The 71850-nt window shown below is 39.9% G+C and overlaps 3 protein-coding genes and 1 pseudogene across 4 annotated transcripts in view; 3 read left to right on the top strand and 1 right to left on the bottom strand.

Annotated features, from left to right (window-relative positions):
* NECAP1 (NECAP endocytosis associated 1) overlaps window positions 1-1622 on the top strand; it is a 12740-nt gene extending 11118 nt beyond the window's left edge. The window contains exon 8 of the mRNA XM_036299648.1: window positions 1-1622. This exon is cut by the window's left edge and continues 428 nt beyond it. The gene's annotated coding sequence lies outside the window, so the exon portion shown is untranslated.
* An 8061-nt stretch (window positions 1623-9683) lies between these two features.
* Window positions 9684-10023, bottom strand: LOC118650739 (annotated as a pseudogene).
* A 10625-nt stretch (window positions 10024-20648) lies between these two features.
* On the top strand, window positions 20649-55864 carry LOC118651642 (C-type lectin domain family 4 member A-like). Of its 2 annotated transcripts, XR_004966310.1 has the most exons (7): window positions 20649-21023; window positions 23135-23251; window positions 24678-24779; window positions 41125-41276; window positions 42568-42683; window positions 44455-44650; window positions 55751-55864. XR_004966310.1 is itself a non-coding variant. In XM_036301034.1 (6 exons), the coding sequence occupies exons 1-6, from the start codon at window positions 20942-20944 to the stop codon at window positions 44597-44599; spliced, it is 714 nt and encodes a 237-aa protein (XP_036156927.1). In that variant the 5' UTR covers window positions 20649-20941; the 3' UTR covers window positions 44600-44661. The 2 variants fall into 2 exon arrangements, 1 of the variants encoding a protein (XP_036156927.1); XM_036301034.1 differs by lacking the exon at window positions 55751-55864 and having other exon boundaries at window positions 44455-44661.
* A 2585-nt stretch (window positions 55865-58449) lies between these two features.
* LOC118651643 (C-type lectin domain family 4 member C-like) lies at window positions 58450-62264 on the top strand. The gene is made up of 3 exons (XM_036301035.1): window positions 58450-59158; window positions 60202-60317; window positions 62087-62264. The coding sequence occupies exons 1-3, from the start codon at window positions 59117-59119 to the stop codon at window positions 62229-62231; spliced, it is 303 nt and encodes a 100-aa protein (XP_036156928.1). The 5' UTR covers window positions 58450-59116; the 3' UTR covers window positions 62232-62264.
* The last annotated feature ends 9586 nt before the right edge of the window (window positions 62265-71850 follow it).

Consider the following 71850-nt stretch of genomic DNA (forward strand, 5'->3'; position numbering starts at 1 on the left):
TTGTGAAGCCCTATTTAGCAATTTCAGGGGAGACTTCCTTTTCCACTCACCCAAGACTCTGAAAATAGAATGACCTCAGTGTTTACAAATACAGAATGTTGATAGAGATAGAAATGAAGAAAAACCTGTGTCTTGAGTCTCTGCTATCTATCCTCCAGGTTTATCCTATTCAGTGAACATCCAGTGCTGGATGAAGTTTCATCACCCTCTCATGTGTTTACATGTCTCTTCCTATGAAAAGAGGGTTGTGTTGGTGGCATCTCCACTATTCTTTTTTTAAAAATATATATTTTATGATTTTTTTTTTTCTTTAGAGAGGGAGAAGGAGAGAGAAATAGAAACATTGATGAGAGAGAAACATCATTGATTGGCTGCCTTTTGTGGGCAGGGTATCGAGCCCACAACCCGGGCATGTGCCCTGACTGGGAATTGAACTGGTGGCCTCTTGGTTCCTGGCTTAATGCTCAACCGCTGAGCTGCACCAGCCGGGCTCCACTGTTCTTTTGCTTGTTGAATAGCACAACATCTTTGATCAGTGGGTGTCTTTTGGATAAAAGAGGTTCAGTTGTGTTCCAAGTTATATTCTAGAGAAGTGTTTACAGTAAGTTCTCAGTTAACGATGTTGATAGGTTCTGCGACTTTAAGCCAAACCACTTATAACAAAACCAGTTTGTCCATAGGCTAATTGATATGAACAAGAACTAAGTTCCTACAGCGTCTCATCAACAGCATAAAAAAAATGTTATTAAAGGACCTGCTGTACATCCTTGCAGCTCCATCTAATTGCTGCATTATGACCTAAACTTGAGGGGTTAGAGTTTTTAATCTGATTTATAGAGCAGAGAGGTTGAAAACATAACTCTTGTTCAGTACCCACATTGCCTTGATGCCTGGGTATCTGGCCTGTTTCCATAAACTTTGTTTCAACCCATCTAACTCTTCAATAGAAGAGCAGCTATTACATGTATCACCACTTAAGAAGGAAGCTGGAGAGTCACCACTTAAGTTATGATAGGTTTTGCCCAAATGATGGCTGTGATGCCCATTACTCAGGGTATCTCAAAGGCAAGTTGCTCTCTCACCACTTTCCTTTCCCTCTGCCCCACCGTTCCTTTTACAATGCTGTGAAGAGCGTTCCCTTTCCTAGATGATTGGGCGCTATCTATTTTGTTTGTTCATAGACAGTTTTGAGGATGAAATGAAAAGATATTTCTTCCCTTAGTCCCTATTTGGATGTGTATACTCTGACTGAAGGGAGGGAGTCCTTATGTTTATTTTCAAAATACATTTTCTCTCTTGGATTTCCTTCTTGACTCCTTTTAACTTTGGGTCCATTTCTTTTCATTGCCTCCCCTTCCAGGTAGCTCTATTCTTACAGAGCTGTGGCAGGGCATTTTTTAAATTCCATAGAAAACACTAAAAGGAAAGTCTATAGAATCACTAGTGATTATTGGGAACCTATTTTCTCAATCTTCCTCCATGTTGTGTTCTTTGTATTCTTAAGATGATAATATATTATGTATTTGAATTGCTGAAAAGTTGATAATGAAGTTTTAAGATATATGTATATAAAGCATATGCTGTATTGGTGCAATAATGGTAATTAAAAATATGGAAAAAGGTGGTGTCTCTCTTATCTTTTAACTAGTGGCCTGGTGCACGAAATTTGTGCACATTAAAAGGGATTAATTAGAGTAAATATTTTAATATTGCTATTTGCCCTTTCTCTATAATAGAAGTGTCAGAGATGAAAGAAAATTAGTAAAATGTATATGAAAATCTTCCTCTTGTCAGAGTCTGGGCACACCATGGGACCCAGAGTCAAGTCCCCGCCCACCCACGTGTGCCTCAAAATCACACGAGACCCAGACCCGGCCGGTCCCACCCTTGTCAAGCCCCGTGGGTAGGGGGCGCAGCCTCAGGTCCCCTGGCCTGGCGCCAGGGTGGAGGGCGTGGCCTCTCCCCCCGCCCAGGCCGGTGCAGGGGGTGTGCCTTGAGGTCCTGCGTCAAGCCCTGCCAGGCAGGGGGCAAAGCCTCAGGTCCCCTGGCCTGACGCTGAGAGGGGGGCAGCCTCAGGTCCCCCGTCAAGCTCCACCAGGAGGGGGGCGCAACCTCAGGTGCCCTGTCAAGCCCCGCCGGGTGGGGGGTGCAGCCTGAGGTCCCCCAGCCTGGCACCAGGGCAGGAGGCGCAGCCTGAGGTCCCCCATCAAGCACCGCTGGGTGGGCGACATGGCCTCAGGTCCCCTGGCCTGGCGCCAGGGACGGGGGCGCAGCCTGAGGTCCCCCGTCAAGCCCCATGGGGGTGGGAGGGGGCGTAGCTTCAGATCCCTGCTGATTGCTCATTAAGGCTCGTTACAGGAACTTGGCCTTTGCTGTGGGCGCCGCCATCTTGTGTTACAGAACCCCACCTCTGCTGTGGGCACCACCATCTTTGTGGTGAAGTGATGGTCAATTTGCATATTCCTTCTTTATTATATAGGATTTGCCTATTTCATTGCCCTTTTTGTTTAATGCAATATGAATGGGGTAGTAGGTAATAAAAGGACATTTTGTAGCTATTATTCTTTTTCAAGAAATAGGGACTCTTTTTTTTTTTTAAATATATTTTATTGATTTTTTACAGAGAAGAAGGGAGAGAGATAGAGAGTTAGAAACATCGATGAGAGAGAAACATCGATCAGCTGCCTCCTGCACATCTCCTACTGGGGATGTGCCCGCAACCCAGGTACATGCCCTTGACCGGAATCGAACCTGGGACCTTTCAGTCCGCAGGTAGACGCTCCATCCACTGAGCCAAACCGGTTTCGGCAAGAAATAGGGACTCTTTTTTTTTTTTAGAAATAGGGACTCTTAAGGAATTGAGGCTATACCTCTGCTCATGGTTCTAAACCCACAGAACACTCCTGATAGAGATTCATTATCTATTTGCTAGTACTGTTCATTTCATTTGCTTCTAGGCCACCTCAGAACTATAATCAACACAAATGAAAGGAATCAGTGTAAAAGATAGAACTAAAGCGGGTCATAGACTTTGGCAGCTAGAGAATCTTGAAGTTCTCATTCAGTGATTATTGCAAGAGATGAATCACAATGATTTGGGTGCTTGCCTCTTTTTCTTTTTTCTAAAGTAACAGAGATTCTGTAAAGATTTGATCTCTAAGGGGTAGGGGTTTGATGGCTTCCCTACCATGGCCTTTCTTACTGAGGTTGTGAGGCCAGTGATAGAACTGTATCCTAATCTTCAGATTCTGTTTGGGGAAAAATGTAGACAGTTTTTTAGCCCCACCCCCTCAGTTACACATTGACATCTGCCTTCATGGTTGAAATGTGAACCTTGATTGCTCCTCACTTCCTCCATCCTGATAACCTTCTAGGTAGTCACTTGCCTGTAGCTTTCTTAGCTCTGGTTCAGTATACATATTGTCACCAGAATAATCTTCCTAAAACCAAGCCCTGCTCATGTCCTTTCCTCCCGGCTCATTGCCTTTAATGATTTTCCTTTGCTCACAGAATAAAGTTCAAATACCATTTCATCCTCCACTCTCAGCTTTCCCTTTCACGCACAATACACTCCAATGAACCAGGGTACTAGTCATTCTTCAAATGCCATCAGCACCGTGAGCTTGCTAAACATTCCCTCTGCCTAAAACACCTTTCCCTCTACACCTGCCTGTTGAAATACTTCCTATCCTCCCGCTTTGGAAGATGATCTCCCTTTTCTTTGAGTTGCTGTTGAAGTTCATTTCCTTGTTAGTTTGTAAGGTCTGTGAGGATAAGGACTATGTATTCACTTTTACTGTACTTCCCATATGCCTTTCTAGATACTAGCTGCTCATTAACTACTTATTGGGTTAACAGTGATTTCAGTGAAGAGGGACTAGAAATCAGTAAGTTGGGTATTTTCCTTTTGCTCATTCTCATGTGAGTTGTTCCTAGCTACATGACAAGCATTCCTCATATGCTTTGTCAAAAATTGCAGAAAATCTCATTTATTTGCCCCACAGTCCATTAATATTTGAGATCAAGGAAGCCGTGGAGAAGACAGATTTTACTTTGGCGCATAGACCCTATGGCCTGGGAAAAGGAAAACTGGATACCATGTAGCATGGCTGCTGATAAATTTGGTAGCATACTGTCTGCTTTTAATGATCACAACTGGTTAAAGATTGCATTGCACTTTATGTTCTGGTTATTTTCTAATTTCTAAAAAAGTAATTTCTGTCATTGCCTCTTAAGTGTACTGGTACATGAAAATAACATGGCTTGTGACTATAGAACTCAAACTCAAGTATTCTCCATCAATCACATATTTTGTAATGAGAAAGAAAGGAAAAAGGGTTACCTTTATTTGCACAGGGTTACCTTAAACCTGGGGGATGTATGGCTTGTTATTTTCACAGAAATTTTTAAAATGAATTTAGCCTTAAATAGTAGGAAGTGTTTTTTAAAAAATGTTTTTATTCTTTTCCTTCTTTTCTTTCTTTCTTCCTTCCTTCCTTCCTCCCTCCCTTCCTTCCTTCCTTCCTTCCTCTTTCTTTCCCTCCCTCCCTCCCTCCCTCCCTCCCTCCTCCCTCCCTCCCTCCTCCCTCCCTCCCTCCCTTCCTTCCTTCCTTCCTTCCTTCCTTCCTTCCTTCCTCTTTCTTTCCCTCCCTCCCTCCCTCCCTTCCTTCCTTCCTTCCTTCCTTCCTTCCTGGAAGGGAAAGAAATAGAAAGATAAAAACATGAATGAGAGATGCCCTTGCCAAGTTGGCTCAGTGGATAGAGTGTTGGTCTGCGGACTCAAGGGTCCCAGGTTCAATTCCAGTCAATGACACATGCCCAGGTTGTGGGTTCAATCCCCAGTAGGGGGTATGCAGGAGACAACTGATCAATTATTCTCTCTCATCGTTGATGTAGTTTTATCTCTCCCTCTCCTTTCCTCTCTGAAATAAATTAAAAAATAAATAAATAAGACTGCTTAAAAAACAAAACATCGATGAGAGGGGAACATCAAGCCCACAACCCGGGTATGTGACCTGACTGGGAATTGAACCAGTGACCTCTTGGTTCCTGGGTCAGCGTTCAACCGTTGAGCCACACTAGCTGGGCAGGAAGTGGTTTTTAAAAATATGTATATTTTTATTGATTTCAGAGAGGAAGCGAGAGGGAGAGAGAGGGAGAGAGAATCATTGAATGGCTGCCTCTTGCATGCCCCACACTGCGGATTGAGCCCGCAACCCAGGCATGTGCCCTGACTGGGAATCGAACAATGATTTCCTGTTTCATAGGTTGTTATTCAACCCCTGAGCCATGCCAGCTGAGCAGGAAGTGTTGTTTTTATTAAATTTTAAATTGCAGTTGACATACAATATTACTTTCAGGTGTACAACACTGTGATTAGTCATTTATGTAACTTACAGAGATTACCCTGATAAATCTTGCACCCATCTGACACCATATGTAGTTATTACAACATTATTGAATATATTCCCTATGCTGTACTTCACATTCCCATGACTGTTCTGTAACTACCAATTTGTACTTAATCCCTTCACCGTTTTCACCCATTTCCCCAACCTGCTGAACCCCCCGTATAACAATTGTCAAAATGTTCTCTGTATCTATGAGTCTGTTTTGCTTGTCTGTTTATTTTGTTTTTTAGATTCCATATATAAGGTTTTCAATGGTCTGGAATTATTTAAAAAGTTTGCAAGAATTGGTATTTTAAGCCCTTTTGAGAGCTATCAAGATATACGGATGGTATCTTTTTAAAAAAGCTTTGGCATACTTGAATTGCCTACATCTGAATCAGGAGTAAAATAATTGTCCGTGTGATCTCGTGTTTTGTTCTATCAATCTAAGGATAGTGTCACCCCCTAAATTAAACACCATAATGCATTAAGATCTATTATAGATTTTTAAAAACTTGCTTTTTAATATGATGGGTGCTCTGCCCCTAAACCTATAATAGAAATGTCATTGAAGCTCTTTCTGTGAATGTTTTATCTGACTGCATGTCACCAGGAGGCCACTAGAGGGCGTGCTCCTTGTAGCAACTAGCACAACTAGAAGCTACTGCTCATTTTTCCTGCAGGCGGGAAGCATTTATAAAAAAGACATAAAAGAAGACTGCCAAGGGACATTTTGTCTATGGAATCTAAATATGCATCTGAGCTAAAGTTTGTTGGGAATGTGAAAAAAGTTGTTTGGGTGGGTAGAAAATGAAGCACAGAATACTTTCTTTAGATTTAATACTTAAATAAATACTTGGGGATTATACTTATTAATGACCACCAAGCCCCACCAAACTAGATGATAAATGGTCTGTAAAGAATAATGGTTATGAGCATGGATTTTGGAGGAGGCAGATTGCCTTGGTACAAAATTTTGCTCTGCTACTTAATTGTCTTTTTAAAAAAATTGATTTTAGAGGAAGAGAGAGAGAGAAATAGCAATTGGTTGCCTCCCTGATTGCCTCCTTAGGGAACTGAACTGCAACCTGGGTATGTGCCCTGACTAGGAATAGAACCTGTGACCCTTCATTGCACATGACAACGCTCCAACCAATTAAGCCACACCAGCCAGGGCACTTATTGTCTTTTTGACCTTGGATAAGTTATTTAAAAGTTGTTTGCCTCAGTTTCCTCACATGCAAAATGAGGATAATAGTTTCTACTTTAAAAGGTTATTGTGACAAATAAGTTAAAATTTTAAAGTGCATAGACCAGGATTTAACATATGGTAACCTCTATGTCAGTGCTATCACTACTGCTACTTGGCTCAGTATCCTAATTCTGGACATCAGGATATGTAATAAGATGGCAAATATAAGGGCAAAATGATGAGAGTTTCATTTCCTTTTAAAAAAATATTTAATTTTTACTGAGATATACCTGACATATACCAATATATACATTTTGGTGTACAACATGCTGATTTGATACAGTTATATATTGCAATCATTACCACCATAGTGTTAGCTAATATGGCATCACATAATTCTTTCTTTTCTGTGGTGGGAACAGCTAATTAAGATCTAGTCTGTTAACAACTTTGAAGTTTATAATACAGTATTGTTGTCTATAAAGTCTATGGTGTTCATTCATCAGATCTCCAAGACTTATGTATCTACTGGTTACAGTTCACATCTCCCAAATTCTGTCACTGTTCCTATGAATTTGGCTTTTTAAGATTTCACATATAAGTGAGATTATATAGTATTTGTCTTTCTTATCTCAACACAATCCCAAGAAGTCCATCCATGTTGCAAATGGCAGTATTTCCATTTTTCTCATGGCTGAATGATACTCTTGTATACATATTCCATATCTTTATTCATTCATTGTACAGGGACACTGGTTGTTTCCCTATCTTGACTATTGTGAATAATACTGAATTAAACATGGGAGTGCACATACCTCTTTCATATCCTGTTTTCATTTCCTTTGGATATATATCCAGAAGTGGAATTTCAGATTATGTTATAGTTTTATTTTTAAATTTTTGAGGAACCTCTATATTGTTTTTCATAGTTGCTGTACCAGCCTGTATTCTCACCAACAGTGCACAAGTGTTCCTTTTTTCCACATCCTTGCCAACACTTATTATCTCTTGTCTTCTTCATGATAGCCATTCTAACAGGCATGAGGCGATGTCTCGTGGCTTTGATTTGAATTTTTGACTACTGATTTTGAGCATCTTTTCATGTGGATGGGCCGGAAACAGCACTCCTTCCTGCCATTTTGGGCCCCAACCCAGTTCTCAGAATGGAGTTCCTTTCTTCCTCTCTTCTTCTGGGACTCTAATGATGTGTAGATTATTTTAGTGGTTTTCCATAAATCCTGTAGACTTTCCCCCTCTCTTTTCATTCTTTTTTCTTTTTGCTCCCCTGATTGGATAATCTCAATTGATCTGTATTATAGATCATTGATTCTGTTTTCTGCTTGGCTAAATCTGTTATCGAAGCTCTCTACTGAATTATTCAGTCATTGTATTATTCAGCTCCGAAATTTCTGTACGGTTCTCTTTTTATGTTCTATCTTTTTGTTGAACTTCATTTTTTTTTCTTGTATTGTTTTTCTGATATCATTAAATTGTTTACCTGTGTTTTCTTGTATATCTCTGAGCATATTTAGAACAATTATTTTGAAGTCTTTGTCAGGTAATTCCTGGTCTCCATTTCTTTGGGGCCAGTTATTGGAGGTTTTCTGCATTCCTTTATTACTTTATTTATTTTTGTTAGAACAACTCAACAAAATAAAATTTTCATGTATTGTTGGGCAACATTATTTCACACATACATCAAACGGGCCAAAGGGAACAGCAACTTCATAGACAAAAAAAAAAAAAAAAAAAAGGAAAAAAAGAAACCATTTTCTCTTTGACCTTTTTAACCATTTTATACAAACCAACTACTTATAGTACAGCTAAGCACATACACAAAAAGTTACTGCTTGGAATAACATTGTTGTTGTTTTGCTTTATTTACAAGGTTTTTTTCTCCTTTGAGATTATTATGAACATAGGCACACCACAAGTAATGTCAGAAGTAGGACAGAGAACACTCCAAAGGCTGGTTTGGTCATCCTAAGATCATAGAAAATGGCTGACCCCATTTTTTATATGTACAAAAATATAAAATGTAAATGAAAAATACAAACAAATTTTCCTTTTTAAAATACTTTAAAAAAAAAGAGCAGAGCCCAGCTGGTGTGGCTCAGTGGTTGAGTGTAGACCTATGAACCTAAAGGTCACGGTTCAATTGCCGGTGAGGGCACATGCCTGGCTTGCAGGCTCAATCCCCAATGTGGGGCATGTAGGAGGCAGCCGATCAATAATTCTCTCTCATCATTTATGTTTCTATCTCTCTATCCCTCTCCCATCCTCTCTGAAATAAATTAAAAAATGTATTGCCAGCACCGGTTTGGCTCAGTGGATAGAGCGTCAGCCTGCGGACTGAAAGGTCCCAGTTTCGATTCCGGTCAAGGGCATGTACCTTGGTTGCGGGCACATCCCCGGTAGGACATGTGCAGGAGGCAGCTGATCGATGTTTCTCTCTCATCGATGTTTCTAGCTCTCTATCCCTCTCCCTTCCTCACTTTAAAAAAATCAATAAAATGTATTTTTTTAAAAAAAGATCGTTAAAAAAATGTATTAGAGAAAAGGAAAGGAAAGAAAAGAGAAGGAAAGGAAAGGAAAGGAAAGAGGAAAGGGAAGGGAAGGGAAGGGAAGGGAAGGGAAGGGAAGGGAAGGGAAGGGAAGGGAAGGGAAGGGAAGGGAAGGGAAGGGAAGGGAAGGGAAGGGAAGGGAAGGGAAGGGAAGGGAAGGGAAGGGAAGGGAAGGGAAGGGAAGGGAAGGGAAGGGAAGGGAAGGGAAGGGAAGGGAAGGGAAGGGAAGGGGGAAAGGAAAAAAGAAAAGAGGAAAGAAAAGGAAAGAGAAAAGACAAGAAAAAAGAAGAGACAAGAAAAAAGAAGAGAAAAGAAAAAAGGAAAGAAAAAGAGCAGGGCCTTGGAAGTTTTGGTTCTTTTTTCCTCCCTGCTGCAAATTCACGTGGTTTTGGTTGGGTGGTGGAGAGTAGGTGTCATCTGCGGGTGGTGTTGCCCAAGGTGGGTGGGCAGGCACGTGCGAGTCTCTACTCGAAGGTGACCACATTTACATTCTGAAATGGAAAGTGGAAGGTGAGTAGGTCATGGAGACCTTTTATTTTAAAAAAAAAAGTTTAACTTTTCCTTTTTTGCTGTGTGGTCATCCTCTTTGGTCTTCTGCTTCTTGGTGTTAACATCCTCCTCTTCCTCATCTTCACCTGCCTCAGCCTCCTCATCTTCAGCTCCATCCTCTTCCTCACCATCACCTTCCTTCTCCACCTCCTCCTCCCCTCCTTCTTCCTCCTCTTCATCTACCTTATTGTCAGTCTCCTGCTCCCCATTTTCCTCATTAGCGTTCCCATTCGCAGGTGTATCTTCCATTTTCAGCCTCCTCCAACTTCCTTCTCCTTTAAGACCTTGGGGTGACCTCGGAGCTGGTGTCCTCAGCCATGTCTGACATGTGGGGCACATCAGTGATTGATGCAGCAGATTTTCTTTAAAAAAGCGAGAGTTGGAGGACTCTGGTGAAGAAGCTCCCGGAGTGGCTACAGCGAGCAGAGAGGCAGCCACAGGAACAATGCAAAGATGGCTTTTCTGAGCAGCCAGTGGTGTATTCTTTTAAATGTTCCCCTGGTTCTGTACTATTCCTGTAGTTAGAGCATAGCTGTCTGAGTATCTGAGGAAGCAGTCACCTCTTTCAGATTGATGACTGCCTGATAAAGGAACCTTTCTAGCTGGATAGTTCCCTCTTGGTGCTGAGCAATGCTGGCTTGGGGGTGGCATGATGCGGGCTAATGAAGCTGTCTTCCTTCTTTTCTTGTATGGTTGTTCTTGGCGTTTTGTTTTATTGTGTTGCTGTAGTTTTTTAAATGGGCCCCAGAGCTGTTCTAGAGCTGTTTTTTATTCATGGATAGCTGTCTAATTGTTGATCTTTCTGTGGGGACAGAGACCGTGGTCTCCTAGGTCACTATTTTGGTGACACTGAGAGATAATTTATTCAATTCTGTTATATTTGATGGAACATATATTCCTTGTACTTTCCTACTGGCTTTTCTTTTCTAATCTCAAACACAGGGAGAGGTAATATGGATGGGTGGTCTCTTTCTAGTTTCACTCTCACTTAATTTACAGTTTTACAAGAATTCTGAATTAGGCAGAGGTCTGTTTCAACTCCTTGCTTAGTGCTTGTCCGAGGCCTTGTTTTATCCCCCTTATGTGCATTTGAATCCAATTCGTTAGCCATGATCAATCTCCCACTGAGCCATGAGATGACTCAGTTCATGATTGCTAACTCAGGTTGCATTTTCACCTCTGGTCCCATGTTCATGTTTTCTGAATCTGTGAGGATCCAATAGCAAGCTAAGAGCATTTCTCAAGAACAGAATGGTTACTTGCTGAGAGGGCATGGCTTGCTCTGAAAAACTGTGGAGGCCTCCTTTGGATTGTACTACGAGGCTTTGCCTTTGACTCCAGTCAGCATAGATTTGCCAAAGAGGGTTCAAGCTCCGCAGGTTTATTCAGGATCACCTGGGCAGCCCTTTCTTTATGTCACTAAGTCCTGGAATGTTTTCAGTTTTCCAGTAACTAATGTGTTTGAACACCCAAATGTGAAATAGGTTGCCTTTAAAACCCAAAGAGACATATGATAACTTGCTATTTTGGAGGGGATATTTTTTTATTATTAAAAAAACAACAACACTTCTCTAAAAGGTGTGAACAAACACTCCACTCAATGTATCCTGCAAGTATCACTTTTATGGACATAACATAACACTGCTCTAAGTGTAGTAGTACAGAGGAGCCTATCCATCAACTCCCAGAAAGAACCCTCTTTTCAAGGTATCTTGAAAGTATGTATCACTTTAATAAACATCTTTAGTTTTTGTTCAGGCAAAAACTTAGAAAAGCGCTTTAAGGCAATTTTCTAAATGTGTTGCACAAGTACTATCACTTTCCTTCAGGAGGGGATATTTAAATACCCTAGCTATCCATCAGAATCACCTGGAGGGCTTGTTGAAGCACAGATTTCTGAGCTCCCCTCCCCTCCCCCCAATTTCTGATTCTGTTGGTCTAGGGTGGGGCCCAAGAATTTGCATTTCTAACAACTTCCCAGGTGATGCTCATGCTGCTAGTTTGGGGACCACTTAAAGAACCAGCACCTTGACCACTCTTAGTAAGGCATCTCAGGTACCAGATTGTCCTGCTCTCCTCATGGTGTCTGTATGACATCATCTATGGGAAGAACCAGCATGATATCCTGTGAAATGGTGAGGTGTTTAAGATCTCTGGAGCACAAATGGTAGAGTTATGTAGGTCTAAAACAAAATGGTAAAGGTATGCTATTTTTTCTGATAGGAGAAAAAGTAAATTGATTCTGATTTTTCTTGATTATTTGTGAAATGGAAGAAAAGATATCCACCATGTTAATACTATATACTAAGGATCAAGGATTACTTTCATTTGCTCTAGACCTCACATTTGGAATATCAGCTAAAATTGGAGTCACCGCCTGACTAAATAAATGATAATTTCCTGCCATTCTTTTTTTTTAATTGCTTTATTGCTTAAAGTATTACAAAGAGTATTATATATGTCTCCTTTTGTTTTCTCCCCTTGACCCTTCCCTGGCCTCCCCTACCCCCCAGTGTCTTGTGTCCATTGGTTATGCTCATATGCATGCATACAAGTCCTTTGGTTGATCTCTTGCCCCACTGCCTCCAACCCTCCCCAGCCTTCCTGCTGTAGTTTGTCAGTCTGTTCGGTGTTGCTCTGCCTCTGTATCTATTTTTGCTCATCAGTTTATAATGGTCTTAATTATCCATAAATGAGTGAGATCATGTGGTATTTTTCTTTCATTGACTGGCTTATTTCACTTAGCATAATGCTCTCGAGTTCCATCCATGCTGTCACAAATGGTAAGAATTCCTTCTTTTTTACAGCAGCATAGTATTCCATCATGTAGATGTACCACAGTTTTCTAATCTATTCATCTGCTGATGGGCACTTAGGCTGTTTCCAGATCTTAGCTATGGTGAATTGTGCTGCTATGAACATAGGGGTGCATATATCCTTTCTGATTGGTGTTTCTGATTTCTTGGGATATATTCCTAGAAGTGGGATCACTGGGTCAAATGGGAGTTCCATTTTTAAATTTTTGAGGAAACTCCATACTGTCTTCCATAGTGGCTGCACCAGTCTGCATTCCCACCAGCAGTGCACGAGTGTTCCTTTTTCTCCACATCCTCTCCAGCACTTGTCATTTGTTGATTTGTTGATGATAGCCATTCTGACAGGTGTGAGATGGTACCTCATTGTTGTTTTGATTTGCATCTCTCGGATGATTAGTGACTTTGAGCATGTTTTCATATGTCTCTTGGCTTTCTGAATGTCCTTTTTAGGTCCTTTGCCCATTTTTTGATTGGATTGTTTATCTTCCTTTTGTTAAGTTGTATGAGTTCCCTATAAATGTTGGAGATTAAACCCTTATCGGTGATAACATTGGCAAATATGTTCTCCCATGCAGTGGGCTTTCTTGTTGTTTTGTTGATGGTTTCTTTTACTGTTCAGAAGCTTTTTATTTTGATGTAGTCCCATTTGTTTAGTTTCTCTTTAGTTTCCAATGCCCTAGGAGCATTATCAGTGAAGAAATTGCTTTGGCATATGTCTGAGATTTTGTTGCCTTTGGATTCCTCTAGTATTTTTATGGTTTCCTGTCTTACATTTAAGTCCATTATCCACTTTGAGTTTATTTTTGTGTATGGTGTAAGTGGGTGGTCTAGTTTCATTTTCATTTTTTTTGCATGTATCTGTTCCTGCCATTCTTTATGATCCATCTACATTGGCAAGATGGATGAGTTAAATTAAGAATATAATAGGAATGAGTTGGAGGATGGGTGAAAAAGGTGAAAGGATGTTGAGCATCTTTTCATGTGGCTGTTGACCATCTGTATATACCCCTTGGGGTCATGTCCTCTGCCCATTTTAAAATCAGATTGTTGTTGTTGTTTTTAATGTTGAGCTGCATGTGTTCTTTATATATTTCTGATAGTAACTCCCTGTCATATATAACATTTGCAAATATTTTCTCCCATTCAGTTGTATGTCCATTCAGTATATTGCCTTTTTGTTTTGTTAATGCTTTCCTTTGTTGTACAAAAGCTTTTTAGTTTGATGTAGGCTTACTCATTTATTTTTGTTTTAGTTGTCTTTATCCCAGGAGATATATCTGAAAGAATATTGCTAAGACCAATGTCAAAGAGTTTATTGCATGTATTTCTTCTAGGAGTTTTATGGTTTCAAGTCTTACATTTAAGTCTTTAACCCATTTTGAATTTATTTTTGTTTATATTGCAAGAAAGTGGTCTAGTATCATTTTTTTTTGATGTGTCTGTCTAGTTTTCCCAATACCATTTATTGAAGAGACTTTACCCCATTGTATATTCTTGCCTCCTTTGTCATAGATTCATTGACCACATAGGCATGGGTTTATTTCTACCCTGACTTTTTGTTGTTGTTGTTGTTAATGCTCACCTGAGGATATTTTTCCATTGATTGTTAGAGAAAGTGGAAGGCCGAGGGAGAGACAGAGAGAAACATCAATGTGAGAGAGACACATTGATTGTTTGCCTCCTGCATGCACCCAGGCCATGGCTGGGGAACCTGAAATCAAGGTACTTGTCCTTGACTGGAATCAAACCCGGGACCTTTCAGTCTGCAGGCCAGTGATCTACCAACTGAGCAAAACTGGCTAGGGCTATGCTGCCCATTTTTAAATTGGATTTTTTTCCCTGTCAAGTTGTATGAGTTCTGTATATATTTTTATTCTAATCCCTTATCAGATATATGCTTTGCAGATGTTTTCTCCCAATCTGTATGTTGCCTTTTCACATTGTTGATGATTTCCTTATAGAAGCTTTTTAGTTCGATGTAGTCCTATTCATTTATTTTTGCTTTTGTTGCCTTTGCTTTTGGTGACAAACAACAACACTGTATTATATACTTGAAACTTATTAAAAGAGTAGATTTTAAATCTTATACAATGATTATGTGAGGGCTTGTATTTACCCTATTGTAGTAATCATTTTGCAATATATATATGTATATCAAATCATCATTATGTACACATTCAACTTACATGCTATATGTCAGTAATATCTCAGCAAAGCTGGAAAAAATGACAAATATTGTATAATCTCACTTATATGTGAAGTCCAAAGAAGCAGAACTCATAGAAACAAAGTAGAATGGTGATTGCCAAGGACCAGATGGTTGGGGAAACAGAAAGATGTTGGTTCAGCTCTCAGATGAATAAGTTCTGGGAATCTCATGTACAGCATGGTGACTATGGTTAACAATACTGTGTAATAAAATTGAAATTTGCTAAGAAAAAAGGTTATAAATGTTCTCACCACAAAAACGGCAATTATATGAAGTCATGGAGGTGTTTACTACACATATTCTAATAATTTCACAATATATATATATGTATCAAATCATCTCCTTCTATACCCTTAACTTACACAATGTTTTATGCTAATTTTGTCTCAAAAAAGCTGGAAAAGTAGAATATAAATAAAGGGTGACTAATTTTATGCTAATTTATACTCAAGAGCTTAGGCAAATTTTGTTAATATGATTTTCCCCCAGTTTTATTGAGAAATAATTAACATATATTACTTCATAAATTTAAGGGATACAGCATGATGGTTTGATTTACATATATTGTGAAACGATTACCACAATAGGTTCAGCTAACATCCATCTTCTCACACAGATACAATAAAAATAAAAGAAAGAATAAAATAAAAAAGGAAAAAATTCTCCTGTGATGGGAACTCTTAGGATTTACTCACCAACTTTTTTACATATCATACAAGAGGTCCACTGATGCTATTACTGATTTAATTTATTTTTTTAAAGGATTTATTTCATACTTGATGGTTGAAAGTCAGTCTGAAATTATTCAGTAGGGGAAACTCTAAGGGACTGCTTCTTGGCAGGAGGAGTGTCTTTCAACCATTGGCAGGTTGCCACAACATATGTAAGTGCATGGTATTTGTGTACAAATAATATTCAGTAGTAGGGGGACTAGAGATCCACATCTCTTTCCCTTTCTCACCAGCAACTATATAAACTCTAATTTAAAAAAATAAAGATTCATAATAGATTTCTTGAATTCTTCTAGATTTCAAGGAATAATGAAATCTTTGAAAGAAATTTAGTGACAATTTTGCAGAAAACACCCTTTTCTGTAATATCTTTGAAAGACTATTTCCCAATATCTGATTGGATGGCTCACTCTTTAAAAGTTAATCTTTTGGGAATACAAACAAATTTGGGTTTTGGAATTAGGCAAGCCTGGGTTACAATTAAAAGTCTATTTTTATTAGAAACTAGAGGCCCGATGCATGAAATTCGTGCAAGGGGCTTGGCCCTCGCAGCCCCAGCTTCATCTGGAAGGTCATCCAGAAGAATGTCAGGAAGGTCGTTTGGCTGTCCGGTCTAATTAGCATATTACACTTTTATTATTATAGATGTGTGGGACATTGGCCAATTAGTTAATTTCTCAGACTGAATTTTCTCATTGGTCAAATGGGGAATAACAATGCATATTTTTAAGGATTATTTTGAATATTAAGTATGATGCTGAAAGCAATATGTTTTTCACAGTGTAAAGAACATAGTAGGTTCAAATGTGGTAACCATTATTGCAATTCTCTTCATTGTTGATAACTCTACTAAAAAGGAGTATTCACTTGTAAGTGGAAGAAACCCAGGTTGATTCATAACAATTAAAGAGAATTATTGACTCACATTGCCAGGAAGGCAAGTGTAAAGATGGCCTTTAGAGTGAAATCTTTCCTGAAAGAGGTCAAGAACCCATACACTACTGGCTGGTCTGAGGCAGACCTGCTCGAGGCCCGGTTCCTGTCTGGAAACATAAGGACAACATCAAGCATACCAACATTCGTATCACAGGTACTAGAAGGAGAAGAGAGAGAGAGAGAGAGCAAGGAATTGAAACATATGTGAAAAATAATTCCCTGGATAGTGTGGCTCTGGTTAGAAAATCAGCCCCCACACTGAAGGGTTGCTGTTTTGATTCCTGGTCAAGGGCACATACCTGGGTTGCAGGCTTGATCCCTGGCACCTGTTGGGGCATGTGCAGGTGGCAACCAATCTCTCTCTCTCTCTCTTTCTCTCTCTCTCTCTCTCTCTCTCTCTCTCTCTCTCTTTCTTCCCTCTACCTCCCTCACTTCCACTCTCTCTAAAAATCAATGGAAAAAATATCCTCAGGTGAAGATTAACAACAACAAAAATAATGATAATGATAGAAAACTTCCCTTACCTGATGAAGGAAATAGACATATAAGTCCAAAAAACACAAAGAGTCCCAAACAAGATGAACCTAAAAAGGCCCACATCAAGATACATCATAATTAAAATACAAAAGGTTAAAGAGAGAATCTTAAAAGTAGCAAGAGAAAAGCAGTTAGTTAACTACAAGGGAGCTCCCACAATATTGTCAGCTGATATCTCAACAGAAACTTTGCAGGCCAGAAGGGATTGGCAAGAAATATTCAAAGTGATAAAAAAAATCAAAGACTACAACAAAGATTACTCAGCAAAGCTATCATTTAGAACTGAAGGACATATAAAGAGCTTTCCAGATAAGAAAAAGCTAAAGGAGTTCATCACCAGCAAACCAGTATTACATGAAAAATTAAGGATCTTGAAGAAAAAGAAGAAGGGAAGAAGAAATTTCTCTACCCTTCCATGGTCTTCTGGCCGGTCTAATAATTAAATCTACATGAACTAGTTGAACAAGAGAAAATAACTAAATTTAATTACATATGTATGAGAACCCCACATACATCAGAGGCTCAGGGACAGAAAGTTAAAATGGGGTATGTGGAATTTTGTGCTAAGGATGAGGTAAGGTATTTGGGGGCTTCATAGGGGAAGAAGGTCATTCACAGAACAAGAAGGGAAGATGTTCAATAATTAGATAAATCATAAAAAGCTATGTCTTATTATGGGCAAGGGCCCTTATTGAAATTTTTAAAGAGAGAGGTAAAAGTTTTTCATAAGTCCTTCAACTCAAAGCACGTAATTTACATGCCAAAATGTCACATCTTGGGGAGACCTGTTTTGAACCCCTTCAATAGGCAAGCTTGACTAAATAATTTTATGCAAAGTTGAACTCTATCTCCAGCTTCCCTCTCCTGTCTGGACTGATATCTTACAGCTCAAAACCCCAACCCTCTGATCCTCTAATAGTTGGCCTTTATGGCTTGGCCAGTGCCCATCTTTAATCATCTGGTTAGCATAAACTATCCACTATGAGTGACTTTATTAATATAACATATTAAGGCTCACCACAAATAACAAAGACATTCCTATTACTCAGGAAATATAAGGATTTAGTGGCTACCCTCCAGGAACTGGGTAAAAAGGCCAGCCAAACTTGTGATTGCACAGATTTGAGGCCACATGCAGAAAGTGAATGAACAAATAAAGGTACAACATCAACTTAGAGTTCTGGAACCTCCACTCTTTTTCCTTATGATAGTTCCACTACTACACATGCCATGCAACCTACACTCAACCATATGATATTAGTAAAGTTTATTTTCCTTAACATTTTAAATACATATAAATAGAAGTTCTAGTATTTTATTTCTGTGCCCTAGAGGATCCTTTTTTATACCACCTGGGGCACTTGGATGCTCCATTTTGGAGATTACTACTCTAGAGATCCCTTGGCTAAATAATTTAAAGAATGCTATGGACTGGCTGTTTGTGTCCCCTAAATTCATATGTTGAAATTTTAACCCCAATGTGATAGTATTAGTAGGGGGAGGGACTTTGGGAGATGATTAAGTCATGAGGATGGAGCTTTCGTGAATGGGAGCTTTCATGAATGTCCTTATAAAAGACTCCATATGAGGAAGCAGCGAGAAGATGGCAATCTCTGATTTAGGAAGGGGTACGAGTGTCAACAGATATTGCATCTTTTGGCACCTTGATCTTGGACTTCCCAATCAATAGAAATGTGTAAAATAAATGTTTGTTGTTTAAGCCAACCTGTTATGGCAAACCAAATGACAAAGGGATTGGGGTAGATTGTATTGTTGTTCTCAAGTGTTTCTTTCTGTGAGAAATTTTGCTGCCCTTGACATGACTTTCTGCAGGTAGAGTGTATTTCCCTGCCCCATTCACAGGTTTGTTCATGTGACTTGCACAGGCCAATGGAGTCAGAGTGGAAATAATGTACACATTATCTGAATAGAGGATTTGAATGTTACTATATGTTTTAGTTTACAAGAAGCTACTCTGTGATCCTAGGTTCCAGAATCAGAAAATACTTGGTGAAGTGCCAAGCAGAGTTACAGTAAACCTGAAGTGGACTCTAAGCCCACATGTCATGTGAAGGAAAAAATAAATGTTTGTTGTGAGACACTCAAATTTTGGGATTGCTTGCGATATAATGTAATCCAGTTAGAATGTGACTTACTCCATGGAAAGAGAGATGCCTTTAGGAACATGTATTGCTTTCTCCTTATTAGCTTAGATAACTAAGCCTCTGACAATCAATGATTACTATTGGGAGGAGGGTGTGTGCATGCACACCTGTTCACATGCAAGTGCTTGTTAGGTCCAGTAGAATTCGCTAGAAAAAATTTTAAGAATTAGCTCTTCCTTTCCCTTACTGCTGTGGGTTTCAGAGGCTGGCAGGATAAGGAGGCTGTGCACATGGTGGGGCAGCCCAATGTGAAGAGGCAGAGCCCAGGCAGGGAGAGGAGGACTTGTACACATGAGGATGTTAGAGCCTCAGTGGGGTAAGGATGCACTCCAAGAGGAGGTTAGGGGCTATCGTCAGAATCAGAGTCCAGAGACAGCAAGGAGTGCTTTCTTACTAGCGCAGGGTGTCAGAGCTGAGCAAGGTGAGAACGATGTGTCTGGGGGTTGACTGGACTTGTGCAAGAATGCCCAAGAAGAATGAAGAGGCCATCGATAACAGTGGGGGCCTGTATTGGGGGGTCAGAGCCTATTCAGGGAGAGAAGACTTCTTAGGGAGGAAGTGGCAACAAGAATAGAAGATTGGTTATATCTAGAGGATTGATCAAATAAGGAAGAAGTTCAAGATAATGAAAGCAGATTTCTTACTGTCACAGAAGGGAGTTGTAGAAAGGGAGAAAACTGGAATGAACTCTTTGGTGTTGGATTAAAATTAGAGATATTAGTGCGAACTCATATATTAAATATATTTAGATATAGAAATAAATATACAGGTGTGTGTGTGTGTGTGTGTGTGTGTGTGTGTGTGTGTGTGTGTTTTATAGGGGTGGGATGAGTTAGTAAGTGGGAGGGGATTCAAAGGAGGATTATTTGGGGGAAGCTGAATTAGGTGTGAGCTGGGAGCTGGTCTGTGGAAAGATTTCACACAGAGGATTTAATTTTTGGAGAGTTTTTATCTTGGCCTTTGGAAAAAATCATATTTAACACTAAGTTCATCTCCTTCTAAATTGTGATTTCATTAAATTATCCTAACTGTTAAAAGGTAGTTGTATATACCTATATAGTCTTTTGTTGTGCTGTTGTGGGTATTAAAGTGATAGAGAAGGATGAACTAGAGAAGGGTGGCCTACTCCTTTAACATCCAAAAAAGAGAGCTGCTTTCAGAAGTTGCTGGATGTGACTGTGGCAAAATAAATGGAGATTCATGATGGAGTTAGTTAAGAACAAGAAAAAGCAGACAGCACTGAGGAGAAGATTCAGAAGCCATACAGTCTACAGTTTCACTTCCCCAATACATTAGAAGATGCTGACTGTTGAAAGCGGGAAGTTGATGTAAATTTTTGTCAATGATCCTCTTAGAATGTGGCCCCTAAAAGTTGCCTAATAAGCCACAAAAGGTGAGGAAAATGCAGGCTAAGTGAGTATATGCCAAGATTCGTTGGTCTACAAATAATTATGTTTGCATGTGGATGCGCACAAATACTTGAATTTTATTCTTGCTGGTGAGTTCAGAGTACACAGTTCTCATGAAAAATTTCTCTAATTGTTTAGTTCCTCTTTTCTTGTCCCTCCTATTTCTTTCTTCGACTTTTTGAGATCCTACTTTTATTACTTTTGCTAGCATGTGTTTAAAGACTATAATTTCCACTGTGCTGGAGAATGAGTCTCTGCCTTGAGGTTTTAAGTTCTCTTGAGATTCCTCTCAGGGAAATTTGCATATCTGTAGCCGCTGTTCTCATCTACTGGTAGTTGCATGATAGGAAGTACGACAAGTTACCATCATGTTTAATTTTCATTTTAAGATGTTTTAAGGAAGAGATACTAAGGATTTTTTGAAGAGAGCAGACAACCTCAATATGACTTCAGAGATCACTTATGCTGAAGTGAGCTTCAAAAATGAATCTACGTCTTTAGGCACCAAATCAGATCCTCCTGCAGGTAAGAAACATTTTCTGGTGGTCAGAATTAATGATGAGATGAAGAATGAAGAGAGAATACTATAAACAAAGCATAGGTGATAATAGATGCTGGTTTTCTGATTGACCACAGTTTGGAAATATAGAATTCTCAGAAGATTATGTTGCCTGAAGATAAGTATTAAGGACTGCACATTTGTACTGTAACAAAACTGAGATGTGAGAAGTCCGCTATAGTCCTGAGCTCAGGAGAATGGTAATTATGGGAGAAAGCTGGCCTCCTGTAAGGCTCAGTAAGACTGCAGTCAGAAATGACAAAGCCCACTAAATTATCCATAGCCCTTGTAGAGTGATGAACGTTGTTTCTTGACCAGTTAGAGGAGAGGAGTGTGGGGGAAGAGTGCTGTAGGTGCATTAACAAAACCTGGTTAATACTGGACTAAAGGGGAACAAAAGATCATTGCAGATAAAAGACTAGAAAGTTGTATAAAGAAAGTCCCTTATATCTCAAGGGAAATTGCTCTGTAATGAGAAAATCCATTGCATTCTGAATCTCTGAGATGGACTCACCTTAGTTTTGAAGTAGATAAAATGTAACTTGAGTGGCACCTGTGATGTCTCAGATATAGGGCAAAAGAGAAGAAAAACGTGTGTAGAGTCTAAGCAGCTGTGAGAGGGCAGTCATGATTGCTTAGGTATTCTAAAACTCTTCTGTGGAGAGATGGAGAAAACTCAGAAAGCTGTTCTAACTCTTAACATGTATGAAACTTCTTTACTATATGTTAAAATGTTCATTGTAGAAAAAAATTAGAGATACATAAAAATTTAAATTTTGTTCTTACCACCTAGTAATAACTATAACTTACATTTTTAGTGTATACCCTCCCAGATGTGTGTGTATATATATATATATATAATATATATATATACATATATATATATACACATAAATGTATATATGCATTTTTTTCTAAAAATGAGATCACAATATACTTGGCAATATATAATTACTTGGGAAAAATAATTTTTAACCATGAAATAGTGACTAAAATGGACTGACCTTATCCTATGAATGTGATAAGGGATGATTATAAAGATGTATCTGCTATGGCATTATTTAAAGTAGTTAAAATTGGAAACAAAATGAAACAGACTCATAGATACAGAGAACAGACTGACAGTTGTCAGAGGGGAGGGGGCTTAAGAGCCTGGGTGAAATAAGTGATGAGATTAAGCAAAAACAAAACAAAACAAAACAAATAAACCTCATAGATATAAAAACAGTATGGTGGGGTGGAGGCAGGTATAAGAGGGTAAAGAGGTGATAAATGGTGATGAAAAGAGACTAGACTTTGGGTGATGAACACACAATACAATACAAAGATGATATATTATAGAATTGTATGCTTGAAACCTATATAATTTTATTAACCACTATAACTTCAAAAAATTCAATAAAAATGGAAATAGTCTGGAAGATCACTTAAATATATAATGAAATACTATGCAGCCACAATAGAGAGTGGAGTAGAAGAAAATATGGAATAAAAATGTTTATTAAATAGCATATAAGAGAATAATAGATCAGAAACTAGTATATATGGTGTGTCAATCATCTGGGTAAATGTGCATGTATATATAAACACTCTAAAAATTGCTGGAAGAATATATACCAAAACATTAACATTAGTTGTCCTCAATAGTAGGGATTTGTGCTTTTAATGTATTTTCCAAAGTTTATGCAATGAACATATTTCCTTTCCATTTTTATATTATTTCCAATGTCATATTGTTAGTAATAGTATGCCACCCAAGAAAAGGGAGAAGAAGAAGAGAAGGAGAAAGAGTAACTAATGATCAAAATTTACTATTTTTTATATATATATATTTTTATTGATGCCACAGAGGAAGGGAGAGGGAAAGAGAGATAGAAACATCAATGATGAGAGAGAATCATTGATTGGCTGCCTCCTGCATGCCTCCCACTGGGGATCGAACCCACAACCTGGGCATATGCTCTGACCAGGAATCGAACTGGCGACCTCCTGGTTCCTGGGTCAACGCTGAACCGCTGAGCCACACCCGGCCGGGCAAAATTTACTATTGATAAAACTAATTTAATTTCTTCTTTAGCTCCCAAAGAGAAGACCAGCCTTCACAAAAGTAACCCTGGTTTTCCCAAGGCACTCTTACCCTCATTGCTGATACTTCTGCTATTATTGGCAATCTCATTTTTTATCGCTTTTATCAGTAAGTATCCCAATGAAACTATAATGAATGTCTGCCTTACACAAACAGAGGGTATCCATTAGATTTTTATATTTAACAAGGGGTTTATTCAGAAATCTGGTAAAACGTGTTCTCTGAGGGATGGTATAATTAGTGGGAATCCATTACAAATGCTGCTTTTAAATTTGAATTGAGTCACTTTTCTATAAAAATAATGGAATTCACTCTATAGACTCTATAGAAATTTAAGAGTATATGTGTGTCTGTGTGTTTGTGTTATAGAATGAAATAGGGTACCATCTTCACACTAGACAGTTGTATGAGGACAGATTTAGATTTCCTTTGTGTTTCTAAGGCCAGGACTTTTTGAGTGCACACACACATATTTTGAGACGAGCGGGTGAACAAGGATATGGGAAGAAATATTCAGGAAGAGTTTCCCATTGAATTTTTACCCTAATTATTTCTGTCCTATCCAAGACATGAGCTCTAAAAGGCAACTTGGCAAACAGATAGATTTCTGCATATCTTAGGCTTTAAGAATTTATCAAATTGATAAGAGGAATAAAAACCAGTATATATCTGGGTAGATATTTTATTCATTCATCTGGTCATTCAATAAGCAATGATGGTCATCTGCTTTATGTCAGACAGTGTGCCAAAGTCCAAGCCATAGTCATTGAAGTTCAGAAAGTGATAGTAACTGGTCACATGAACCAGTGGTTACAACATTGTATGGTAGTGTTGTACAGATAAAAGCAATGGAGGCTGAGATAGACTTCCTGAAGGAGGTGGCATAGAGATGTGAGAGAACATGGGGAAATGTGAGGAAACCTAAGAATAAATGATTGAAACATATGGTGCTAAGTGAACTGTGAGAAATGAAGTTGTAGGTTGAAGAAAGAAGTGGGGCTCAGATCATGAAGAGTGTTGTGTACAATCCTAAAGAGGGTGAATTTTCCCCCTGAAGATGATTGTATCAATTATCTTTGGCTGCTTAATAAACCAATCTAAAACGTAGTGGATGAAAACAACAGCTACTTATTTAGCTCATGATTTTGTGATTTGGCAGTCTGGACTGGGCTCATTGGTCCTGGCTGAAAGTGGGGAGAGACCTAGGGTCAAGTATTGCAGGAGGTCAAAGAGAAAGAAAACTAAGAAGGAACCCTGGGATATTACTGATAACCATTGCAAGGGTGGCAGCCATCTTGTAGCAGCCATCTTGTGATGATGTGAGGGTGTTGCACGAGGGCATGAGGACCACCTAAGCTTTTATTATCATAGATTGAATATGGGTAATAGGAAATCTTTCCCATAGTCAGGATCTTTCTACTCAAGTAACTGGGCATTGGTAGATGTTGTTTCTATAAAGCATTTAAGAAAGTAATAATAATAAGCAAATTCATAACACTATCAGGAAAATGAATGATTTTATTGTCTGTTTCAGTTTTTTTTCAAAAGTATTCTCAGCTTCTTAAAGAAAAAAAGGCTATAAAAGAAGTTAATCACACAGCATTGGAATGTATGAAAGAAAATTTGACCATGGAAGGTAAAAATTAATGTGTCTATAATTTAGTTGTTGACTATACTGTGTAAATATCCCCAATCAATATTTCTGAAAAGATTCACAAGTATATCGCACCAACAGGCTGAGTCTCATGATCATTTCAAGCTTTAGGTATATAAATATATAGGATATGAAATTCATATATGAATATCTTTAATATAGTTGTATAAGAAAATACTCTTTTAAAAAATGTTTTTATTGATTTCAGAGAGGAAGGGAGAGGGAGATAAAAACATCAATGATGATAGAGAATTATACATTGGCTGCCTCCTACTGGGGATCAAGCCTGCAACACCAGGCTGGTGGTGTGCTCTGACTGGGAATTGAACCATGAGTCTACACTCAACCACTGAGCTACACTGGCCAGACAAGAAAATAGTCTTAAATGTGTGTTTTTTTTTTAATTTTCAAGTACAGTTTACATTCAATATTATTCTCTATTAGTTTCAGGTGTACAACATAGTGGTGAGACAATCATGTACTTCCCGATATTTCAAGTACCTACCTGGCCCCATATTTCTACCAACAACCCCTTCAAGGCAACGTACACTTTTTCTAGCATGCACCTCAAAACTCTTCTAGCCTCTACCCACCACCTAGTTTTAAAGCAAGATGCATGCTAAGGTATTAGAAGAACCTACGAGAGGTTATTTTGTGGGGGATGGGGCGGTCTGGAAATACGGGAAAATTTTTCTACATAAATTAATAAATTAATAATAATTGCTTCTTCAGTTTATACCATTTCAGTTTACAAAAGATTTCATAACAACACTTTACTTTTGGATAGTGGGAAAAACCTGTATTACAAACTGGTTGGTTTAAACAACAGTCATTTATTTTTTTTGCAGTTCTAGAGCCTGGGAGTCTAAGGTCACTAGCAGTGTTAGTTTCTGTTGAGGCCTCTCTCTCTGGTTTACAGATGGCCACCTTCTCTGTGCATATAGAGATAGAACTTTAGAAAGAGAGAGAGAGAGAGAGAGAGAGAGAGAGAGAGAGAGAGAGAGAGGAGAGAGAGAGAGAAACTGATTATATATATATATACTAGGGGCCCGGTGCACGAAATTCGTGCACTGGGTGGGGGGGGGGAGTGTCCCTCAGCCCAGCCTGCCCCCTCTCACATACTGGGAGCCCTCAGGCGTTGACCCCCATCACCCTCCAATCGCAGGATTGGCCCCTTGCCCAGGCCTGACGCCTCTGACAGAGGCGTCAGGCCTGGGCAGGGGACCCTCATTTCCCCCATCACTGGTTCTGCCCCCAGCCCAGGCCTGATGCCTCTGGCCCAGGCGTCAGGCCTGGGCAGGGGACCCCCAGACCCCTCCGATTGCTGGCTCTGCCCCTTGCCCAGGCCTGATGCCTTGGCCAGAGGCGTAGACCCCCATCACCCTCCGATCGCCTGATCGGCCCCTTGCCCAGGCCTGACGCCTCCACCAGAGGTGTCAGGCTTGGACAGGGGACCCCCATCTCCCCTCGATCACTGGTTCTGGTCCCTGCCCAGGCCTGAGGCCTCTGGCCCAGGAATCATGCCTGGGCAGGGGACCCCCATCTCCCTCTGATCACTTGCTCCACCCCCCGCCCAAGCCTGATGCCTCTGACCCAGGCTTCAGGCCTCGGCAAGGGGACCATCATATCCCCCCAATCCCCGGCTCCGCCCCCCACCCAGGCCTGATGCCTCGGCCAGAGGAGTTGACCCTCATCACCCTCCGATCACCAATCACCGGATCGGCCCCTTGACCAGGCCTGAGGCCTCCGGCAGAGGTGTCAGGCCTGGGCAGGGGACCCCCAGCTCCCCGCGGTTGCAGGCTCCGCCCCTGCCCAGGCCTAATGCCTCTGGCCTAGGCGTCCAGCCGAGGCAGCGGGGACCTGCAGTGGCAGCGGGGGGCGCCGCGATTGTGGGCTTTGCTTTAGGCCCAGGCAAGGGACCCCTAGCTCCTGGGACTGCCAGCTTTGACCGTGCCCAGCTCCCATGGCTGGCTCCACCCCTACTTCCTGCTATCACTGGCCAGGGCGGCAAAGGCGCCTGATTCTCTGATCATGGCTGGGGGGCAGGGCAAAGGCAGCCCCAGGGCCGCCTTTGCCCTGCCCCCCAGCTCTTAGCTCCCCCCTGGGTTTCCGATCACTGTCAGTGGCAGGGGGCTTCTTCCTGCTTTCCCTTTCGCCTCCCTGCATTGTGCCTACATATGCAAATTAGCCGCCATCTTGTTGACAGTTAACTGCCAATCTTAGTTGGCAGTTAATTTGCATATAGCCCTGATTAGCCAATGAAAACGGTATCGCCGTACGCCAATTACCATTTTTCTCTTTTATTAGTGTAGATATATATTTAGTCTGGTGTCTCCTCTTCTTATAAAAACACTAGTTCTATTGGATTAGGATTTCACCATTTGACCTTATTTAATATTAATTATCTTCTTAAAGTCCCGACTACATTGGAGATTAGGGCTTCAACATATGAATTTTTGGGGAACACAATTTAGTCCATAACATTCTACCCCAAATTCATATCCTTCTTGCATAAGAAATATATTCACTCTGTCCCAACAGGCCCCAACGTTTTAACGCATCCAGTATCAACTCAAAGTCCAAAGTCTCATTTGAGTGTTATCTAAATCAGGTATAGGTAAGACTCAAAGTATGATTCATCCCGAGACAAGATTCCTCTCCAATTGTGAACCTATAAAACCAGATGAGTTATGTGCTTCCAGAATTCAGTGGGACAGCCATAGCATAGACATTCCCTTTCCAAAATGGAGAAATCAGAAAGAAGAGAGGATAAATGTGTTTCAAGCAAGTTCAAAACCGAGCAAGAAAAAGGGCCATTGTACCTTTTTAAAATTTTATTTTTCATTACAGTTTACATTAAACATTATTTTGTATTAGCTTTATGTGTATAGCATAGTGGTTAGACAATCATATACTTTACAAAGCGTTCCCCTTGGTATTTCAAGTACCCACCTGGCACCATACATAGTTATTACAAAATTGTTGACTATATTTCCTTTGCTGTACTTTACATCCACGGGACTATGTTATAACTTCCCATTTGTATTTCTGCTTTTTTTCCATTTGTATTTCTTCATCCCTTTACCTATTTCACTGCCCCCCTCTCCAGTGTTTTGTTTAGAGTCCACACATATAAGTGATATCATATATGCACCACTATGTTCATTACAGCATTGTTTACAATAGCCAAGGTGTAAAAGCAATCCATATGCCCATCAATAGACAAGTGGATAAAAAAGTTGGGGTTCATGTATAGAATAGAATTGTATACTTGGCCCTAAAAAAATAATGAAATCTTACCATTTCCGACAGCACGGATGGACCTAGAGATTGTTATGCTAAGTGAAATAAGCCAGACAGAGAAAGACAAATATCATTGTATCTTAAGGTTGGAGAATAATCTTCTTTGGCTTGATGCTTGGGCCAACTTGAATGACAGTGTCACCCGCATGGTCCTACATGGTGGCTCTGTCCTGTGGATTGTGGGGATGCCTTGCCCCTGAGGCACTGGGCAGTTGTATTCTGGCCCACTGAAACCAAGAAGATTGGCCCACTGAAGCCAAGAAGATTGCCCCACTTTCCGAAACCAAGGAGGAAATTGCCTTGCTCCCTTGGCCTGTGGGTTGGAGTGGCAATCCTGATGATCTCTGAATCATCCTTGGGTCATTCTTCCCTTTTCTTGAAATATAGCACATGTTAATTAAAGTCAGTAGCTCTATTGTCTCATGCTGCAGAACAGCAGAAGTCCAATAGCTTTATTCATTCTGTCCCATTTTCTCAGTTCCCATTAGTCCCAGCTGGCAATATATATATTTTTTCTGGTTTCAGTGAATTCTTTTTTTAAAAAACATCTTTATTGTTTAAAGTATTACATTTGTCTTCTTTTTCCTCCGTTGACCTTTCCTCCACCGTTCCCACCTCCCAGCACATGCCCTCACCCTGCTACTGTCTGTGTCTATGGGTTATGCTTATATGCATGCATATAAGTCCTTTGGTCGACCTCTTAACCTCCCCCCTCCCCCCTTCCCTCTGAGGTTGGTCAGTCTGTTTGATTCTTCTATGCCTCTGGATCTATTTTTGTTCATCAGTTTATGTAGTTTATTATATTCCACAAATGAGTGAGATCATATGATATTTATCTATCTCCAACTGGCTTATTTCACTTAGCATAATGCTCTCCAGGCCCATCCATGCTGTTGCAGGTGGTAAGAGTTCTTTCTTTTTTACAGCAGCATAGAATTCCATTGTGTAGATGTACCACAGGTTTATAATCCACTCATCTGCTGATGGGCACTTAGGCTGTTTCCAAATCTTAGCTATTGTAAATTGTGCTGCTATGAACATAAGGGTGCATATATCCTTTCTGGTTGGTGTTTCTGATTTCTTGGGCTATATTCCTAGAAGTGGGATTACTGGGTCAAATGGGAGTTCCATTTTTAATTTTTTGAGGAAACTCCATACTGGTTTCCACAGTGGCTGCACCAGTCTGTATTCCCAACAGCAGCGCATGAGGGTTTCTTTTTCTCCACATCCTCACCAACTGGCAATATTTTTGCTGGTATAATCTTATATCAATTCCTTACTTCAGCTGAAATGGTTGATTAAATCCATTGGGAATTTTTTTTTTTACTTTTTTTTCTTTCTTTATTAAGGTATTACATATGTGTCCTTATCCCCCCATTACCCCCTTCCTCCCGCTCATGCCCTCAACCCCTGGTGTCTGTGTCCATTGATTATGTTTATATGCATGCATACAAGTCCTTTGGTTGATCTATCAGGGAATTTATTTATGAAGTAAATGTCTAGCTACATCCTTGATGTTCTCTCCAGAACATGCTTTCTCATCTTTTACGATATAGACAGGGTAAGAATTTTCCAGATCTTCAAGTTCTGGTTCTTTTTTGTATAACACTTTTTTCAATTTATCTCTTTCATCTTGCATTTTACTATAAGCAGCAAGGATAAACCAGGTTGTATCTTTAACGCTTTGTTTAGAAATCTGCTCTGCTAAATATCGAAGCTTTTCACTCACAAATTTTACTTCCCCCAAATATTAGAACACAATTCAGCAAATTCTTTGCCGTTCTTTTTAAAAAATATATTTTTATTGATTTTAGAGAGGAAGGGAGAGGGAGAGAGATATAGAAACATCAATGATGAGAGAGAATCATTGATCTGCTGCCTCCTGCACGCCCCGCACTAGGGTCTGAGCTCACAACGTGGGCAGGTGCCCTGATCAAGAATCTGTGACCTCCTGATTCATAGGTCGACGCTCAACCACTGAGCCACACGGCTGGGTTCTTTCCCATTCTTGAACAAGAATAGCCTTTCTACCCTGGACAGGTGGCTTAGCGTCCTCCCATACACCAAAAGATTGTGGGTTCGATTCTCAGTCAGGCCACCTAGTTCGTGGTTTGATCGTCTGTACAGGAGGCAACTGGTCGATGTTTCTCTCTCTCTCCTCTTTCTCCTCCTCCTCCTCCTCCTCCTCCTCCTCCTCCTCCTCCTCTTCCTCCTCTTCCTCCTCCTCCTCCTCTCTTTCTAAATCAATAAAAATATATCCTCAGGTGAGGATTTAAAAAATAAATAAGAATAGCCTTTCCTCCAGTTTCTAATAACATTTTTTAATTTCATCTGAGACTTCACCAGAAGCATCTTTAATGTTCATATTTCTACCAACATTCCATTTAATTGTTATATATGTGCTCTCCAAGATGACAGAAGCTTTCTCTACAGCTCTCTTCTTTCTAAGGCCTCACCAGAATAATCTTTTACATCCATATTTCTACCAACAGCCCTTTCAAGGCAACCTAGGGTTTTTCTAGCATGCACCTCAAAACTCTTCTAGCCTCTACCCATCATCCAGTATTAAAGCCACTTTCATATTATTATAGTAGCCACCACGTTTGTAGCTAAGTTTGTAGTAGTCTACTTAGCCTTCCATAATAAAATATTACAGACTGGTGGCTTAAACAACAGAAAATTTCTTTCTCACAGTTATGGAAGCTAGAGGTCCAAGGTACTAGAAGAGTTGGTTTGTGGTGAGACTTCTCTTCCTCATTTGTACACAGGCACCTTCTTGCTGTGTCTTCACATAGCCTCTTTTCTGTGGGCATGTTGTGAGAGAGAGAAAGAGAGAGAGAGAGAGAGAGGGAGAGAGAGAGAGAGAGAGGTGGGGGAGGGAGAGAATGATTTCTGCTGATTTCTTTCTCTTCTTATAAGACTTATAAGACCCAGGTCCTATTGGGTTAATGTCCCTATGACCTCATTTAACCTTAGTTTCCTCTTAAAGACTCTAGCTCCATAATCATATTGAGAGTTATAGCTTTAACATATGAATTTTGAAGGAACACCATTAAGTCCATAACAAGCATCTATATAATTTATTTGAAATATTTGTGCATGTGAGATTTGTCTCTTCTGCCCTTGGGTTTTGTTCCAGGGCACTGAAATATAGTGAATATTGCAATAAAGTAAATCACACAGTTTTTTGGTTTCTCCATGCCCATTGAAGTTATGTTTACACTATACTTTAGTCTATTAAGTGTGCAATAGAATCCTATCTAATAAAAGACAAAAAGAGTAATTAACCATACCTCCACTATGCTTCCCATTGGCTAATCAGGGAGATATGCAAATTAACTGCCAACAAAGATGGTGGCCGGCATCCACGCAGCTGAAGTGAGTAGGAGGTTTGCTTGCTCCAGTGATGGAGGAAGCCAAGGTTCCCCGCCTGCCGCAGCCCGGCTCTGAGCCCAAAAGCAACAGAGTTTCAATTATAGAGCTAAACAAACCCCAGATACCTGCTTTTAGCTGGCAGGGGCCTCAGAGCTGGGAGGGCCAGTGATGGCAACAATTTTTCAATTAAAGAAGGTAAATAAATCCCAGAATAAAAAAAAAAAGAAAAAAAGGAGAGGCTGGAAGCTTCAGTCGCCCGCCAGCCTGAAAATGGCCCTCAGCCCCTCATCCAGACTGTCCAGGCACCCCAGTGGGGACCCCCACCCTAAAAGGGGTGTGGCCAGCCTGAAAACAGCCATCAGCCCCTCACCCAGGCTGGCCAGGCACCAAAGCGGGACCCCCACCCTGATCCGAGACACCCTTCAGGGCAAACCAGCTGGCCCCCACCCGTGCACCAGGCCTCTATCCTATATAGTAAAAGGGTAATATGCAAACTGACCCTAACAGCAGAAAGACTGGGAATGACTGGTCACTATGATACATACTGACCACCAGGGGGTAGACGCTCAATGCAGGAGCTGCCCTCTGGTGGTCAGTGCGCTCCCACACGGGGAAGCTCTGCTCAGCCACAAGCCAGGCTGATGGCTGCCAGTACAGCGGTGGTGGTGGGAGCCTCTCCTGCCTCCTCAGCAGTGCTAAGGACGACCAACTGCAGCTTAGGTCTGCTCCCTGCTGTCAAGTGGACATCCCCCGAGGGCTGCTGGTCTGCCAGAGGGATGTCTGATTGCCATCTTAGGCCCAATCAACCAGGTAGCAGGCCTAAGCAAGCAGGTGGTCATCCCCCGAGGGGTCCCAGACTGCAAGATGGCACAGGCCGGGCTGAGGGACCCCTCCCCACAAGTGCACAAATTTTTGTGCACTGGGCCTCTAGTTATATATATAAAAAAGGTATAGCTGAAACCGGTTTGGGTCAGTGGATAGAGCGTCAGCCTGCGGACTGAAAGGTCCCAGGTTCGATTCCGGTCAAGGGCATGTACCTGAGTTGCAGGCACATCCCCAGTAGGAGATATGCAGGAGGCAGCTGATCGATGTTTCTCTCTCATCGATGTTTCTAGCTCTCTATCTCTCTCCCTTCCTCTCTGTAAAATATCAATAAAATATATTTAAAAAAAATAAAAAATAAAAAAGGTATATACCTTCATTAAAAAGAGTTTATTGCTGAAACATTTTTGCTGTTATCTGAGTCTTTAGTGAGTCATACTCTTTTTAAAAAAAAAAAAATATATTTTATTGATTTTTTACAGGGAGGAAGGGAGAGGGATAGAGAGTTAGAAACATCAATGAAAGAGAAACATCAATCAGCTGCCTCCTGCACACTCCCTACTGGGGATGTGCCCACAACCAAGGTACATGCCCTTGACCAGAATCGAACCCGGGACCCTTTAGTCCTCAGGCCAACGCTCTATCCACTGAGCCACACCAGATACGGTGAGTCATACTCTTTTTGCTGGTCTTATGGCTGCTGACTGATCAAGGTCATGGTGACTGAAGGTTGGGGTGGCTGTGGCAATTTCTTAAAATAGGACAAGAATGGCCCTAGCCAGTTTGGCTCAGTGCATAGAGCATTGGCCTGCAGATGGAAGGGTCCCAGGTTTGATTCCCTTCAAGGGCAGGTACCTCAGCTGCAGGCTCCTGCCCGGCCCGGGCACTGCTCAGGGTGCAGGAGGCAACCAATCGATGTGTTTTTTTGACATCGATATTTCTCTCTGTCTTTCCCTCTCTCTTCCACTCTCTCTAAAAATCAATGAAAGAATATCATCAGGTGAGGATTGAAAAAAAAAAAAGACAAAAATGAAGTTTACCACATCTATCAACTCTTTCTTTCACAAATAATTTCTTTTTTAAAAAAATATATTTTATTGATTTATTACAGAGAGGAAGGGAGATAGAGAGTTAGAAACATTGATGAGAGAGAAACATTTATCAGCTGCCTCCTGCACATCTCCTACTGGGGATGTGCTAGCAACCCAGGTACATGCCCTTGACCGGAATCGAACCTGGGACCTTTCAGTCCTCAGGCCGACGCTCTATCCACTGAGCCAAACTGGTTTTGGCCACAAATAATTTCTATGTAGCATGTGTTTGATAACATTTTACTCACAATAGAACTTCTTTCTATATTGGAGTCAATTCTCTCAAACCCTGCCATAGCTTTTTCAACTAAATTCAATAATATTCTAAATCCTTTGTTTTCATTTCAACAATCTTCACAACATCTTTATAGGAGTAGATTCCATCTTAAGAAACCACTTTTTCTGCTCATCTATGAGAAGCAACTCCTCATCCATTAAAGGTTTGTCACAAGATTGCAATAATTGAGTCACATCATCAAAATTGAGTTCCACTTCTAATTTTGGTTCTCTTGCTATTTTCACCACATCCACAGCTACCTCCTTCACTGAAGTCTTGAACCCCTCAAAGTCATCAATGTGGGTTGGAATCAACTTTTTCAAAACTCCTGGCAGTGTTGATAATTTGATCTCTTCTCATGAATCATGAATGTTCTTATAGCATATGACATATAGAATGGTGAATCCTTTCCAGAAGGTTTTCAATTACTTTGCTCAAATCCATTGCTTATTATTATTATTACTAGAGGCCCGTTGCATGAAGAGATTCGTGCAATAGGCCTTTCTTCCCCTGGCTGCCGGCACCGGTTTTCCTCTGGCATCTGGGACCAAAGCCTTTGCTCTGGCCACAGCAGAGAAGGCAAGCCTCTTCACTCTTCAGTCGTCTTCAGTCTTCAGTCATCTTCAGCCTTCAGTCGTTTTCAGTCTTCAGTCTTTACTCAGGCTGGAGCCTTCAGTCTTCGCTCCGTGCCTGCATATGCAAATTAACTGCCATCTTTGTTGGGTTAATTTGCATACTCATCCTGATTGGCTGGTAGGCATAGCGGAGTGACACCAATTTGCATGCTTCTCTTTTATTAGTGTAGACTAGAGTCCTGGTGCACAAAATTTGTGCACTGGGGGGGGGGTTGTCCCTCAGCCCAGCCTGCACCCTCTTCAATCTGGGACCCCTCGGGGGATGTCCGACTGATGGTTTAAGCCCAATCCTTCTTGGGCTTAAACCGGCAGTCAGATATCCCTCTCACAATCCTGGACTGCTGGCTCCCAACTGCTTGCCTGCCTGCCTGATTGCCCCTAACTGCTTCTGCCTGTCAGCCTGATCACCCCCTAACCACTCCCCTGCCAGCTTGATTGACACCTATCTGCTCCCCTGCTGACCTGATTGCCCCCAATTGCCCTTCCCTGCCAGCCCAGTCGCCCCCAACTGCCCTCCCCTGCCAGCCTGGTTGCCCCCAACTGCCCTTCTTTGCAGTCCTGGTCCCCTAAACTGTCCTCCCTTGCTGGCCTGGTCTCCCCTAACTGCCCTCTCCTGCTGGTCTGATTGCCCACAACTGCCCTCCCCTGCTGGCCATCTTGTGGTGGCCATTTTGTGACAACATGGGGGTGGCCATCTTGTGCAAGGGCATGATGGTCAATTTGCATATTATCTCTTTATTATATAGGATTATTATATTTTTAATCTTTATTGTTGAAAGTATTACACATATTCCTTCCCCCCCCCCCCCCCCCCATTGACCTCTTCTAGCCCACCCCTGCTGCCCGCCCCAGGCCTTTACCACATTATTGTCTGGGTCCATGGGTTATGCATATTTGCATATAAATATATATATGCAAAACTTTTGGGTTAATCTCTTCCCGCCCACCCCTGCCTTCCCTCTGATAATCTGTTCCATGCTTCTACATCTCTTGATCTACTTTGTTCATCAGTTTATTTTGTTCCTTAGATGCCACATATGAGTGAGATTATGTGATATTTATCTTTCTCTGACTGGCTTATCTCACTTAGCATAATGCTCTCCAGGTCCCTCCATGCTGTCTCAAAGCGTAAGAGATTCTTCTTTTTGAACAGTAATGTTTTCAAAGAAATCTTTTTTTCTGAGCAGTAGGTCCCAACAGTGGGCTTAGAATAATCAGTAAACCACATCATAAGCAAATGTACTGTGTTACCCAGGCACTGTTGCTTTATTTATAGGGCACAGGCAGAGTATATGCAGCATAATTCTTAAGGGCTCTAGAATTTTCAGAATGGTGAATGAGCATTGGCTTAACTTAAAGTCACCAACTACATTAGCCCCTAACAAGAGATTCAGTCTGTTCTTTGATGCTTTGAACCCGGACATTGACTTCTCTGTAGCTATACAAGTCCTGGATGGCATCTTCTTCTGCTACAAGGCTGTTTCATCTACATTGAAAAATCCGTTGTTTAGTGTAGCCACTTTTATTAACTATCTTAGTTATATCTCCTGGATCATTTGCTGAAGCATCTATATCAGCACTTGATGCTTCACCTTGCACTTTTATGTTATGGAGATGGCTTCTTTTCTTGAATTTTATATACCAAACTCTGCTAGCTTTAACTTTTAAAATATGTTTTTTTAAGTTGATATTTTAGAGAGAGAGGAAGAGAGGGGGAGGGAGGGAGCAAGGGAGAGAGAGAGAGAGAGAGAGAGAAATATTGATGAGAGAGAAACATTGATCACCTGTCTCCTGCACACAACCCACTGGGGATCAGGCCTGCAACCTAGGCATCTGCCCTAACCAAGGATCAAACCAGTGACCTCCCAGTGCATGAAACAATGCTCAATCCACTGAGCCACACTGGCTGGGCTTACACTATTTTTCTAAAGCTTCCTCATTTCTCATAGTCTTCATAGTATTTAAGAGAGTTAGAACCTTGCTCTGGATTAGGCTTTGGCCTACAGCAGCAATTTTCAACCAGTGTGCAGCATGAATTTTTAAAACATGCAATACCTGACCTCTTTTCCTGAGATTGTAAAAAAAATGGCAATACCCAACACAACAATAGCCACCTGCTGTGAAGGAATCAAAGTCATACTATTTTTTGTCATATTGGAAAAAAAATTTTTTGTGTGTGCCACAGAATTTTAGTAATTAGTTTATGTGTGCCATGAGATGAAAAAGGTTGAAAATCCCTGGCTTAAGGGCATGTTGTGGTTTTTTTGATTTTCTATCTAGACCACTAAATCTTTCTCCACATCAGCAATAGGCTGTTTAATTTCTTATCACTTATGTATTCACTGAAATAGCACTTTTAATTTTCAACAAGAACTTTTCCTTTGCATCACAACTTGACTAACTGTTTGGGGTAAGAGGCCTCACTTTCGGCCTGTCTTGGTTTTTGACATGCTTTCCTTACTAAGCCTAATTGTTTCTAGCTTTCGATTTAAAGTGAGAGACGTGTGACTCTTTCCCTTACTTAGAGGCCAAGGTAAGATGATTAATTAGCCTCATTACTATATTGTATTGTCTCTCAGGGTGTTGGGAGGCCTGAGAAGAGGAAAGGAAATGGGGAAATGTGGAGCAGTCAGAACACACACACATCATTTATCAATTGTTCGCCCTCTTCTATGGGCACAGTTCACGGTGCCCCCAAACAACGACAGGGGTAACATCAAAGGTCACTGATCACACATCACCATAACAAATGTAATAATAATGAAAACTTTTGAAACATTGTGAGAATTACCAAAAGGTGGCACAGAGATACAAAGTGACAAAAGTTGTTGGAAAGATGGTGCTGATAGATTTCCTGAATGCAGGGTTGCCATAGACCTTAAATTGATAAGAAATGCGACATCTGCAAAGCTCTTGATGAATAATCTTTTTTTTTTTTTCTTTCTAACGTGAGGAAACGTGAGGGAGCATGAGGGAGCATCGATGAATAATCTTTTGAAAGTTGTAGACTATATTTTGGGCAAGGGAACTCCTCTATAGCAGTCTGTGTTTTAAAATGCTTCCCACCCCTTTTTTCCTTTAGTCTCTGTGGGTAGTATTTTAGTTATCTCCTGGGGTGTTTACATTTAAAAGATGTGATAAGATTTACAACTTCCAGGGACAATTGGACACAGACACTAGGGGATGAGGGCATGTGTTGGGGAGAAGGGGTGACTGGGGAGAGGTTAATGGGAGGGAAAAGAGACATATGTAATACTATATGTAATATTTTAAACCAGTGGTTCTCAACCTTCTGGCCCTTTAAATACAGTTCCTCATGTTGTGACCCAACCATAAAATTATTTTCGTTGCTACTTCATAACTGTAATGTTGCTACTGTTATGAATCGTAATGTAAATATCTGATATGCAGGATGGTCTTAGGCAACCCCTGTGAAAGGGTCGTTCGACCTCCAAAGGGGTCACGACCCACAGGTTGAGAACCACTGTAGTTTAAACAATGAAGAATTAAAAAAAAAAAAAAAAAAAAAAGGATGGCCCTAACCAGTTTGGCTCAGTGGATAGAGCATCAGACTGCAGGTCCCAGGTTCATTTCAGGTCAAGGGCATGTACCTTGGTTGCGGGCACATCCCCAGTAGGGGGTGTGCAGGAGACAGCTGATCCATGTTTCTTTCTACCCCTTCCCTTTCTCTCTGTAAAATAATCAATAGAATATATTTTAAAAAAAGAATGCAAGATTTCTCCTAGGAATTTTGGGGTGTATTTCTCTATTACCAGAAATCTAATTGCTACTTAAAATTTTACGGTTTGGACAGCATGTCACTCTGTTTCACTGTCAATCACCCTGACATCCTCCTTTTTAGTCTTCTCAGTTTCCCAGGGATTCTACTTCTCAGCATCCTAATCAGTGTTCAGACCCTAATCTGTGACAGTTTGCACACTCCTGGCTTTGCAAAATAGCATGCTAAGTCCTCCAATTTATTATTCTGCTCCCCCACCTTGTCTGTTAGCCCCGAAGATAACAGAGTAGTGGACACCTGTATGACTTTCTCTAACTTTAGCTTTTCTTTAAAACACACACACACACACACACACACACACACACACACACACACACACATTATTGATTTTCAGAGAGGAAGGGAGAGGGAGTGAGAGATAGAAACAAAAATGATGAGAGAGAAGCACTGCTTGATTGCCTCCTGCACACCCCACACTGGGGATTGAGCCCGAAACCTTGGCATGTGCCCTGACTGGGAATCAAACCGTGACCTCCTGGTTCATAGGTGGATGCTCAACCACCGAGCCACGCTGGCCGGGCTAACTTTAGCTTTTCTTCTAACTTTCTAGCTCCAGCTTCAGACTCTAGCTGGACATTGGTTGCCAGCCTAACTGTCCACAGTAGAGGCCAGCCCACGGCGGCAGCCATTTGTTTCCCTTCTTTGCCATCAAACCAGCTGGTATTTGTTTCCCCTCTTTCCCCTCAAACAAGCACATCAAACCAGCTGGTATTTTCAGAGTGTCCTCGTACTCATGTGGCTGTCCATTAGCATCTGATATGGGGGCTACCTCTCCCCACATAGAGGTCAATGTCAGACTTGGAATTTCCCCCATGGAAGTCTCTTTCCTAAGGCCCATTTCTTCAGTCTTCTGACTGGCTTGCCAATTGTTAGTTGTGAACTGACCCCCCTACATGGAGGGCAAGGAAAGTTCTAAGAAAAAGGCAGAGCACTCCAAATGATAGGCGGTACTTTTTTTTTCCTTTTTTTTTTTTAGAGAGAGAGAGAGAGTGGGAGGAACGGGGAAAGACAGAGAGAAACATCAATGTGAGAGAGACATATGGATTGCCCTCTGGCACAACCCTGGAATCAAACCCAGGACCCTTCAGTCTGCAGGCCAATGCTCTAGCCACTGAGGAAAACTGGCTAGGGCGATAGATGGTGCTTTTAATGAACAGGGGAACTTACCGATGGGGCTTATCTTGAGTGGCACCAATACAAGTGAATCACCCCCTTCCCCCCAAAAAAATGTTAAGTTTATATAGAGCCTTTAACTGGGCCCAGTATACCATCCAGAAGGGTCTCAATACCACATTATTACCTCAAGGCTATGTCCTTGGGGCAGCTTCTAGCAAGTAAGGGGCAAGTGGAATGCACATTCCAAAGACAGGGGAGGGGCAAGGAGCCTCTGATTGACTGGGTCCAGCTCACAGGTCAACTGGCAGTCATATACTTCCATTGACCTCCTCCAACAGAGCCTCGTACATGCTCCACCGAAAACTGGAAATCTATTTATTTATGTTGTTTTTCCCCCAGTTTATTTTGTCTCTGTATTCAATTGGGTAATTTCTACTATTCTGTATTTCAAATTACTGATTTCTCTGGGCTCTCGACATTCTGTTGTTTAGCCCATCCACTGAGCTTTTCATTTTGCTTATTATATTTTTCAATTATAAATGTCCATTTGTTTCTGTTTTATATCTTTAAGTTCTTTGCTGAGATTTTCTATTTCTTTGCTGAGGCCTTCTATTTTATCACTTGGTTCAAACATGTTTGTACTTTCTTGTTATAGCATCTTTGTCATTGTTTCTTTAAAATCTTGGTCAGATAATTCTAATATTTCTGTTTTCTTGGTATTGGCATGCATTTATTATTTTTTGAAATTAATTATGAGAACTTTGCAGTTCTTAGATTTTTCCATTGAAATCTGCCCTTGGAATCTGGACATTTTTGTATTATATTCTGAGCATCTAAATTTTATTTCAACCTTCTGTTTTAGCTGGCTTTTCCTGACACCACTCTGGAAGGAATAAGGTGGCCGTGCTTTGTACTGCCTGATGTAGATAGACTTGATCTTGATATCTAATGGGTGGGGCTCCTTGTTACCTCTGGACAAAGTTGGGAGTTCCAGTTTCCAAGTGGTTCCTTATTTTTTTTCCAGAGTTATTGAGATATTATTGACATGTAAGTTTAAGGACTACAGGGTGATGAGTTGATACAGGTACATTTCAAAGTGATTACCACAATGAGGTTAATTACCTCCATCCCCTCACATAGTTACATTTTATGTGTGATAGTAAATTTTAAAATATACTCTATTAACAACTTTAAATTATGTAATACAGTCAAAAAAGTAAATTATGTAATACAGTCTTATTAATTATAGTGACTAAACTGTACATTAGATTCCCAGAACTTATTCATCTTAGAGCTGAAAGTTTATACCCTTTGACCAACATCTCCCCATCTCCCACCCCCAGCCTCTGGCAACAACTATTGTATACACTGTTTCTATGAGTCTAGATTTATTTATTTAATTTTAAAATAATTTTATTTTTCAATTACAGTTTACATTCAATATCACTTTGTTTTAGTTTCAGGTGTACAGCGTAGTGGTTAGCCAATCATATACTTTATAAAGTGATCCCCCCAATATTTCAAGTACCCACTGGGAACCATCCACAGTTATTACAATATAATTGATCATATTCCCTATCCTTACTTTACATCCACAGGATAATTTTATAACTTCCCATTTATAATACTTAATCCCTTCATCTTTTTCACTAGGCCCCCGAATCCCCTTCCCTTCTGATAACTATCAGTCTGTTCTTTGTATCTCTGAGTATGTTTCTATTTTTTATTGTATGTTTCTATTTTTTTATTATTTTGTTTTTTAGATTCCACATGTAAGTGAAATCATATGGTATTTGTCTTTCCAAGTCTGACTTGGTTTTCATGTGGTTCCCCTTGATGCTCAATTGTAACATACATTTTGTAAATTACTTTTCTTATATTGCACCTACATGTTCTTCGGTCAATACAGAGAGAGATTGGAGCTGCTGCCCAAAGAATTGGAAGTCATTCAGTTTGAACTGCTACTTTATTTCTACTGACACCAAAACTTGGACAGAGAGTAAAAACAGCTGCTTAGCAATGAATTCTCACCTGCTGGTGATCAACACCAAGGAAGAGCAGGTATGTTCTAATAGATAATGAGGTAAGCAATCCTGCCTGGGTTTTGTACACCTATCTTGCCTAAGGAGGATGCTTTCATTGTTTCAGCATATTGGTGCTGTGGCAAAAGGCTTTCAATGAAATAGGAAAGGCTACTTAAGCCTCTGCATTTCACACCTTCTTCCTGCTTCCATAAAACTAAACTCCCCCAAAATAAATGAAGACATTTAAAATATAATATGTGGGAGTTGAGTGGAGAGATGAAAGTATTTCAGCCTGAAATATCAGTTTATTATTTTAACATGAAAATATTTTATAAATTACTTATTTATTTTTAATATATATATTTTTTATTGATTTCAGAGAAAGGAAGTGGGAGGGAAAGAGAGATAGAAATACCAATGAAGAGAGAGGATCACTGATCGGCTGCCTCCTGTATGTCCCACACTGGGGATTGAGCCCACAAATTGGGCATGTGCCCCAACTGGGAATCGAACCTTGACCTCCTAGTTCATAGGTCGATGCTCAACCACTAAGCCATGTCAGCTGGGCTATAAATTATTAACTAACAGAGAAGTGGTATTAAGTAAAATAGTGGAATAAAATATATAAAAGAATCTCTAAGGTTGTGAAAAGAAAAGGATTTAATATGCAAAAAGTTTACTCATGCATAAGTTCGAAGAATAGCCTCTCTTAGTAAATAAAAGATTGGGAGTGAGTCTGAGAATTCATTATGATTATGGCTAGAAATCACTTCCATATGTATTGAACATTGCTATGTTCTGAATGCGTGTGTCCTCTCCAAATTTACATGTTGAAACTCTAACTCCCAAAGGCGATGGTATTAGGAATTGGGGGTTTGGGGTGGTGCATAGGCCATTAGGGTGAAGCCATCATAAATCAGGTTAGTGTTCTTATAAAAGAGACTCCAAACAGCTGCCCCGCCTTCCACCATGTAAGGACACAGCCAGAAGGAGTCAGCTATGACCCAGGAAGAGGGATTTGCCCAATCATGCTCTTACCCTGATTGGGGATTCCAGCCTCCAGATCTGTGAGAAGTATGTGTGTTGTTTATAAGCTACCCAGTCTGTGGTCTTTCGTTGTAGCAGCCTGAATAGATGCAGACAAACAGTAGGCTCACAGGATGTCCATGACCCTGTACTGCAGAGCCAGAGAAGGCCTGGCCTCCTGGGCAGGGCCTCCTGGCTCTTCCTGGCTCCTCTTCTTCTCTTCTCTCTCCCTGAGGCCATAAAGAACTCAGTTCAACCTGAGTAATCCAAAGGCCATAACTCCTTCTTTTTTATTTTCTAAGGATTTTATCATTCAGAACCTGGATAAAAGCAAAGCGTATTATGTGGGGCTGTCAGACCCAGAGGGTAACAGAGACTGGCAATGGGTTGATCAGACACCGTACAATGCAAATGCCACGTGAGTATAGAATTTGATCAAGGAATCCTGAGTCCTGGATCATCAGACATTTTAGAGTGTCCAAAGTATCGGGTTTGAAAATAAAATAGCTCAGGCTTCTTGTAACGCTTGGCACCAAGTTAAATAATTTTATTTATTATCTCATTGAATCATCACAAGAACCCTATGGAGCACAGATTATTATTTTTTCATTGTAGAGCTGAGAAAACTGAGTTAGAGAGTTTAGATAACTCAGCATATGTTATTTGGCACTGGTGACAATGGTCCTTAAACCCAGGTCTATTTGATACCAAAGTTTGTATGTTTTATTTTTAAGTCCCCTCACCTCCTTAAATAAGTTTCAATTGATTTCTGAGAAAGCAAAGGAGAAGGAGAGAGGGACAGAAACATAAATGATGAGTGTGAATCTATTGGTTGCCTCCTGCATGTCCCCAATGGCAATTGAGCCCACAACCCAGGCATGTGCCCTGACTGGGAATTGGACTGTGACCCTGGTTCATGGGTCGATGCTCAACCACTGAGCCACACCAGTTGGGCCAAATTCTGTGTGTTTGATCACACATTTGTATCTCTAAATAAACACATAGTCATGTTAATTGAAATCATAACCAATTGTTAATACAGTAGGTCCTCGGGTTACGTGGGAGATTGGTTCCTATGGCGCGACTTAACGTGATTTTCGCTGTAAGTGGGAACCCACCTACATAAGCACCTACATCACTCACATGGAGCAATACACAGCAGTAAATGAAGTGAAACAGTAAAAAACATTTAAAAGAAAGAAAGATAAGAATTCCTGACCTTTATGATAAATAATAAAAAACATAAAGCACATATGTACATAGTACATACATCGAAATGACGGAACTTTCTTTTTATAAATAAATGGGAAATGGCTGCGTAACCACGAAACGATGTACATCGAGTCCGCTGTAACCCAAGGACTGTCTGTATTTATTATCTCTCATAAAGCAAATGAACTAAATTCTGATAGTTTTACAATATCCCATATTTGTGTAGGTCCTTTAAAACTCTTAAGCACTTTAGTACATTTCTATTTTTAAAAATTTATTTTTATATTTTTGTTAATACTCACCTGAGGATATTTTTCCATTATTTTTAGAGAGAGTGGAAAGGAGGGGGAGAGACAGTGAGAGAGAAACATCGATGTGAGAGATATGTATTGGTTGCCTCACGCACACGCCTGGCCCTGCACTGAGCCAAACCGGCCAGGGCAGTACATTACTATTTTTGATTCTTATATCAACTGCATGAAATATATAAGAATCTTACTCTATTCTTTATTTTTTAGATATGTAAATAAAGGAAATTAAATAACATGTCCAAGAAAACAGGAATCAGCAGATTCATAGATTTTAACTATTTCTTTAGACTCCAAAGCAGTTAGTTAGAAAAAACAAAAGAACAAACTACATTAAGACTTGGGACCAGAGTAAACTGTCATCATTTAAGGAAGCCTGTGGCTGACAGTCCCCTAGAACAGGGCATGGACAAATAGAAGGGCCCCTGGGATATCTGCTGGGAAGGTGTTTAATGCAATAAGATGACACCATACTGGGCAGTGTGTAGGCACAATTTTCAAGGGAAATGCCAAAGACACAGATGGAGAAAAAAACCTGCCTAATAAGTAGAAGAGAAATGATTGGGCACATCTGCTTTGACTTCTGTACAGTTTAACCCCAGCCTCCTACCTCACTGTCTCTAACCCTTCTCATTATTTGAAGTCATATCCACATTTTCCCCCTTTCAGATTCTGGCATCCAGGCGAACCCAATTATCAGTGGGAGCGCTGTGTTGTACTGAATCATCGTTCACAGAGATCGTGGGGCTGGAATGATGTTGAGTGTGAGAAACCTCACTGGTCAATTTGCAAGATGATGAAGATCCACTTATGAGTAGGAAATTCTCCATGAACATGCGGTTGAATTAGAAGCCACCAATAAAGAGTTAAATAATTTTCTTTTTAGAATTCATGTGTTAGCTTGTGTAAGTGATCTCCAGAGAATTTTCCAATAGGCTGTTACCTATTCAACTTATATAAAATAAGTGTACATATCAATTCATGTATTCATTCACACAATGAACACCTATGGAGCATTTTATAGTATACTGTATACTGGAGAGCCTATCTGCAGACAAATGGAGGGAGCATGAGCCTCCTCCCCCAATTTTTGTCTAATTGTTAAGATTTATCAGGTGTGGGAAAAGTCTGGCCCACAGGCCATATAAGGCACCATAAATCATTTGGTCTGGCCCTGCCAAGGCATTAAGGGGTGAGTTAATTAAATGTTTGACACATTTAATTATGTTTACATACAGCAAGCTTATTTTTAAGTTGATAATTTTATATGGCCCAAGAATGATGTTATAAATATCCAAATGGCCATTGACAAAAAAAGGTCCCCCGCCCCTGAGTTAGATACTGATACAATATGATGTGGCTTCTCCATTTATCTGGATTTATCTCTTTACTAGAGGCCCGATGCATGAAATTCATGCAAGGGGCTCGGCCCTCACAGCCCTGGCTGCCTTGGGCTTTGCAGCCTCAGCTACCTTTGCCCTTGCAGCCGTGGCTTCATCCCGAAGGTTGTCTGGACTGTCATTCCGCCGTCTGGTTTAATTAGTATAATTAGCTCTTTATTATATAGGATGGGCTGCTCAAAAGCAAAACAGTACTAACCATTCCATTCCATTTCTCTCAGACAGATTCATTATTTTCACTAAAAACATATTACATAACATTTGGAATATGATGCACATCAATGGAGGATAAGTTTCAGCTTTGGCCCAGTAGGCTCTTGTGCTTCTTAACATTCTCTGTTTGGACTTGAAGTGTCATTTAATATCAGAGTTCAGGCATAGGATAATCAGAGATTGAGAATTGGGTATTCAGAATTAGGGAAATAGAAGTCATTACTGGTGCAAAAACGGAGCCACTTTAAAATGGAGTCAGAGCTGCCACCCCATTGAAACTGCCTTGCAGGTCATCCTTCTCAAACCTTTGGAGTATTAAAACTTGCAAAATAACCTTTGGCCTGGGCCTAAAACAGCACTGTATCTCAAACGACTCTTGGCAAAAAAACAACAAAACAACAATAAAGAAAACTGATATAATGACTCCTGACTAAACATTAAAGAAATTCTTCAGAATTAGCATCACTATGTTAGTCTGTCTGCACATATAGTAATCCCTTGCTTTTATCCATATATTTGTTCCTATTACTTTCTCAAATACCCCTTGCCATCTACTCCTACTAAGAATACAAAGTTTCTTTCTGAATCAATCAGTGCTTCCAGAATAGCCTTTGGATCCCAAATAAATGGATTTTTGCTTCTCACTTTGACCTTTTATTTTTAGGTTAACACTGGTGAGTTGACATAGGTTTGTATTCATTAGGTTTTCTGATACTTTTTTCTTTAAGTTTTATAAATTCCATGTGTGGATTGTCACTCAAAATGACTCCTGGCATATTTGTGTCCCCCTTTTTACTAAAGTTCTTACACATTAGTTTCTTTCTAAAACAATATAAAATATATAATATTTACAATAATGCCTGCAATTCATGCTTTATTATAGCAGTTATAATCATGATAAAGCTGATTTTCTCTATGACTACCCCCATGTGGCCTTTAATTATACCCTGATTTTCTTCATTTAACAGTGTAGTTAATTATATTTACCACTCATTGCTTGCCTATATCTCAATTGAGTTATTTTTAAAATTCTTTATTGTTTAAAGTATTACGTATGTCTCCTTTTCCCCCATTGACATCTCCCAGCCATTCCCACCCGCCCTCACCCCCCTACTGTCTGTGGCCATGGGTTCTGCTTATATGCATGCATACAAGTGCTTTGGTTGATCTCTTACCCTGCTTCCCCCTTCCCCCCATCTCCTACCTTCCATCTGAGGTTGGAAGGTCTGTTTGATGCTTCTGTCTCTGGATCTATTTTTGTTCATCAGATTATGTTGTTCATTATATTCCACAAATGAATGAGATCATAATATTTATCTTTCTCCAACTGGCTTATTTCACTTAGCATAATGTTCTCCAGGTCCATCCATTGCTGTTGCAAATGGCAAGAATTCCTTCTTTTTTACAGCAGTGTAGTACTCCATTGTGTAGATGTACCAGTGTTTTATAATCCATTCATCTGCCGATGGGCACTTAGGTTGTTTTCAAATCTTAGCTATGGTAAACTGTGCTGCTATGAACATAGGGATGCACATATCCTTTCTGATTGGTATTTCTGATTTCTTGGGATATATTCCTAGAAGTGGGATTAGTGGGTCAAATTGGAGTTCCATTTTTAATTTTTTGAAGAAACACCATACTGTTCTCCACAGTGGCTGCACCAGTCTGCATTCCCACCAGAAGTGCAAGAGTGTTCCTTTTTCTCCGCATCCTCGCCAGCACTTGTCATTTGTTGATTTGTTGATGATAGCCATTCTGACAGGTGTGAGATGGTACCTCATTGTCGTTTTGATTTGCATCTCTCAGATGATTAGTGATTTTGAGCATTTTTTTCATATGTTTCTTGGCCTTCTGTATGTTCTCTTTCGAAAAGTGACTATTTAGGTCCTTTGCCCATTTTTGATTGGATTATTTATCTTCCTTTATCAGGGTTATATCCTCTTGTTGTATCGATCCCTTTAGTATTATGAAGTGGTCTTCCTTATCTCTTGTTATGGCCTTCACTTTGAGGTCTTTTGTCAGATATAAGTATTGCTACCCCAGCTTTTTTTTTCATTTCCATTTGCCTGAAAGATATTTTTCCATCCCTTCACTTTCAGTCTGTGTGAGTCTCTTCTTCTGAAGTGGGTCTCTTGTTGACAGCAAATGTATGGGTCATGTCTTTGTATCCATTCAGTCACTCAATGTCTTTTGATTGGAGCATTTAGTCCATTTATGTTTCAAGTTATTATTGAAAGGTACTTGTTTGTAGTCATTTCTATTTTTGTGCCTGTGTTCTTTCTTACCTTTTAATTTCTTCTCTTTACAGCATTCCCTTTAGCATTTCTTGCACGCTGACTTGGTAGTGATAAACTCCCTTAGCCTTTTTTTGTCTGTGAAGCTCCTGATTTCCCCTTCAATTTTGATTGATGGTCTTGCTGGATAGAGTATTCTTGGATTCACACCTTTGCTTTGCAACACTTTGTATACCTCCTTCCATTCCCTTCTAGCTTGGTGTGTTTCTGTTGAGAAATCATTTGATAATCTGATGGGGGATCCTTTGTATGGCTCTGCCTGCGAGCCTGCGGGGAGGGGAATGGGCTGTTACTCACAGAAATCTGCCGCGGGGATGTCTGGATTCTTGGTGTCTGTGGGTCTGTAGCTTTGATCGCAGATCTCTGTCCCCAGTGGCTGCAGGGTCCTGGTTTGCGTCTGAGACCAGAATGGGTGGTGCTGAGGCCAGGATCCTAGTCTCAAGCAGCTCTGTTTCTCAAGATGGCGTGGTCTCTGTGCCCGCGCTGGCCTCCCAGGAGTGTCAGCGCTGGGAGCGGGGCTCCGCCGCCTAAGACTGCGCGGTTTGGCAGCCCCTTGGAAGACCTGCAGAATCTAACTGTCCTTAGCTCATACACACACACCACACACGTCCACACACTCTATCGCTCCCTCGCTCTCTCACACTCTCTCCCTCCCTCCCTTCTTGCCAGCCGCCATCTTCTTCTCTCTCACAAACACTAATTTCTAATAGAGCGATCCAATACAGCTTTCTTATAAAGGGATTTAATTCAAATTGCTGATTCACCGATGTTAGCCCCTTTATAAGAATTCAAGGCATGCCATAACCGGTTTGGCTCAGTGGATAGAGCGTCGGCCTGTGGACTGAAGGGTCCCAAGTTCGATTCCAGTCAAGGGCATGTACCTTGGTTGCAGGCACATCCCCAGTAGAGGGTGTGCAGGAGGCAGCTGATTGATGTTTCTAACTCTCTATTCCCTCTCCCTTCTTCTCTGTATAAAATCAATAAAATATATTTAAAAAAAAAGAGTTCAAGGCAAAACAGAAGATTATTTACTTTGTCTAATAGTATATGATTTTATATTCAATCAATACTAGTTACTGTCGTCTTTATTGCTAGTTTTTGTATTACTTTTCACCAGACTCAAACATCCTAAATGTATTTGTACATCTAACCTGAACCTATTCAGAGTTTGGCTTTTGTTCCAATTTACCATTCTCCCTATGAATATTTGTCTTATTTTATATTTTGATGTATTGCTCTTTTGTGATTTTGCTACTACCATTCAAAAGTTTGCCAGTAGCTACCTAGAAATATATATGGAACAGAGGAATGGAAAAAAGCAAAGAAAATGGAGCACAGGGTTGCAAATGGTCAAGATCGTTATTTGATTAGGAGAGCCTGTATTGGAGATGAGCAAGGAATCAGAGGTCTTTAACTTCCTTTTTCTATATATAGCTAAGGAGAATGTTTTCTTTTCCTGGACCACCAAGTGACTCAATGCATGGGTTGTTTTTCTTCATTTCTCAAGAAAACTAAAAACTGATGATGATGTTAACAATCATTCTTCTACTCTTCTTATGACTTGTTGCCTCTCAAATCCATTTTCCGGGTTTTCATTACTGTTCTCAATGTCATTTTATCATTAGCTATAGAACTATTCTATCACTTAGATTGAGTTGAGTGGAAACCAGGTTGGATTCAATATTCCTCTATTCATAGCAGGTATTTTGTGTTCAAGACTGCTCATGTGAGAATGTTTGTGATGTTAGTAGAAAGAAAGGTCTACATTCCAGATTAACAACAAGGAATTCATGAAGCCTGCCTCTGATGTTATACAACTTCTAATTGCACCTAATCCAGGAGATTATAAATATCACTAACTTCTGCCTAATATTGGTCTTGATGCAATAAAAATATTTACGTTTGCAGCTAGATTCCAGAAACTGCAATTTTGCCATCATGTTCCTATAAAATGTCCATAGGCCTTTTTGTAATTTACTATATTTAATTATTATCAAACCATATCCATTTAATTAGACTTTTGCTCACTTCCTAAGATACTGTTCAAAATGTAAAGTTTGGTTAGGAAGCACTTAATTTAATTAAGGCCTGTAAGTAATTGCTTTTAGGGCATATAATATTTTTTATTTCCCATGCCCGAATGCATAAGAATTAGAGAAAGACATTTCATACCAGGAACAGAAAAAATGATTTCAATATTCTTGTCTAAATTTTCATAAATAATTTTGGGTATGTTTCTTAATTTCCTTTTTTATTTTACCCAATATTTAAAAAATACCAGAATCTTTCGTCCAAACCGCAACTTCTTCTTTTGAGAGACCCTTTATATTGAAAGTCTCTTAGCTTCATCTGAGTGTTTAGCTGTTGTTTCTGTGCTCTGACCTATTTGAATGAAGGCAGGTCTTTGGATAACACCTTCAGTAAGAGAGACCCAAGAGGCTCCTGGAGCTTTTGAACACAGGGAGCCCTCTGACTCACACAATGGGGCAAGAAGGGCAACCTCAAGGTAGAGGTGAGCATTCCTTTACCAATTCCAAGGAGGAAAGAAGTGTACGATGAGATTATATGAGTCATCTGGAGGGAAGAGGTAGATAACAGATTGAAGACATAAAGTTTGGACTAACATAGTAGATTTTTGAGAAGTTGAAAGAAAGAAAAATTTCACAGAGCTAGAAGTACTTGAAAGAATAAGAAATCAAATATTAACACAGTGGTATGAGAAGTAAAAGACAAAAAAAGGTGATGTTTTAAGAAATATGGGAATCAATGGATAAATGTAGTATTTAATAAGAAAGAATAATAAAATGAAAATTACAATTGGTTGAGGATGAGTTTTGCCTAGCTTGCTTAGGACTTCTGAGCTTCTACCTGGTTATATATCATGAGGGGGTTTTTGCACTCTCTTCTTGCTTTAAGTTACTCTGAGATCCTTTGGTTTCTTTATGCTCTAACTTTTAGGAACTCTGGCTTCTTGGCCCCGTGGTAATTGCATTTGTCTTGCTCTTTGACAGAAAACGAAGTATGGTGGTTTGAAGTGAGGGTCTGGTCTGTTGCTGTGATTTCCATAGCATTCCTCAGTGCTTGCTTTATTTGGAGCTGTGTGGGTAAGTGCTTCACTGAGGTGCCACTTCTCTTGATTCCTTTCCCTGCCATGTTTTATAGAGATTTCTTAGGATGTGCTCGCCTTTCCTCCATTGATATGTCAGCTCTTACTTAGAATGCCATGCTTTGCTTTTCTTAAAAACAACTTTTAACTTATTTTTATTGAATTTCTTGGGGTGACATTAGTTAATAAAATCATATAGGTTTCAAGTATACAATGTAATAAAATATCACCTGCATACTGTATCATGGGCTCATGGACCAAAGTAAAGTCTCTTTCCATCTCCTTTTATCCCCGATTGGCCCACCTACACCTCTCTTACCCCACTTTCCCTATGGTTATCACCATACTGTTGTCTGTGTCTATGTGTTATATATATATTTTTTTCAATTTTTTGAAAAATTTTTCACCTAGACCCTCATCACCTTCCCCCTGACAGCTGTACTATATATCTATGCTTTTGTTTCTATTTTGTTTATTAACTAACTTTGTTCACCAGATTGCACATATAAGTGAGATCATACAGTATTTGTTTTTCTCTGACTTGCTTATTTCACTTAGCATAATAATCTTCAGGTCCACCATGCTGTCACAAATGGTAAATTTTCTTCCTTTTTACAGCTGAGTAGTATTCCACTGTGTAAATGTACCCCAGCTTTTTTTGTTCACTCATATACTTATGGGCACTTGGGGTGTTTCCAGATCTTGGATATTGTAAATAACACTGCAATAAACATAGGGGTGCATATATTCTTTCAAATTAGTGTTTCGGGCTTCTTAGGTTGTATTCCAAGAAGTAGAATCACTGGGTAAAGATGTAGTTCCTTTTTTAATTTTTAAAAGTAACTCCATACTGTTTCCCACCATGACTATACCAGTCTGCATTCCCACTAACAGTGTACTAGGGTTCCCTTTTCTCCACATTACTGCCAGCAATTGTTGTTTGTTGATTTATAGACGAAAGCCATTCTGACAGACATGAGGTGATATCTCATTGTCATTTTAATCTTCCTCTCTCTGATGATTAGTGACATTAAGCATATTTTCATGTTTATTGATTATTGTATATCCTCTTACAAGAAGGGTCTATTCATGTCCTTTGCCCATTTTTAAGTTGGGTTTTTGGTCTTTTTGGTGTTGAGTTGTATACATTCTTTATATATTTTGGAAGTTAACTCCTTTCAGATGTATCGTTGGAGGATGTATTTTCCCTTTTTGTGTTATTGATGGTTTCTTTTGCTATGCAGAAGCTTTTTAGTTTGATGTAGTCCCATTTCTTTATTTTTTCCTTTGTTTCCCTTGTCCCAGGAGATATATCAGAAAAAATATCCCTATGTGAGATGTCCAAGATTTTACTACTTATGTTTTCTTCTAGGATTTTTATGGTTTCATGACCTTCATTTAAATCTTTAATCTATTTTGAGTTTATTCTTTTGTGCAGTATAAGCTGGTGGTCTAGTTTCTTTTATTTTTCTTTCTTTAATTCCTTTTTTTTTTGCATGTATTTGTCCAATTTTCCCAGCACCATTTATTGAAGAGACTGTCTTTACCCCATTGTATGATCTTGACTCCTTTGTCAAATATTAATTAGGCATGCATGGTTTATATCTGGGCTTTCTCCCTCTCTCTCTCCCTGTCACTCCCTCTCTCTTTTTTGATCCTCACCCAAGAATATATTTTCCGTTGATTTTTAGACAGAGTGGAAGAGAGAGGAAAAGACAGAGAAATATTGATGTGAGAGAAACACATCAATTGGTTGCCTTCTGCAGTCGGGGCCCGGGACAGGAGGAGCCTGCAACCAAGGTACATGCCCTTGACTGAAATCAAACCTGGGACATTCAGACCGCAGGCTGATGCTCTACCCACTGAGCAAAACTGGCTAGGGCTGAGCTCCTGTTTTGTTCCATTAAATTATATTTCTGTTCCCGTGCCAATACCATGCTATTTTGATTACTTATGGCCTTATAGTATAGTTTCATATTAGATATTGTGATACCTCCAAATTGGTTTTTCTTAAGATTGCTGAGGCTATGCAAGGTCTTTTGTGGTCCCATATAAATTTTTGGAATATTTGTTTTAGATTTGTGAGATATCCCATTGGTATTTTAATAAGAATTACATTGAATCTATTGATTGCTTTAAGTAGTATGGACACTTTAATGATGTTGATTCTTTCTATCCATCAATAGTGTATATTTTTCCAGTTATTTGTATTTTCTTCAATTTCTTTCTTCAGTATCTTATAATTTCTCTAGTACAGATCTTTTACCTCCTTGGTTAAATTTATTCCTAGGTACCTTTTTTTGAGGCGAGGTGGGAGGTTGTTGCAATAGCAAATGGAATTGTTTTCTTAATTCCTCTTTCTGATAGTTCATTACTGGTGTATAAAATGCCACCAATTTCTGAATATTAATCTTGCATCTTGCTACTTTGCTGAACTCATTTATGAGATCTAGTGTTCTTTTGTTTGTTGGTTTTTGGTTTTGGTGGAGGCTTAGGGTTTTCTATGTAAAATATTATGTCATCTGTGAATAATGGCAGTTTTTCTTTCTCTTTTCCAATTTGCATGCCTTTTATTACTTCTTGTCTGGTTGCTGTGGTTAGGACTTCTAGTGCTATGTTGAATAAGGGTGGTGAAAGCTGACATTCCGTCTTGTTCCTGATTTTAAAGAAAACACTTTTAGTTTTTGCCCATTGTGTATGATGCTGCCTATAGGTTTGTCATATTTTGCCTTTATTATGTTAAGGTATGATCCCTCTATTCCCACTTTGCTGTGAATTTTTATCATAAATGAATGATGGACTTTATCATATGCTTTTACTGCCTGTATTGATATGATCATGTGAATTCTATCCTTCATTTTGTTTATGTTATATATCATGATTTGATTTGTGAATATTATACCAACCTTGTATACTGGAATTAATCCCACTTGATCACAATGCATGATCTTTTCAATGTAGTGCTGGATTCAGCTTGTTAATATTTTGTTGAAGATTTTAGCATCTGTGTTCATCAGGGACATTTGCCTTTTTTTAAATTATTTTGTTTAAGTATTGGAAAGGAAGAGATAAAACTTCCCTTTATTTTACATGATCTGATTGTCAATATAAAAAAATCCAAGAAAATCTGTGAATAAATATCTGGAACTGATAAAAAGAATACAATATCCATATTCTAAAATCAATAACAGCCGAAACCGGTTTGGCTCAGTGGATAGAGCGTCGGCCGGAGGACTGAAAGGTCCCAGGTTCGATTCCGGTCAAGGGCATGTACCTTGGTTGCAGGCACATTCCCAGTAAGAGATGTGCAGGAGGCAGCTGATCGATGTTTCTCTCTTATCGATGTTTCTAACTCTCCATCTCTTCTCCCTTCCTCTCTGTAAAAAATCAATAAAATATATTTAAAATAAAATAAAGTCAATAACATTTTTATACCATTCATGCCTTTCTTGATTATTAACTTTTCTTCCAGATTTACTTCATTTGGTTTTATTAGCATTTCCGCAATGATAACCTTATATATGAATGTGTGTTAGTAGTAGCCATACTTTAAGACACCATCTGCCACTACTGGATTCAATAGTGGTCAAGTGTTCTCTAGTGACAAAGTCCTCTATTGAGAATGCTTTGACAATCACAATTCTTTAGAGTATGGTTTTTGATTTTCATGTGGGAGTCTTTTCCAACATGAGAAAAAGTATTCAAATGAAATAATAGAGATGGAGAGGAACAAAATATTTCTTTACTATTTCATTAGTTTCCAAATAAATATGTCAAGTATATTTTGTGAGAAATCTCAAAGACTTTTTTCTTCCTAATGCACAGTTTGCTTCTCCATTCACTGATAAGGTGATTAGAAACAGTTCTTGAATAACCTGGGAGGAAGTGAAACAGATTTTATATGTCAAATGGGCCCATTTCAAGTTTCTTTGAGATAAATAAATCTCACAGTGTTTACTACACCACAAATAATTATCACCAAAGTTAGAACCTGCTTTATTTTTTATGGTCAAGAGCAAAAGAGGAGGAGGCTCAAGAAAAGTTATTTTATTTATCAAGAGAAAGCAGATATTCAGGTCTCCTGGATATAGGCTAAGAGAAAGGTAGAAAGGTTTCACAGTAGTGAGATTCAGAAGTTGAAGGTCAAGGCAGAAATGAGTCAAGAATAAATTCAGGACCCAAGAGAGAATAGGTCTTTTTAAAATTATTAATTATATATTTTTATTGATTTCAGAGAGGAAGGAAGAGGGAGAAAGATAGAAACATCAATGATGAGAGAGAATCATTGGTCAACTGCTTCCTGCACGCCCCACACTGGGGATGAGCCTGCAACCCAAGCATATGCCCTGCCCTGGAATAGAACCATGACCTCCTGGTTCATAGGTTGACACTCAACCACTGAGCCACGCTGGCCAGGTGGGAGAACAGGTTTTGCTCAATATGCACACCCTTCACCATAAAAGTTAATGTTCATTTAAGATATTTAAAATGTTGCTAAACGTTAAAAGGTCCCCCTAGGTTTCTATTTACCGCATATGTTTATCTTTAACTACCAGCAGTCAGAAATTTTAGAAAATATCAAAATAACCTCCAAACTTCCTCAGGATTATTAAAATTAAGGCGAAGTAGACAGCCAATTGGTCAACAAATATCTATAGGTCATTATGATGGTCACTGTCCTAGGTGCTTGTGATTCACTGATATAGAAAAGAAGTAGAATATCTGTCCTAGAATACAGAGGTTAAGTTTCAATGAGGGAAGAGCAAATATAAATGTGTAGGCCTATGTAACAAATGAATATAAGAAACCAGTAATTCAGCACTGCCTTTACTGGGCTTGCATACAGAGAAGACAGTGGTGGTAGTTGGAAATAAGTCCACTTGGCCCAGATTGATGGAATTTAAGCTCTATAGTAAAAGAACAGATGGATACTAATCCTTCTTTCTTCACAGTGAATTTTCATTTTATACATGGCAAAACTGACAAAAGGCTGTCTGAACTACGCACATATAATTCAGGTTTAACCTGCTTCAGTGAAGGGACAAGCATGACAGGTAAGGTGTTGCAATTATTTTAAAAAAAAAGATTTTAGGCAGAGGGAGGGAGGGAGGGAGGGAGGGAGGGAGGGAGGGAGGGAGGGTGAGAGAGAGAGGGATAAAGAGGGAGAGAGGAAGAAAGAGAGAGAGACATCAATGTGAGAGAGAAACATTGACTGATTGACTCCTGCACACTCTCCAACCAGAGATCAAACCCACAACCTGAGTATGTGCCCTGACTGGGAATAGAACCTTTTTGTGCACAAGGTAACATTCCAACCAACTGAGCCATACTAGCCAGGGCATGTACTATAATTCTGAACCAGACTGTCTCTTTTCTCAGAGGTCTGAGGGGAGCTCAAGATTGGTTTATTCTAGTTTTTAAAAGTAGTCTCTGCTTGGATATATATCAACTTACATGCTCATATCAGGCTCTAGATTTTCCCTTAAAACAATTCATTTTCCAGACTTCCAGACAAATGCTACCGACATCGACATAATTTGCTCAAGCCAACTGTGGAAATATTTCATAAAAATTCTGCTTTCAAATTATTCTTACTTTTATCAAATGGAAAAAAATATCTTTTGGTATTTAAGGTTTCTAATTAAAAATACTTATCTCCATTCCAAGTAACAGCGTTATCACTGGCTAATTTTGATGTTGGACCATGAGTCAGGATGAGACTGTCCTCACTTTAAAACTGTGTAAATGTACCATAGCTGTTTTACCCACTTTACTGATGGACACTTGGGCTGCTTCCAAATCTTGACTAATGCTGCAATGCACATAGAGATGCATATATCCTTTTGAATTAGTGTTTTGGGTTTCTTTGTATAAATTCCCAGAAGTGGAGTTCCTGGGTCATGAGGTCGTTACATTTCTTTCTTATTTTTTTTGTTTGTTTGTTTGAATAGTATTTATTGATTGCTATTTTTTTACTTTGTATTTTTTTTAAATTAAATTTATCAACCTGATACTGGTCAATAGTGTCATACGGGGTTCAAGTGTACATTTCTATGATACATGATTTGTATATTGCATTGTAAACACAATATTTCCACTTTGATTAAAGTTAAAAATTAATTGAAATCCACATGGTATCTTCTCCAATTTATTTCCTACTCGGTTTGACTCAGAGTTTAAAAACAAAACTCATGTTATTTTTATTTTTTAAAAAATATTTTTATTGATTTCAAAGAAGAAGTGAAAGGGAGAGAGAGCTATAAACATCCATGTGTAGGCTTATGTAACAAATGAATACAAGCAGCCACTGATCAGAGAACCACTGATCAGTTGACTCCTGCACGCCCTGCTCTGGGGGATGGAGACCGCAACTCAGGCATGTGTGGGGGGCTGTTTCTCTCTCTTCCATGTCCCGCATGGAAAAGGAAACAGTCCATTTTCTGAGTGGAGGAGCTGGGGATTAAGAAATTAAAGAAAGACCAAGACGCAGAAATAGATTTTAAGCTGGGGCCAGGTAGGTGCCATACTCTCTGATAGAGAGGCGGCAAAAAGCGGGCTGAGCCACACAGCAGGTTTATTTTAAAGGCCTAGATTTACATATCTAGTTCCGCCCCTGCCTGATTAACATGTCCAGCCTTATTGGGGAAGCATGTTCCCAGGGCGTGGCTCTGCCTATGCTCTGAGTTCAGCTGACAATAATTATAAGAAAATGCCTAGGTGCCTCCCAGGCGGCCCTCTACAGGCATGTGCATGTGCCCTGACGGAGAATCAAACAGTGACTTCTTGGTTTATAGGTTGATGCTCAACCACTTAGCCAGACCCGCCAGACTCTTATAAGTTTTGTTTTGTTTTAAACTTATCTATTAGCATCTAAATACCATTCAAAAGTTTATCCCACCCTGATCATTTATTTTAAAAACTGCCTGCTTGGGTTTGTTTCTATGTATTAGGTAGATCTGCTATGACCCTTTCTGGAAGGTCTCTAGTGCAGGCCCATGTCAGATTCTGTTTGTGACTGACCTTGAGTAGGTGGTTTGGAGCCAGCAGCGATCTGCAGTTTGTGGCTCCCTCTGCTGGGGCTGAGTGCATTTGGAAAGGACCAAAATGTGCACCAAGTTCTGCTTTTCCTAGCTCCAGGCCCAGAAGCAGATCGGGCAAAGACTTGAAGCATCCAGAGGTCTGCCTCTGCCTGAAGGTTGATTGTTATTAACAGTCACTTAATGAACCTTAATTGTTATTCACAGTCACTTAATGAGCCTTAGGCTGTAGACCAAGCAAGCCATAAACTCCACAGAATGGGGTAAGAGGTTTTCCAATGGGTGGGAGCCATTGTCCCCCTCCACCCCAACCCCCAGGCAAAAGTAATAAAGAACAAAATAATGAACTATGAAGGTCTGCCTGAGAAAGATGTCTTTTGCAGTAGCGGGGGATGACTCAACAGAGCCCCCAACCCTGGATCCTCCTCACATAGCTCTAGTCTACTCTGCCTTCCCTCTGTCTGAGCCCAAGGTGAGTGGCTGCACATGAAATTTTGTGTGTGGCCCTTTAAGAGGGTGCCTGTATTTCCAGTAGTCTCTCCCTGTCCAACAGAAACCCTGCTGCTTTTCACAGCCAGATGTTATGTGGGCACCTTTCTCAGTTCTATGTTCTGGGCTGGGGAGCCCAGCTTGGGGTTTAGAACCTCGACTTCTCAGGGGGAATCCCGGCAGCTGAGATATCCCTCTGGAACTTCATCTGCTGCCTGTGAGAGCTCGGCCAGCCTTCTAGGGCCTTCATATTTCCTACCAGTCTTGATGGGGGCTCCGCTTTACATCTCGGTTATAGGGGTTGTCTCCAGCTAATCTTCAGTTGGTTATTCAGGATGATTTTTCTATATTTTGGTTGTAATTCCAGTTTGTCCTAGAAGAGTGTCAGTGTAACTTCCACATAACCCAACACCATCTTGGAGTCCCCTTAATTAAACTTGTTTTATCTATTCCTTTTCTGACACCAATCTGGAAAGGAAAAGAAAGTCTTGATTTTTTGCTGCCTAATGCAGGTAGACTTTATATCCTTGATAGCTGATAGGTGATGATCACTTGTTACCCCTGGGTGAAGATGGGAATTTTGGTTTTCATGCAGCCTCCCTTGGTCTTTAGTTTTAAGAAAACACACTCTAAAAGTTACTTTTAAAAATATTGAACCTATGTGATCTTCTAATCAACACAGAGAAATACTGGAGCTGCTGTCCACGGAGTTGGAAGTCATTTAGTTTGAACTGCTACTTTATTTCTACTGACACCAACAATTGGACAGAAAGTAGAAAGAAGTGCTTAGGAATGAAGGCTCACCTGCTGGTGATCAACTCCAAGGAAGAGCAGGTACATTTGATAGATATTGGAGCCCAAAATTCTGCCTGGGTTTTGTACACCTCTCTTGGAGAAGGAGGAGGTTTTCATTGTCGTGAGATATTGGTGCTGTGGCAAAGGCTTTCAATGACATAGGCTATGTAAGCCTTTACATTTCACACTGTTTTTCTATTTCCACAAAACTAAACTCCTCCAACATACATAAGGACACTTAAATTGTAATATGTGGAGGTTGATGGGACGATGAAAACATTTCAGCCTGATATATCAGTTTATTATTTCAACATGTAAATGTTTTATGAATTGTTAAGTAACCGATGTAGTATTAAGTCAAATGGGGAAATGAAGTAAAAGAATCTTTGATGTTGTGAAAGGAAAAAGATTTAATGTGAAGAAGTTTACTCATGTATAACTTCAAAGAATACCCTCTCTTAGTGAAGAAAAGAGGGAGAGAGTCTAAGATGAGAATTTACTGCAATTATGGATAGAAATCACTTCCATATGTATTGGACATTGCTATGTTCTGACTGTGTGTGTGTCCTCTCCAAATTTACGTGTTGAAATTCTAACTCCCAAAGGCGATGGTATTAGGAATTGGGGGTTTGGGGTGGTGCATAGGCCATTAGGGTGAAGCCATCATAAATCAGGTTAGTGTTCTTATAAAAGAGACTCCAAACAGCTGCCCCGCCTTCCACCATGTAAGGACACAGCCAGAAGGAGTCAGCTATGACTCTGGAAGAGGGATTTGCCCAATCATGCTCCAACCCTGATTGGGGATTCCAGCCTCCAGATCTGTGAGAAGTATGTGTGTTGTTTATAAGCTACCCAGTCTGTGGGCTTTCGTTGTAGCAGCCTGAATAGATGCAGACAAACAGTAGGCTCACAGGATGTCCATGACCCTGTACTGCACAGACAGAGAAGGCCTGGCCTCCTGGGCAGGGCCTCCTGGCTCTTCCTGGCTCCTCTTCTTCTCTTCTCTCTCCCTGAGGCCATAAAGAACTCAGTTCAACCTGAGTAATCCAAAGGCCATAACTCCTTCTTTTTTATTTCCTCAGGATTTTATCATTCAGAACCTGAATAAAAGCAAAAAGTACTATTTGGGGCTGTCAGACCCAGAGGGTAACAGAGACTGGCAATGGGTTGATCAGACACCGTACAATGCAAGTGCCACGTGAGTATAGAATTTGATAAAGGAATCCTGAGTCCTGGATTTTAGAGTGTCCAAAGTATCGGGTTTGAAAATAAAATAGCTCAGACTTCTTGTAACGCTTGGCACTAAGTTAAATAATTTTATTTATTATCTCATTGAATCATCACAAGAACCCTATGCAGCACAGATTATTATTTTTTCATTGTAGAGCTGAGGAAACTGAGTTAGAGAGTTTAGATAACTCAGCATATGTTATCTGGCACTGGTGACAATGGTCCTTAAACCCAGGTCTATTTGCTACCAAAGTGTGTATATTTTATTTTTAAATCCCTCCTCCTCCTTAAGTATGTTTGCATTGATTTCTGAGAGAGGAAGGGAGAGGGAGAGAGGGACAGAAACATCAATGATGAGAATCATTGATTGGCTGCCTCCCGCATATCCGCAATGGCAACCAAGCCCACAACCCAGGCATGTGCCCTGACTGGGAATTGAACTGTGACCCTGGTTCATGGGTCGATGCTCAACCACTGAGCCACACCAGTTGGGCCAAATTCTGTGTTTTGACCACACATCTTTATCTCTAAATAAACACATAATCATGTTAATTAAAATCACACCCAATTGTTAATACAGTAGGTTGTTGGGTTACGTCAGAGATCCATTCCTACCGCGCGACTTAACGTGATTTTCGCTGTAAGTGGGAACCCACCTGCATAAGCACCTACGTCACTCACATGGAGCACATACACAGCAGTAATGAAGTGAAACAGTAAAAAACATTTAAAATAAAGATAACAATTCCTGACCTTTACTTGTGGGAAATAAATAATAAAAAACATAAAGCACATATGTATAAACATCGAAATGATGAAACTTTTTTCTTTTTACAAATAAATGGGAGATGGTGACATAACCCCGAAACGACTACATCGAGTCCGCTGTAACCCAAGGACTCTCTGTATTTATTATAAATTGCTCATAAAGCAAATGAACTAAATTCTGATAGTTTTACAATATCCCATATTTGTGTAGGTCTTTTAAAATTCTTAAGTACTTTAGTACATTACTATTTTTTTAAAATTTATTTTTATATTTTTGTTAATACTCACCTGAGGATATTTTTCCATTATTTCTAGAGAGAGTGGAAAGGAGGGGGAGAGACAGTGAGAGAGAAACATCGATGTGAGAGATATGTATTGGTTGCCTCACGCACACGCCTGGCCCTGCTCTGAGCCAAACCGGCCAGGGCAGTACATTACTATTTTTGATCCTTAATCAACTGCATGAAATATATAAGGATCTTACTCTATTCTTTATTTTTTAGATATGTAAATAAAGGAAATTAAATAACATGTCCAAGAAAACAGGAATCAGAGCATATTCATAGATTTTAACTATTTCTTTAGACTCCAAAGCAGTTAGTTAGAAAAAAAAAAAAAAAAGGAACAAACTACATTAAGACTTGGGACCAGAGGAAACTGTCATCATTTAGGGAAGCCTGTGGCTGACAGTCCCCTAGAACAGGGCATGGACAAATAGAAGGGCCCCTGGGATATCTGCTGGGAAGGTGTTTAATGCAATAAGATGATACCATACTGGGCAGTGTGTAGGCACAATTTTCAAGGGAAATGCCAAAGACACAGATGGAGAAAAAAACCTGCCTAATAGTAGAAGAGAAATGATTGGGCACATCTGCTTTGACTTCTGTACAGTTTAACCCCAGCCTCCTACCTCACTGTCTCTAACCCTTCTCACTATTTGAAGTCACATCCACATTTTTCCCCTTTCAGATTCTGGCATCCAGGCGAACCCAATAATCAGTGGGAGCGCTGTGTTATACTGAATCATCGTTCACAGAGATCGTGGGGCTGGAATGATGTTTATTGTGAGAAATCTCACTGGTCAATTTGCAAGATGATGAAGATCCACTTATGAGTGGGAAATTCTCCATGAACATGCGGTTGAATTAGAAGCCACCAATAAAGAGTTAAATAATTTCTTTTTAGAATTCATGTGTAAGATTGTGTAAATGATCTCCAGAGAATTTTCCAATAGGCTGTTACCTATTCAACTTATATAAAATAAGTGTACATATCAATTCATGTATTCATGCACACAATGAACACCTATTTTATAGTAGACTGTATACTGGAGAGCCTATTCGCAGACAAATGGAGGGAGCATGAGCCTCCTCCCCCAATTTTTGTCTAATTTTTAAGGATTTATCAGGTGTGGGAAACGTCCGGCCCACAGGCCATATAAGGCATCTTAAATCATTTGGTCTGGCCCTGCCAAGGCATTAAGGGGTGAGTTAATTAAATGTTTGACACATTTAATTATGTTTACATACAGTAAGCTTATTTTTAAGTTGATAATTTTATATGGCCCAAGAATGATGTTATAAATATCCAAATGGCTATTGACAAAAAAAGGTCCCCCGCCCCTGAGTTAGATACTGATATAATATGATGTGGCTTCTCCATTTATCTGGATTTATCTCTTTACTAGAGGCCCGATGCATGAAATTCATGCAAGGGGCTCGGCCCTCACAGCCCTGGCTGCCTTGGGCTTTGCAGCCTCAGCTACCTTTGCCCTTGCAGCCGTGGCTTCATCCCGAAGGTTGTCTGGACTGTCATTCCGCCGTCTGGTTTAATTAGTATATTAGCTCTTTATTATATAGGATGGGCTGCTCAAAAGCAAAACAGTACTAACCATTCCATTCCATTTCTCTCAGACAGATTCATTATTTTCACTAAAAACGTATTACATAACATTTGGAATATGATGCACATCAATGGAGGATAAGTTTCAGCTTTGGCCCAGTAGGCTCTTGTGCTTCTTAACATTCTCTGTTTGGACTTGAAGTGTCATTTAATATCAGAGTTCAGGCATAGGATAATCAGAGATTGAGCATTGGGTATTCAGAATTAGAGAATTAGAAGTCATTACTGGTGTAAAAACAGAGCCACTTTAAAATGGAGTCAGAACTGCCACACCATTGAAACTGCCTTGCAGGTCATCCTTCTCAAACCTTTGGAATATTAAAACTTGCAAAATAACCTTTGGCCTGGGCCTAAAGCAGCACTGTATCTCAAACAACTCTTTACAAAAACAACAACAAAGCTGATATAATGACTCCTGACTGAAAATTAAATGAATTCTTTCGAATTAGCATCACTATGTTAGTCTGTCTGCACCTATAGTAATCCCTTGCTTCTATCCATACATTTGTTCCTATTACTTTCTCAAATACCCCTTGCCATCAACTCCTGCTAAAAATATGAAGTTTCTTCCTGAATTCATCAGTGCTTCCAGAATAGCCTTTGGATCCCAAATAAATGCTTTTGCTTCTCACTTTGACCTTATATTTTTAGGTTAACACTGATGAGTTGATATGGGTTTGTATTCATTAGGTTTTCTGATACTTTATTTTTTTAAGTTTTATATTTCCATGTATGGATTGCCACTCAAAATGAATCCTGGCATATTTGTGTCCCCCCTTTTACTAAAGTTCTTACACGTTGGGGTCCAACCCCAGCAGGTCCAGTGGTTCCCAAAGGTGTGGATGGAGTCAGCGAAGAAGGAATGACACGGAGACAGCGTTCAGTTGATCAGCAGCCTAGCCAGGTTCTCTAGTCAGGATCTCCAGCCAAGTTCTGTCTTTTGTTGTCTTGTTACATCTGTTTTTATACCAGTTAATTTTAATCCTGTCAATTTTTATTCCAAAGGTTAGGGCGTTTCTTATCTCCATTCCAGGGAGTAAAGATTATGTAGCTTAAGGGTGACTGTTCGTAGTTAGTGATTAACTACCTGCCTGGCACTTAGTTTAGGGGTTTTATTCCCTCCCTAACTTCAGGGAAAAATCCCTACCTGGGGAAACAACCTTTCTCGGAGAGGTGACCTTGGTTAAAACACATAGCGCCAAGAAGGTGAGCAAACATATTAAGAACAGTATGCCCTATATGCCAGGTCCCTTGAAACATGTGCAGATGTTTCTTTCCTGCAGCGACTGTGTCAAACAGCAAGGATGGACTGGCTTCCGGCACTTACACATTATTTTCTTTCTAAAGCAATATATAATATTTACAATATGGCCTGCAATTCATGCTTTATTATAGCAGTTATAATTAATCATGATAAAGCTGATTTTCTCTATGGCTATCCCTATGTGGCCTAGAATTGTACCCTGATTTTCTTTTTTTTAAAAAATAAATTTTATTGATTTTTTTTCAGAGAGGAAGGGATTAGGATAGAGAGTTAGAAACATGGATGAGAGAGAAATATTGATCAGCTGCCTCCTGCACACCTCCCACTGGGGATGTGCCCACAACCAAGGTACACGCCCTTGACCAGATTTGAACCTGGGACCTTTCAGTCCGCAGGTCGACACTCTATCCACTGAGCCAAACCAGTTAGGGCTACCCTGATTTTCTTGATTTAACAGTGTAGTTAATTATATCTACCACTCATTGCTTGCCTATATCTCAATTGAGTTATTTTTTAAAATTCTTTTTTGTTTAAAGTATTATGTATGTCTCCTTTGACATCTCCCCAGCCATTCCCACCCACCCTCACCTCCCTACTGTCTGTGACCCCCCTGTGGCCATGGGTTCTGCTTATATGCATGCATATAAGTCCTTTGGCTGATCTCTTACCCCACCCCCCCACCCCCATCTCCTACTTTCCATCTGAGGTTGGACAGTCTGTTTGATGCTTCTGTGTCTCTGGATCTATTTTTGTTCATCAGATTATGTTGTTCATTATATTCCACAAATGAGTGAGATTATGTAATATTTATCTTTCTCCAACTGGCTTATTTCATTTAGCATAATGTTCTCCAGGTATATCCATGCTGTTGCAAATAGTAAGAATTCCTTCTTTTTTACCCCAATGTAGTATTCCATGTGTAGATGTATCAATCTAATCTAATAAAACAGAAACATGCAAATTGACCACACCTCCGCTATGCCCCAAGCCATGCCACCAGCCAATCAGAGTGACTATATGCAAATTAACCCAACCAAGATGGCAGCTGGCAGCCACAAGGCTGGAGCAAGAAGGATGCTTGGTTGCCCAGCGATAGAGGAAGCCAAGCTTCCTGCCTGCCCTGGCTGGCTGTGGCCTCTGCTCAAGGCAACAAATTTTCAATTATAGAAGATAAATAAATCCCAGATACCTGTTTCCAGCCAGCCTCCACTGGGAGCTTGGGTGGCTGGGGGCCGAGGCCAGCCTCCAAACAGCCATCAGCCCCTCACCCAGACTGGCCAGGCACCCCAGCAGGACCCCCCACCCTGAAGGGGCTGTGGCCAGCCTGAAAACGGCCCTCAGTCCCTTCACCCAGGTTGGCCAGGCACTCCAGCGGGACCCCCACCCTTATCTGGGACACCCTTCAGGGCAAACCAGCCAGCCCCGACCCATGCACCTGGCCTCTATCCTATATAATAAGAGGATAATATGCAAATTTATCCTAACAGAAGAATGACTGGGAATGACTGGCCACTGTAATGCACACTGACCACTTGGGGGCAGACGGTCAATGCAGGAGCTTCCCCCAGTGGTCAGTGAGCTCCCACAAGGGGAGCTCTGCTCAGCCACAAGCCAGGCTGAACAGCTGCCAGTACAGTGGTGGTGGTGGGAGCCTCTCCCGCCTCCTCAGCAGTGCTAAGGATGTCCGATTGCAGCTTAGGCCTGGTCCCCGTGTACTGGGCTGCATATCGGGGCACGCTGTACTGTCTGTTCCTGGAACAGACAGATAGGAAGGTACTGACATCAGGTCAGGCCTTGAGATGTGGTCTCATGGTCCCTCCTCAATATACTGTGCTCTCTGTTCCTGGAAAACATAGATAGGAAGGTGATAATGCTATACTGTGTCGGGAACAAATTGCGTAAACAAGGCTTTGTAACTTTGTAGTTTTTGCAAATAAATAGGCTGTAACGCTTGCTGTCATTGCTGCAGTTAAGCCTTTGCTTTGGCAGAGTGCTGGGACTGCAGACAGCTGGCCAGCTTAATAAAGGTTCCTAAATTTAAATTCTGAGTCAGTGGTCTATCTTGCTGAGCCAACCCATAACACCCGCTGGCAAGTGGACATCCCCTGAGGGCTCCCGGGTTGCTAGAGGGATGTCTGACTGCCAGCTTAGGCCCAATCCCCTGGGAAGCTGGCCTAAGCCAGCAGGTGGTCATCCCCTGAGGGGTCCCAGACTGCGAGAGGGCACAGGCCAGGCTGAGGGACCCCCCTGAGTGCACAAATTTTTGTGCACTGGGCCTCTAGTGTTTTATAATCCACTCATCTGCTGCTGGGCACTTAGGTTGTTTTCAAATCTTAGCTATTGTAAATTGTGTTGCTATGAACATAGGGGTGCATATATCCTTTCTGATTGGTGTTTCTGGCTTCTTGGGATATATTCCTAGAAGTGGGATTACTGGGTCAAATTCAAGTTCCATTTTTAACTTTCTGAGGAAACACCATACTGTTCTCCACAGTGGCTGCACCAGTATGCATTCCCACCAGTAATGCAAGAGGGTTCCTTTTTCTCTGCATCCTCTCCAGCACTTTTAATTTGTTGATTTGTTGATGATAGCCATTCTGACAGGTGTGAGATGATACCGAATTGTCGTTTTGATTTGCATCTCTCGTATAATTAGTGACTTTGAGCATGTTTTCATATGTCTTTTGGCCTTCTGTATGTCCTCTTTCAAAAAGTTTCTATCTAAGTCCATTGCCCATTTTTTGATTGGATTGTTTATCTTTCTATTGTTAAGTTTCATGAGTTCCCTGTAAATGTTGGAGATTAAACCCTTATCGGTGATATCATTGGCAAATATGTTCTCCCATGCTGTGGGTCTCCTTTTTTTGTTGTTGATGCAAAAGCTTTTTATTTTGATGTAGTCCCATTTGTTTAGTTTCTCTTTAGTTTCCAATGCCCTAGGAGCATTATCAGAGAAGAAATTCCTTCAGCATATGTTTGTGATTTCGCTGCCTGTGATTCCTCTAGTATTTTTATGGTTTCCCATTTTACGTTTAAGTCTTTTATCCATTTTGCGTTTATTTTTGTGTATGGTGTGAGTTGGTGGTCTAGTTTCATCCTTTTGCATTTATCTGTCCAATTCTCCCAACACCATTTATTGAAGAGACTGTCTTTTTTTTTTTTTTTTTTAGACTGTCTTGACTCCATTGTATGCTCTTGCCTCCTTTGTTGAATACTAATTGGGCATAGTGGTTTGGGTTGATTTCTGGGTTCTCTATTCTATTCCATTGATCTATATGTCTGCTCTTGTGTCAGTACCAAGCTGTTTTAAGTACAGTGGCTTTGTAATCCAGTTTGATATCTGGTATTGAGATCCCACCTACTTCGTTCTTCTTTCTCAGGATTGCTGCAGCTATTCGAGATCTTTTTTTATTCCAGATGAATTTTTGGAACGTTCGTTCTAGATCTGTGAAATATGCTGTTGGTAATTTAATGGGGATTGCATTGAATCTATAGATTGCTTTGGGTAGTATGGACATTTTGATGATGTTGATTCTACCAATCCATAAACACGGTATGTTCTTCCATCTGTTTATGTTTTCCTCTATCTCTTTTTTCAGTGTCCTGTAGTTTTTCGCATATAAGTCTTTTACCTCCTTAGTTAAGTTTATTCCTAGGTATCTTAATTTTTTTGATGCGATGGTAAATGGGATTGCTTTTTTCATCTCACTTTCTGTAAGTTCACTATTGGTGTAAAGAATTGCCATAGATTTCTTGGTATTAATTTTGTATCCTGCTACATTGCCAAATTCATTTTTTAAGTCTAATAATTTTTTGATGGAGTCTTTAGGGTTCTCTATGTACAGTATCATGTCATCTGTGAATAAGGACAGTTTTACTTCTTCTTTTCCAATTTGGATGCCTTTTATTTCTTCTTCTTGTCTGATTGCAATGGCTAGTACTTCCAGTACTATGTCAAACAGCAGTGGTGAGAGGGGGCATCCCTGTCTTGTTCCTGTTCTTAGGGGGAATGGTTTTAGTTTTTGCCCATTGAGTATGATGTTGGCTGTGGGTTTGTCATATATGACTTTTATTATGTTGAGGAATGATCCTTCTATTCCTATCTTGCTGAGAGTTTTTATCAAGAAAGGGTGTTGGATTTTGTCAAATGCTTTTTCTGCATCAATTGATATGACTATGTGGTTTTTATCTCTCAATTTGTTTATGTGATGTATTATGTTTATTGATTTGCGGGTATTGTACCATCCTTGCATCCCCAGGATAAATCTAACTTGGCCATGGTGTATGATCTTTCTGATGTAATGCTGGATCCTATTTGCTAGGATTTTGTTGAGGATTTTGGCATCTATGTTCATAAGGGATATTGGCCTGTAATTCTCTTTCATTGTGTTGTCTTTATCTGGTTTTGGTATTAGGGTGATGCTGGCTTCATAGAACGAGCTTGGAAGTGTTCCTTCCTCTTGAATTTTTTGGAATAGTCTGAGGAGGATAAGGTTTAGTTCTTCCTTGAATGTTTGGCAAAACTCCCCTGTGAAGCCGTCTGGCCCTGGGCTTCTGTTTGCTGGGAGCTTTTTGATGACTGCTTCAATTTCTTCCATAGTTATTGGCCTGTTGAGATTTTTAGATTCTTCCTGATTGAGTTTTGGAATGTTGTATTTTTCTAGGAATATGTCCATTTCCTCCAGGTTGTCGAGTTTGTTGGAGTAGAGTTGTTCATAGTATTTTCTAACAATCCTTTGTATTTCTGTGGGGTCTGTTGTTATTTCTCCTCTTTCATTTCTGATTTTGTTTATTTGGGTCCTCTCTCTTTGTTTCTTGGTGAGCCTGGCTAGAGGTTCATCAATCTTGTTTATCCTTTCAAAGAACCAGCTTTTGGTTTTGCTGATCTTTTGTATTGTTTTCTTTATTTTTTTTTTTTTTTTTTGGTCTCTATGTCATTTATTTCTGCTCTGATCTTTATTATTTCCTTCCTTCTGCTTACACTGGGCTTTTCTTGTTGCTTTCTTTCTAACTCTTTGATTTGTAGGGTTAGGTAATTTATTCTCATTGTTTCTTGTTTCTTGCAGTAGGCTTGTAGAGCTATGAACTTCCGTCTCAAGACTGCTTTCGCTGTGCCCCATAGGTTTTGGATTGTTGTGTTTTCATTGTCATTTGTTGCCATGATGTTTTTTATTTCTTCTTTGATCTCTCTGGTAACCCAGTCATTGTTTAATAGCGTGCTATTTAGTCTCCATGTGTTTGATTTTTTTGGATTGTTTTTATTTTAGTTGATTTCCAGTTTTATGCCATTGTGATCTGAGAAGATGCTTGATATGATTTCAATTTTCTTGAATTTGAAGAGACTTTGTCTGTGACCCAATATATGGTCTATCTTTGAAAATGACCCATGTTCACTTGAGAAGAATGTATATTCTGTGGCTTTGGGGTAAAATGTTCTGAAGAGGTCAATTAATTCCATCTGATCTAGTGAGTCATTTAGGATTGATGTTTCTTTGCTGATTTTTTTGTTTAGAGAATTTGTCCAATGGTGATAATGGGGTGTTAAAGTCCCCTACTATGATTGTATTGCTGTCAACCTCTCCCTTGATCTCCTCCAGAAGATTTCTTATGTATTTTGGTGCTCCTATATTGGGTGCATATATGTTTACCAGAGTTATTTCTTCTTGTTGGATTGCTCCCGTTAGTATTATGAAATGGCTTTTTTTTTTTATCTCTTTTTATTTCCTTCACTTTGAGATCTAATTTGTCAGATATAAGTATTGCTACCCCAGCTCTTTTTTCATTTCCATTCGCCTGAAAAACCTTTTTCCATCCCTTCACCATCAGTCTGTGTGCATCTTTTTTTCTGAGGTGGGTTTTCTGTATACAGCAGATATATGGGTCATGTTTTCTTATCCTCTCAATTACCCTATGTCTTTTGATTGGGGCATTTAATTCATTTACATTTAAAGTTATTATTGATAGATACTTGTTAGTCGCCATTTTTTATCTTTACTGCTGTGTTCCTTCTTTGTTTCTTATTTTTTCTTTTTACAGCAGACCATTTAGCCTTTCTTGCATTGCTGGTTTGGTGGTAATAAACTCCCGAAGTCCTTTTTTGACTGTGAAGCACCTGATTTCACCCTCAATTTTGATTGATAGCCTTGCTGGGTACAGTATTCTTGGATTCAGACCCTTACTTTGCATGACTTTATATATTTCATTCCATTCCCTTTTTTGCCTGATGTGTTTCTGTTGAGAAATCAGTCACCAGTCTGATGGGGGCTCCTTTGTAGGTGACTTTCTGTCTCTCTATAGCTGCTTTTAAGATTCTTGCTCTGTCGTTGGTGTTTTCCAATTTAATTATAATGTGCCTTGGCGTCAGTCTTTTGGGATTCATTTTGTTTGGGACTCTGTGAGCTTCTTGGATTTGTGTGAGTTTTTTTTCCCCTATATCACGGAAGTTTTCTGTCATTATTTTTTCAAATAGGTTTTCTATTCCTTGCTCAGTTTCCTCTCCTTCTGGCACCCCTATCATGTGGATGTTGTTTCATTTTGTGTTGTCCCAGAGTTCTCTTAGGCTCTCCTCCTGCTTTGTAATTTTTTTTTTCTAGAAGCTGATCTGCTTGGGTATTTTTTCTTACCTTGTCTTCTAGCTCACTGATGCGGTCCTCTGCTTCTTCTAGTCTACTGTTGATGCTTTCTATTGTGTTCTTTATAGTAGTGATGTCATTTTTCATTTCTTCTTGGTTTTTCTTCATTTTCTCTTGGTTCTTACACATATTGTTGAATTCGTTTTCCATTCTTTTCATCCAACTTATGACCATTTCTCTGAATTCTTTCTCTGACAGGTTGCTTGCCTCCATTTTGTTTACTTCCTTTTCTGGTGATGCCTGTTTTTCTTTCATATGCAGGCTGGTTCTTGGTCTCCCCATGATCTCTCTTCTCCAGGTGTTTGGTTATGTAGTTCTCTCTCTGCTGCGTTGATTTAAAGGCACAAAATACAGCACAACAAGGCAGAACGTACAAGGCACTGAACACAAATGTATTCATGATATTAATAACCCCAATAAAGGTGACCACCAGAGCAAAGAGAATTAGGGGATAAGGAAGAAAGAAGAGTAAAAGAGAAAAGAGAAAAAGAAAAGAAGGAGTGCAAAAATGAAATTGGGAAAAGGGAGAAAATAAGTAGGAGAGAAAAGAGAGAGAATGAAATAGAAGAGGGCAAGAGCCTTTTATATGGGGAGAAAACTCTGATAGAACTGCCACTAATCCCAACAAATTCCAGCAATAGATCCCTGGAGATGAATGCAAACTACAAACAACCACTAATATCAAGCAAGGCAAGGGAAAACAGAAGCACAAAAATACCCAGAAAAGAGAAAAAAAAACCCCAACAGTAAAATGAAAAGAAAAAGCAAAACAACCTCACAAATAAGCATAAAAAACCCCAATATACTCAACATTCAAGCAAACAACAACAAAACAACAGAGAGAGAGAGAAAAAATTTGGATAGTGAAGAAAGATAAGGGAGAGGTGTATATATATTTAGAGCAGGGTGTTGTAATTGGATATGTAAGTAGGGTG

This window comes from Myotis myotis, unplaced genomic scaffold, assembly GCF_014108235.1.
Source record: "Myotis myotis isolate mMyoMyo1 unplaced genomic scaffold, mMyoMyo1.p scaffold_m19_p_3, whole genome shotgun sequence".
NCBI lineage: Eukaryota > Metazoa > Chordata > Mammalia > Chiroptera > Vespertilionidae > Myotis > Myotis myotis.

What these genes read in the sequence shown, in the direction of transcription:
- LOC118651642 (XM_036301034.1), top strand. Translation starts at nt 20,942, where the DNA reads ATGACTTCAGAGATCACTTATGCTGAAGTGAGCTTCAAAAATGAATCT. An exon ending in CAAATCAGATCCTCCTGCAG is followed by an intron (nt 21,024 to 23,134) that starts GTAAGAAACATT and finishes TTTCTTCTTTAG; the next exon opens with CTCCCAAAGAGAAGACCAGC. An exon ending in ATTTTTTATCGCTTTTATCA is followed by an intron (nt 23,252 to 24,677) that starts GTAAGTATCCCA and finishes TGTCTGTTTCAG; the next exon opens with TTTTTTTTCAAAAGTATTCT.
- LOC118651643 (XM_036301035.1), top strand. Translation starts at nt 59,117, where the DNA reads ATGAAGGCTCACCTGCTGGTGATCAACTCCAAGGAAGAGCAG. An exon ending in TCAACTCCAAGGAAGAGCAG is followed by an intron (nt 59,159 to 60,201) that starts GTACATTTGATA and finishes TTATTTCCTCAG; the next exon opens with GATTTTATCATTCAGAACCT. An exon ending in CCGTACAATGCAAGTGCCAC is followed by an intron (nt 60,318 to 62,086) that starts GTGAGTATAGAA and finishes TTCCCCTTTCAG; the next exon opens with ATTCTGGCATCCAGGCGAAC.